General features: G+C 38.4%; 1 protein-coding gene and 1 non-coding gene across 2 annotated transcripts; both read left to right on the top strand.

Moving 5' to 3' along the window:
* The first annotated feature begins 32783 nt into the window (after positions 1-32783).
* On the top strand, positions 32784-32890 carry LOC141669154 (small nucleolar RNA R71). The gene has a single exon (XR_012553446.1). It is a non-coding gene; the product is annotated as a small nucleolar RNA R71 (small nucleolar RNA).
* A 7186-nt stretch (positions 32891-40076) lies between these two features.
* On the top strand, positions 40077-40943 carry LOC141665301 (uncharacterized). Its single transcript, XM_074471281.1, has one exon. The coding sequence runs from the start codon at positions 40077-40079 to the stop codon at positions 40941-40943; it is 867 nt and encodes a 288-aa protein (XP_074327382.1).
* The last annotated feature ends 31146 nt before the right edge of the window (positions 40944-72089 follow it).

Raw genomic sequence — 72089 nt, 5'->3', positions numbered from 1 at the left:
AAAATATGCTATGGTCATAGTGGATGAGTTCACCAGATACACATGGGTGTATTTCTTGCACACAAAAAGTGAAACTGCATCTATCTTGATTGATCATGTCGAGCAACTGGATAAATTGGTTAAAGACTCTGTGAAAATAATAAGAAGTGATAATGGCACTAAGTTCAAGAATTTTACAATGGAAGAGTTCTGCAAAGACCATGGAATCAAGCAGGAATTTTCTGCTCCCGGTACTCCACAGCAAAATGGAGTTGTTGAAAGAAAGAATAGAACTCTCATTGAAGCTGCACGAAAAATGCTTGATGAAGCAAAGCTTCCAACCTATTTCTGGGCTGAAGCTGTGCAGACTGCTTGTTTTACTCAGAATGCAACACTCATTAACAAGCAAGGAAAGACACCACATGAGATGGTGAAGAAAAAGAAGCCAAATATGAAGTATTTTCATGTATTTGGATGCAAGTGTTTTGTTCTTAAGACTCATCCCGAACAACTATCCAAATTTGATCTAAAAGCTGATGAGGGAATCTTTGTTAGTATCCACTTTCCACAAAAGCCTTCAGAGTCTACAACTTGAGAACAAGGGTGGTCATGAAATCTATCAATGTCTCTTTTGATGATAAGAAGATTACTGGACTTGAAGATTTCAATGATCATGATCAGCTGAGATTCGAAAATGAAGAATTAAATTCTGATACTGCAAACCCTGACAGTCTAAGTCCTGATACTGCAAACTCTGATGGATTAAACTCCGATGTCATTGAAACTGTGGTGACTACATCAAAGGAGAATGCACCTGTGCAGGGGGAGCATACTGAAGATATAACCACATCTCAAGAAGTATCAGAACATACAACTGGATCTTCAAGTTCTGATTCATCAAGTTCTGATAAGCCAAGTTCTGATAGTTCTGAAAACTTAAATTCTGAAGGATCCAACTCAGAGAGCATAGTTTCAGGGGGAGCATCAGAAAATGTTGATGAAGATAGTATGGATCATGGGGGAGCATCCAGTTCTAGAGAAAACCTTCCATCTACAAGGAAGTGGACTAAATCACATACACCTGACTTAATAATTGGAAATCCTGATGCAGGTGTCAGAACTAGAACAACTACTTAAAGTGATTACAATTCTTTTCTTTCTCAGACTGAACCAAAGAAAGTGGAAGAAGCTCTTCAAGATGCTGATTGGGTGCAAGCAATGCAGGAAGAGTTAAATGAATTTGTGTTAGGTCCCAATTTGTTTGTAGAAGGGGGGGTTGAATGCAAACAATACCGTTTAAACGAATAAAATGCGGAATAAAAATGTGAAACAAAATTCAAGTTAAATAAAACTTTTATTAAACTTGAAAGGTGTTACAACTACGGTATCGGTTACAAGGGATTAATCTCAAATCAATTATTACAAATCTAGAATAAATTCGACATGAACTTTTTCTATTTTTGCAATTAAAAGATCAAATGCTAAATGCGATTTGAGATTAAGTTCTAGAGATTTTAATCCGCTAGATTGATACACAAGAACAAGATAAATAATTCTAGTGGATTGGATTTAACTTTTCAATCTAGAATTTTGATCTTGAATAAAGCAGATGAAAAATAAAATGTTGTGCCTTTGTTTTCTGCTGTGTTCTTGACTTGTGTGTTCTGTTGAAAAATCTAGCATGAATGTCTTCTGCTGCTTCTTTTAATCCAATCAGTCGAGTAGAATGTATTGGCATGACAATCTCTTTGAGCTGGCAAGACAATCAGAATGAACTAGCAAGACTTTCGACATGACTATCAATTGTCATACCGATTGTCATAGTAGTTCAAAATCAGATTGTCTTACTGAATTAATAATAGATTTTAATGTAATAAAAAATCTGATAAGACAATCCTTTTGAATTAGCATGACTTTCGGTATGACTATTGATTGTCATACCGATTGTCATACTAATACAATCAGTTGACTTTAAGAATTAATAACAGATTTTAAATCAATTAAAATCCTGAAAAACCTTAATATTAATTCTGAATTAATTAAACGATTAATTCAATTAATCAATAAATTAATCTTTGCAGATATAATTCATTTTATTAATTAAATTATATGACTTAATTAATTAATAGAGAATTAATACTAATCTTGAGCAGCATCCATTCTTCTGAATATCTTCTGAAAATCACTGAAATTATGAATCAATTCCACCACTTCAATGTTGACACTCGATGTACTGTCTGGTTCATGAGTGACTAACTTCCGTGACGTTTCTTCATGCCTTGACCTTGATACTCTAGATTTTCTTCAGATTAAATCCTTGTAATTAATTGATACCCTGACGAGATCTCTGTCACTTGGTTAAATCCACAATCTTGATTTATATCACTGAGGCTTGATCAATTTCTTGAGCTTCTTCCAGTGAATTAAGTCTTCAAGTCTGTAGATGAATAATGTTTCTTAACCCTTTGACAGATGTTACTTAGTGAGATCTCTCTGACAATAGATCCACTATTTACTTATTACATTCTTATTTGAGTTGAGTTAAATCCTCGAATATACAAATAGGCTATGCCATATGCCTTTCAATCTCCCCCTATTTGCTTGTTAGACAATAACAACAAATACCTAGAGGATAACTCAACTAACAAATAAGAAAAAGATATAAACAGTAATGCAAAGTAAATAGCAGAAAAGTTCTGGATTATATTTAACATTTTCCAGATTCCAAAAGAAATTTATAAGTGAATACAAGATAGATGTTCCTCTAGCCTGAACATATAACTACATTAGACTATCTTGATTCATAAAGCTCTAATAATATTACATTGAGTTTTGAGCTAATTGACTTCAGTTGTCTTCTCTTCTGACTTCACCTTCTTCTAAATCTTGAAGCAACTCTTTGTCAAAGACACGATCCTTTTCTGAAGTGAAGCTTGCTGGTCTGACTGGTTGAACTTCAACTGACTTCAGCTTATTCTTGATCTGATTATACCTTTTAATATTCTTTTCACAATAAGCTTGAATCAAATCAGCAGCTTGAGTCTTCAACATGGATGAGTATTCAGCAGTTCTTAAATGATGTTCCATCCAGACCAGATGCTTAGCTGAGTAGTCTTTAAGAGATTGTACATCTAGCTGACAGATTTGAAGACAATCAGACTTAAAGAATCTCACCTGATGAGGATTGTTGACCACTTGAGGACTAGCCCTGCTGGCAAACTCTTTAAGCCTTTCTCGAAGAACTTCATTCAATTCTGAGCTTCTTTTTACCTTGTTGAGAAGAACCCAAATCTCTGACAAAGAACGATTCTCAAATAGATGAAGTGACACCTTGAAAGATCCTTCACTCTGACAATATACAAAAATGCTCATCTCATTTAGGGATCTATCAAAAGCAGCTGTGATCCTTGAGACTTCAGTCTTGATAGCATTCATGTACATGTCATTGTTAGGATTTGAGATTTCCAGCTTGTCAAGAAGATGTAGGAACTGTCTATCATTGTTAGTGCTCAGCTGAGGCATATCAAGTACTCTCCTAGCTTCATCCCATTTTTTACCAATCTTCAGTCTGACATCTCTTCTCCTTTCTTGAGCCTTAATGTCATGAAGACGTTGCTTTTGAAGAGTTTCTGTTCTTTGTATGTCTTTCCTCATGTCAATGATCTGGGAGACCTTTTTGAGTTCAGCTTCTTTTCTTTTCATCTCTGACTGCTGCTGCTGAAACTCTTTCTCAAAGATAGGATCCACTGTAGCTTCCTCTTCCCATTCTCCAAAATCACTTTCCTCTTCAGCTTCAAATAAACCATCTTTATCTTCCAAGACTGGTTCAGTGGGAATGTCAAAAATATCAAAGTCATCATGTTCTCCACTGTAATAGACATCATCAGCCTTTCCTTTGTCCCCAGCAGAGGTATCTTTTTCTTTCCTCCCTTTCTTCTCCCCCTTAGTTGAGGGATCCTCTACGGACTTTCCCTTAGATCCTCCATGACCTCCATGACCTCCCGAGCCTGAGCCTCCACCAGAAGGCCCTTCAAAGTAAGTCCTTTGTTCTTCATTGGGACAGTGAGAATTTTTGATCATGTAGTACAGGTGCTTCATCCCTTCATTCAGATGTTCCATACCTGTCTCTATCTTCAGAAATCTGGAGGAATCCAGTGAATGATTCATTTCAACTAAATCTTCAAGAGAAGTCATCCTTGTATGTAGAGAACAGAAGTTAGAAATGTCATCAGGTGATAAAGTTGGAGTTTCCTGAATGGAATTGAGCTTTGGTGTGACAGTGTTCTTGAGATCTGAGATATCATTTCTTATGAGTGTCAGCTGATTGTTGATAGAGGTGGAAGAAGAAGACCGTTCAACCACTTGTGCTTTGAATGCTTGAGCCTCAGCTTGGCTTTTAGCAAGTTCTTCTTTTAGAGCAGCAATTTGAGCTAACAGGTTTTCAGTATCTGTGTCTGTGTGTGCTCTCACCTGAATTTCACTCGTGTTTGGTTCACTCACCTCACGTGCTTGTATTTCTCTCAATATAATTGCTCGTGAGGAGTCTTCCTGTTGCTGTTCTTCTGTACCTGCAGTTAAAATCACCCTAGCCTCTTCAAGAGAGGTCAGTGGTGGTGCAATGGGAATTCGCGAGTCCCGATCCTCAGTCAAACCTATCATTTCATGTGAAATAGATGTCTGAATTGCTTCAGGGATAGATTGACCGAGTTGCCCTCCACTTTCTCCAGATAAATCTGCGAGTGGAGAATCCCGTGAGGGAGCCAGAGGTGTTTGATCTGGGAGGGGAGAAAATGACTCTATTAAGGGTGGCTGAGAGTCAGATTTTCCCTCAGAAGCATGTGATTGCTCTTCTGCCGTAACTATGGCAGGCACTGTAACAGACTCTATGTGCACTCCTCGCTCTGTGTCCTGAGTATCATCTGTGGATATGTATGGTTCCATTGTGAGTAATGGAATTGTGCTTGACTCAGTACAAGATGCCATGACCCTATGGCGAATTTCAATAGATTCATCCTGTTGAGAGAATGTCTCTAGTAACTGTTCATCGGCCATTTCAAAGTCCATGTCCTGTTGGGAGGACAAGGATGGGCTTTCAGATGCCTTAGTATAAGTTCTTCTTTTCTTTGGAGGAGGCAGAGCTGAGGGTTCACTCACATTTAACAATGCACTACTTCCTATTAATCTTCTGGGTAACATTTTAGACAGTGGGGGAGAGGTTGAGATAAAATGTGACTCTGTGTTTGGCTCTATGACCTGGGATTGAAGCTGTGGTTCTACAACTTCATGGTCAGCCCTATCAACCACTGGGGGTCTTTCAACAGAAGTAGGAATGGAGTGAGAGTGAGGAATTACTACCTGTAATAGAAGAACATCTGATGTTGGAGGAGCCTGGGTGGCTTGAACCACTGGAGGTTGAGGTTGCTGTTCATGACCGGGAAGATTGAAAATAGGTAAAGGAATATAAGTGGCCATGAAAGCAGATACAAGTACTGGAACTTGCATGAATTTAAAGGTTGTGTCTTGGCGGGTGTAAATCTTTTTGCTTACTGGAGGGGGTTCGGTTACTGCAGAGTTAGCAAAAAGGGCTTTGTGTTCAGGTGTGAGAAGATGATCTGCTATAAGCATGAGAAAACGAGCATAGTAACATGATACCCTACGATTTGTAGAATGATCACGTAAAGCAGTAGTGAGACGTCTCAAGAGAATGGGAAAAAGTAGTTTGCCAAAATTGATCCTCTGATTGAAAACAACCGCAAGACCAATATACTGCAGAGTGGAAGTGATGTTGTGAAAGTTGGATTTAGTGCAGTTGGCAAACACTTTAGAAAGTGTATCGAAGAAAATATCCCATTCAGACACCAAATTGGATTTAGAAAGTTTGGTTAAATTGATCACCCCCTGATAGTGAATAGCATGGAAAAAGTTTGTGATATCATTTTCAGAGGGTAAATTACAGAAATTGTCCAATGGAAAATTTAACGCTTGATTGACTACTGTTTCATCAACCACATACTGTGTGTTTCCCACGGTGAATGAAAAAGATTTTGAATCATCGGCCACAGTAGAGGTTGTGCAAATCAGTCTAAGCAGATCGACATTTAAAATCACATTTGATTTAATAGCAGAGCTAACAATCGAATGGTCATTTAAAAATCTAATCCAAGGCTTAAATTTTTCCACATCACATTTTTCCGGATTAAAATAACCAACCTGATTATGCGCGACAATTTGGAAATTGAGAGCCATTTAAAATAATAATAAGACACACACTTTCAGAATTTTAAGAATAATATTAAGAAAATTTGAATTAATTAAATTAATTTAATAATTCGAATTAAATTAATTATAATCGAAAAATTTAGACAGAAATGTATCTCGTTAAAATTCTTAACTCACAAACGCAGATTTGAAAAGCCAAAAGACACAAAACAGAAATTAAAATTTAAATAAAAAATACCCAAAATCAACAAACACAATGATAAAAAAAAATTGGCAGCACTCCTGTATGTATATACTTGTATGTATATATAGCAGGAGTGATGTATGCTGAGTAAAAACTCGAGCAAGGAAAACAAGGAAGCAGTTTTGAGTTTGATCGAATAGAGAGAGAGAGAGAAATAAGAGAGAAAAAAAATGAAAGACTGTTGGAATTTTTAACAAAAACTGAACTGAATGATTTTAACAAGACAAAGAAACACTAAATAGATAACTGGTATGACAATTCGGGATAGTCTTACCGATTGTCATACCGATAGTCATACAAGGCAATTTTGAAGAAAAAACAAAAAACAAAACAAATAATAATATATAACTGGTATGACAATCTGATAGTCATACCGATTGTCATACCAGTACAAAATAAAACATAATATATCTGATATTAATTTTATTACTGGCATGACAATCAATAGTCATACCGATTATCTTGCGAGTTATAAAATTAAACTGATTAAATAAAACAAGTATTAGTACTGGAATGACTTTCAGCAGGACAATTTAGTTGTCTTGCCGATTGTCATTCTAGTATAAAATAAATTAAGTTCATAGAAAAATATTTTTAGAGAAAATAAAATATTCTGAGACATTAAAATTAACAATTTGAGTAAATAAATAAGATAAGATAATAAAAATTCCATAGAAATAAGCAAGACATATGATAAAATGATAAAATAAATTTGCAAATGAATTTTTCATTTATGAAAAATTCATTTGTAAATTCATTCAAGAACAGATCTCAGATATTAACTAAATTAATCACTAAAACTATTCAACATGCCCAATTTACCAACTAATCTGGTAATTGTGGATTCATCAAGTGGTTTAGTGAAAATATCTGCTATTTGTTCTTCTGTTGGAACAAAAAATGGTTCAACAGTACCACTCATGACGTGCTCTCTAATAAAATGATACCTGATGTCAATGTGCTTTGTCCTCGAGTGCTGCACAGGGTTGTTGGTGATGGCTATTGCACTTGTATTGTCACATAAAATAGGTATTTTGTTTAATACAGAGCCATAGTCTCGTAGCTGGTTCCTAATCCACAAGATCTGAGCACAGCAGCTTCCAGCAGCAATATATTCAGCCTCGGCCGTTGAGTTAGAAACTGTTTGCTGTTTCTTGCTGTACCATGAGACTAGCCTGCTTCCTAGGAATTGACAACTCCCTGAGGTGCTTTTCCTATCAACAACACTTCCTGCATAATCTGAATCTGTATATCCAACAAGGTTAAAACCAGATTCTTTAGGGTACCAAATACCTAGATTTGGTGTTCCCTTAAGATATCTTAAGATTCGTTTAACAGCAACGAGATGAATATCTCTAGGATCCGCTTGGAACCTTGCACATAAGCATGTAGCATATATAATATCTGGTCTACTTGCAGTAAGATAGAGTAACGAGCCAATCATACCTCTGTAGCTTGTGACATCTACCTTAATGGAGTTTTCACATGGTCCAAGCTTGACAGCTGTAGTTGATGGAGTCCTTGCTGATGCAGAATCCTCTAGATTGTACTTTTTGAGGAGTTCCTTGAGATACTTGGATTGACAAATAAATATTCCATCTAACCTTTGATTTACTTGTAGTCCAAGAAAGAACTTCAGCTCTCCCATCATGCTCATTTCAAACTTGCTGTGCATTAACTTAGCAAATCTCTTACAGAGATTATCATTAGTAGACCCAAATATTATATCATCCACATAGACTTGGACTAATATAGTATCATTCTTATGTTTTTTAGAAAAGAGAGTTTTGTCTATGACACCTCTAATAAAGCTATTTTTAATAAGAAATTCAGAGAGAGTGTCATACCATTTTCTTGGAGACTGTTTGAGCCCATAGATAGCCTTGAAAAGAAAGAAGACAAAATCCAAATGATCTGGATCTTCAAAACCAGGAGGTTGCTCTACATATACCTCTTCATCCAACTTTCCATTCAGAAAGGCGCTCTTGACATCCATTTGATAAACTTCAAAGTTTGAGAATGCTGCGAATGCCAGAAATATCCTGATGGCCTCAAGTCTAGCGACTGGAGCATAGGTTTCATCATAATCAATGCCTTCAGCTTGAGAATACCCTTTTGCTACCAGTCTTGCCTTGTTTCTTGTAACCATACCATCTTCATCTAGTTTATTCCTGAATACCCACCTAGTACCAACAGCTTTCTTGTGTGTAGGTCTAGGTACTAGTTTCCAGACTTGTTGACTTTCAAACTGATTGAGCTCATCTTACATAGCAATCACCCAATCTGGATCAGTTAGTGCTTCTTCAATCTTCTTAGGTTCCATCTCAGAAAGAAATCCTGAGAACAGACACTCATTTTGAGTAGCACGTCTAGTTCTGACTCCAACATCTGGATCACCAATAATCAACTCAAAAGGGTGAGCTTTATTCCAGACAGTCTGTCTTGGAAGATTTGATCTTGATGATTCGCCTTGAAATTCATTGTGATGTTGTGTCCTACTAGATGATCCTTCAGCATCTCCCCCTGAGTTGTTGCCATGTTGACTTGAAGATTCTCCGTCAGTAGCAGTGGTATCTCCATTGTTGCCAAAGTTTCCATCACTATTACCTTGAGTATCATCATGATTAACAGGTTCTTCACCAGCAACAACCTCAGGTTCTTGACCATGTTCTGATTCTGAATCTGACATATCATCAAACTTCAGTTTCTCAGAAGGATCTTCAGTTTGGATACTAGGGAGTTTAGTGTCATCAAATGTAACATTGACACTTTCAGTTACTTTGTGTTGATCAATGATATACACTCTGTATGATCTTCTTCCATATCCAACAAAAATACCCTCATATGCCTTTGCCTCGAACTTACCACGACGATCATCTCCATCCTTGAGCACGAAGCATCTGGCACCAAATACATGAAAGTATTTGATAGAAGGTTTCTGTTCATTCAAAATCTCATAAGGAGTTTTCATAAAGTCTTTGTTGATTAGAGTTCGATTCTGAGTATAACATGCAGTATTGACAGCTTCAGCCCAAAAGTACATTGGAAGACCTGATTCACTTAACATCGTTCTTGCAGCTTCAATCAATGTACGATTCTTCCTTTCTACCACTCCATTTTGCTGAGGGGTTCTAGGAGCTGAAAATTGTCTGGTAATCCCTTTGTCTGTACAGAATTCATTGAAAAGTGCATTCTTGAATTCTGTCCCATTATCTGACCTTATTTCTCTAACAGGGACGTTAGAATCTAACTCAATCATCTTGATATGATCAATCACAACTTGTGGTGTTTCATCCTTAGAGTGAAGAAATAAAACCCACGTATACTTGGAATAATCATCAACTATCACAAGACAGTAACACTTCTTTGACATCGAAAGGACATTAACTGGTCCAAATAAATCCATGTGCAATAATTGCAGAACACCAGTTATGGAAGATGTGTCAGTGCCTCTGTGACTTGCTTTCTTTGACTTTCCTTTCTGGCAAGCCTCACATAATCCTTCTGGAGAGAATTCCAGCTGAGGCAGACCTCTTACCAATTCTCTTTTTACAAGAGAATTCATTGTTTTGAAATTGAGATGAGAAAGTCTCTTGTGCCATAGCCAACTCTCATCTGACGATGCCTTTGCATAGAAGCAATTGACTTCAGGATTGCTTCCAGAGTTCATGTCAGCTACGAACAGATTTCCTTTCCGGATTCCCATTAAGGAGGGTTTTTCACTTTTCTTGTGCAGAATCTGACACTTCAGCTTGTCGAATAAAACATTGTAGCCGTTGTCACAGAACTGACTAATGCTAAGCAGATTGTGTTCAAGTCCTTGCATAAAATACACATTTTCAATGATAACATTTCCAGCTAGCAAACAGCTATATCCCTCCGTTAAACCTTTGCTGTTATCTCCAAAGGTAACCACTGGGCCAGCTTTCTCAACCACATTTGATAGCAGGGCTCTATCTCCGGTCATATGTCTTGACGATCCGCTGTCAAGAATCCACACTACCGGTTGTACCTGTTTAATGCCCTGCAATACAAATGGATTAGACCTTCTTCGGAACCCAAGCTTGGCTGGGTTCAGCATACTTGTAAAATTGGCCTTTATCAGGCAAAACAACATTCTTAATTTTAATATTCTCAACGTTCTCAATGACTGAACATTTGACCTTGTGAACAACCTTGACAAATTTCTGTTTAGGCTTAGGCACAAATGTCTCCTTTCTAGCTTTAGGAGGACTAACAGTCTTAGACCTATCATGCTTTCTATTATTCACATGCTGACGAGGAGTAGTCTTATCATTAGAAACATGCTTACCATTAAAATAAGCAAACATCAGATTAAAAGCACAAGACATACAATCAGGAACACCACATGCTTTATGAGATGGATTAACAATAGGCAACGTATGCATGGTAGACATGGCATTTGTGTTATCCAACTCATGTGTGTCTGAGTTAGTCTCAGTTGCTTTCACAACCTTGACTGGAACTTTTGACACACTTGACTTGGAGACAGCTTTCTCATTAGCATTATCTTCAGCACGAATTTCTTCTTGAATAATAAATGAGGTCTCATCAAATGGTTCAGCAATTGATTCTTTGTAGAGGGGTTCATCAACACCCTTAAGCACATGTGGTACTTCCCTGCCTTTAGCACAAACATGAGGAGGGGAGTTTATGCCTAATTTTCCAATAGCAGCATTGTAATCATAACCTATACCAGATGTTTGATTAATAGCTTGCTTATTATAAAACTCTTTAGACTTCGAACAAGAATTAAAGTAAGCTTTAACCTTAGCCTCAAGACCGGTGATCTTGTCTTTGAGAATAGTTTCAAGTTGTCTATAACAGTCAACTCTATTCTCTAGAAAAGATACTTGTTCTTTTAATTTATCTTGATTAATATGCACAAGTCTTAATTCATTGAGCTCTTTCTCAAGGTCTTTGATTTGTTGATTTAACAATTCATTATCACGACGAGCACAATCTAAGGAACCTCCTAGATGATAAACTAATTCAGCATCAGTAAATTTTACCTCTTTTCTTGACGATGAGGTGTTTGCATCACTAGCCATGAGAGCAAGATTCCCAACTTCTTCATCTTCACTGTCAGTATCATCCCAGCTTCTTCCCTTTGCCAGGTAAGCCCTTTCAGATTTACTCTTTTGATTAGAATCGTAAGAGTTCTTCCTTGCTTGTTTTGGCTTCCTGCATTCTGTGGCAAAGTGTCCCAACTCATTGCAGTTGAAGCATCGAATGGTGCTTCGATCAACCATCCCTGTTTTATACCCACCACTGCTGGTGTTAGAGGATGAAGATCCACTTTTCTGGAATCTGTTGTAGTTGGACTTGTACTTGAACTTGGGATTCCTTTTGAATCTGACATTTGAGAATCTCTTGACAATCAGGGCCATTGACTCATCCTCCAATTGCTCCAGTTCTTCCAAGGAATAATAATCATCTCCTGATTGATTTATAGTAGGAGAATTAAATTCTGCTACTATCACATTATCTTCAACCTTGGAAGACTGTATCATTCTTTCTGACTGTTGAGATTGTTGTTGATATTGTGGTTGTTGTTGTTGTTCATCAGCTACTAGAGCAGTAGACGTGCTGACCACTCTTCCTTTCCCGTAAACTTCCTTCTGCTGAATCTGCTCCAACTCATAAGTCTTTAACACACCATAGAGCCTTTCCAAAGAAATCTCACTCAGATCTCTTGCTTCTCTTATGGCAGTGATTCTATGTTCGAGATGAGTTGGCAGTGTTAAAAGGAACTTTTTGTTGACCTCCCTGATGGAATAGTATTTACCATTAATGTTCAGGTTGTTGATCAATGCATTGTACCTCTCAAACACTTCAGTGATTCCTTCCCCTGGATTGGATTTAAAATATTCATACTCAGAGGTTAGGATTTCTAGCTTGTTCTCCCTAACTTCCTCTGTGCCTTCATTAATAATCTCAATAGTTTCCCATATATGTTTGGAATCTTTACAATTCATCACATGTCTATTCATCAAGGGATTAAGGGAATCTACTAAAATTAATTGAAGGCTAGCATCCAGGGAGGCTTCTTCTATTTCAGCAGGAGAGAAATCCTCAGGATCTTTCACATAAGTTCTCACTTTGGTGATCACCACATCATTTTCTATTACCTCTGGTTCAATAACCATAGGAATTTTTGGACCCTTCTTTAACACTTGCAAATATTTGGGATTAGCAACTTGTAAAAACAGTAGCATCTTCTTCTTCCACATAACATAATTTTCTTTATCGAAAAGTGGAATTTTAACGGTTCCAACTTTTTGTGTAGTCATTATGAATTTTTTTTTGAGTGAATAAAAAATTCAAGGAGTGAAAGAAACACAAAAGTCTAGGATCTAGATTTGTACGTTAATCAGAAGGCTCTGATACCAATTGTTAGGTCCCAATTTGTTTGTAGAAGGGGGGTTGAATGCAAACAATACCGTTTAAACGAATAAAATGCTGAATAAAAATGTGAAACAAAATTCAAGTTAAATAAAACTTTTATTAAACTTGAAAGGTGTTACAACTACGGTATCGGTTACAAGGGATTAATCTCAAATCAATTATTACAAATCTAGAATAAATTCGACATGAACTTTTTCTATTTTTGCAATTAAAAGATCAAATGCTAAATGCGATTTGAGATTAAGTTCTAGGGATTTTAATCCGCTAGATTGATACACAAGAACAAGATAAATAATTCTAGTGGATTGGATTTAACTTTTCAATCTAGAATTTTGATTTTGAATAAAGCAGATGAAAAATAAAATGTTGTGCCTTTGTTTTCTGTTGTGTTCTTGACTTGTGTGTTCTGTTGAAAAATCTAGCATGAATGTCTTCTGCTGCTTCTTTTAATCCAATCAGTCGAGTAGAATGTATTGGCATGACAATCTCTTTGAGTTGGCAAGACAATCAGAATGAACTAGCAAGACTTTCGGTATGACTATCAACTGTCATACCGATTGTCATAGTAGTTCAAAATCAGATTGTCTTACTGAATTAATAATAGATTTTAATGTAATAAAAAATCTAATAAGACAATCTTTTTGAATTAGCATGACTTTCGGTATGACTATTGATTGTCATACCGATTGTCATACTAATACAATCAGTTGACTTTAAGAATTAATAACATATTTTAAATCAATTAAAATCCTGAAAAACCTTAATATTAATTCTGAATTAATTAAACAATTAATTCAATTAATTAATAAATTAATCTTTGCAGATATAATTCATTTTATTAATTAAATTATATGACTTAATTAATTAATAGAGAATTAATACTAATCTTGAGCAGCATCCATTCTTCTGAATATCTTCTGAAAATCACTGAAATTATGAATCAATTCCACCACTTCAATGTTGACACTCGATGTACTGTCTGGTTCATGAGTGACTAACTTCCGTGACATTTCTTCATGCCTTGACCTTGATACTCTGGATTTTCTTCAGATTAAATCCTTGTAATTAATTGATACCCTGACGAGATCTCCGTCACTTGGTTAAATCCACAATCTTGATTTATATCACTGAGGCTTGATCAATTTCTTGAGCTTCTTCCAGTGAATTAAGTCTTCAAGTCTGTAGATGAATAATGTTTCTTAACCCTTTGACAGATGTTACTTAGTGAGATCTCTCTGACAATAGATCCACTATTTACTTATTACATTCTTATTTGAGTTGAGTTAAATCCTCGAATATACAAATAGGCTATGCCATATGCCTTTCAATTTGAAAGAAACAAAGTCTGGACCCTAGTGCCAAGACTAAAGAACAGATCTGTTGTTGGTACAAAGTGGGTGTTCAGAAACAAAACTGATAGTGATGGCATAATTACAAGGAATAAAGCAAGGTTGGTTGTAAAAGGATATTCTCAACATGAGGGAATTGATTATGATGAAACATTTGCACCAGTTGCTAGATTGGAAGCCATAAGGATATTTTTGGCTTATACTGCTCACAAAAAGTTTACTGTCTTTCAAATGAATGTGAAAAGTGCTTTTCTCAATGGAAAATTAGAGGAGGAAGTATATGTTGAACAACCTCCAGGCTTTGTAGATCCCAAATATCCAACTCATGTCTACAGGCTTGATAAAGCACTTTATGGCCTTAAGCAAGCTCCAAGAGCATGGTATGAGACTTTAGCTCAGTTTCTTCTGGAAAGTGGATTTAACAGAGGAACTATAGACAAAACATTGTTCTACCTCAACCATGGAAATGACTTACTTTTGGTTCAGATATATGTTGATGATATCATCTTTGGTTCTACAAATGACAGACTTAGCAAAAAGTTTGCCAAATTGATGCAGTCAAGATATCAAATGAGTATAATGGGAGAACTTAGCTATTTTCTGGGCCTTCAAGTCAAGCAGAATAAAGAAGGCACTTTTATTTGTCAAACCAAGTACACCAGAAACTTGCTGAAGAAATTTGGAATGCAAGATTGTTCAAGTGCATCCACTTCCATGGCCACTGCAACAAAACTGGATAAGGATACTGGTAAATCAGTAGATATTACTGATTACAGAGGTATGATTGGCTCTTTACTCTATCTAACTGCTAGTAGACCTGATATCATGTATGCTACCTATCTTTGTGCAAGATTTCAAGCAGATCCAAGAGAACCTCACTTAACAGCTGTAAAAAGAATCTTCAAGTATCTTAAGGGAATAGCTGATCTGGGATTGTGGTATCCCAGAGAATCAGATTTTAAACTAATAGATTACTCAGATGCAGATTTTGCAGGTTGTAAAATTGACAGGAAAAGCACAAGTGGAAGCTGCCAATTTCTTGGAGGCAGATTGGTTTCTTGGTTTAGCAAGAAATAAAAGTCAATCTCCACATCAACTGCAGAAGCAGAGTACATTGCTGCAGGAAGCTGTTATGCATAGATTCTTTGGATGAAGAATCAGTTACTGGATTATGGGTTAACATATTTTAAAATCCCTATTTACTGTGATAATCAAAGTGCTATTTCTATGACAGGTAATCCAGTTCAACACTCAATGACAAAGCACATCAGCATTAGGTACCACTTCATAAGGGAACATGTGGATGAAGGTACAGTGGAATTGCACTTTGTTCCAACAGATCAACAACTAGCAGATATCTTCACAAAACCACTGTGTGAAGCTACTTTTACAAGATTGGTAAATTAACTTGGAATGGTTTCAGGTTCTTTCTCTAAATCTGCTTAGCTTTTGTTTTGCTGCATCAGACTTTATGATCAATAATTACAGATATTACTATCTTTGTGTATTCTGTGCTTAATTGAAAATTACTTAAGTACTGATTGTTGTCTGATGTGAATTTCTAAACTCTGATAGTGATATGACTGTTATATGACTATTCAATCCTATGAGGATAACTGTGCTAGATGCTGACCTAGTAGTCTTTAATATACTAAAGATCCCATGTTAGAAGTAATTATTTATGTGGAAATCTATTGACACAAGCAAATTCTGATATTGAGCTTAGTTAAGTTTACTTTGTCTATCTTATTACTAAGTCAAAAACTAGAATAATGCTTCTCATCTGTTAAGTTCTGATGTTAGTAAATCTGTTGAATGTACTAAGTGCTGATAAACCTCACTTATCAAAAGTAAAAGGAAAAGAACAAGGAATAAAAATCAGGTACTCCTTTGAGATCTAGAGTAAAAATGTGGAAGGGACAACCCAAGTGTATTGCTGGTATTAAGTAATATGCATCAGAAAAGCAAATAATTATTTTTCTTGGTGACTTTTCACACTCTATGATTACTGGAGAAATACTCTGATAATAGCATAAATTCTGATAAGCAGTCGTGACTCACTTACACTGAGAAGCCACTGTAAAATGGAATTTCAAAAGATGCATAAAATAAGCACAAAACAGTCAAGGTGGACTCATGCATGAACTCATTCAATAGTAGGCTTCAGAATAATGACAGATTTTAAGTAAAGTTCTTAGTTATGCCTTATTTCTAAGATGTACTGAAGCGAATCAGACTTTACTCCTTGTCTGATATTTAGCTTAATGCACACACTTACACTCCATATGAATGATGAAAATTACTGTGGTGATCAATGTTGTTTTAGATGAACAGTTTTTATGTCAAATTGCGTACATTCTGAGGACAGGTTCTGATGAAAGTTCTGATGATTAAGTTCTGAAGAACCAAAATCAGAATTTGTGTGAAGAATTACAGAGATAGGCATTCACATTACGAGTTAAGAAATCATGTTCTGATGACTGTTAAGTTCTGATATAAGCTAAATTCTGATATTAAATTCTGATCATTTACTTGACTTATTTGTGGTTAAAATCTGAAATAATCATATTTGAAATCAGAATATGTTTTAGTGAGATATTAACAGTCAATTTAATTTTGATTAGTGGTACACGACTATGCACAGTAATTTTTTACTTGTTTCATGTGCGCATTAAATCCTGTTTTACAATTACAAGAGCTGTTTTTATTCTCATCAGTCTAGGGAGACGAGGCAGAATTATTTCTACCTACACTCCTTAAATTTTACTTGCGTCTCCTGAAATTCCATTGGCTATATAAACCAATACTTCACTCCAGCTAGGACATCTCTAAATTCCTCACAAACTCTCTCTCATTTACAACTCAAATTCTAAAACTCATTTCTTCTTCACTCATCACAATCATGGTTAATTACAACTTAGCTCTGAACTATGATACTTTCTCTCTCACCATGAGCTGTCCAGAATGGTAGCAGGTTTGGCATGTTACTGCCATTCCTGATGAGGTTTGGGACTCTGTTCCCCAAGAGGTTCTGACAGACTTCTTGTTCTTCTATATGGATTACCATCGCCATGTTGAGCGACTGGAAGAAGAACGGTTGGAAGCTCTTCGACAGCAGGAGCGAATTATTCGTCTCTCTGTTCTTTTTGTTGAAAGTAGGAAGAAGAAATAGGTTTTGTAGCTTAGGACAATCTTGTAATTTTGTGCTGTAATTTCAATTTCATGGATGTATTTTCTCAATATATTAATGAAATTTTATATTTTTGCAAGATTTTGTCTCTGAGTTGTTTGAAATTCTGATATAAGTTTAAATCCTGATTTACCCATATTCTGATGACCGTTTTTATATCTGATACAAATCAAGTTCTGATTCTGACATGGCAATACCTATTTACTTGATTTTTTTTATGGTCATTCTCTCACTTAGTGTATTTATACAGAATATTGGTCTCGCATTAAAAAATAATTTTTAAGTGGGAACAGTTTAAATTTTAAATTAAAACTGAACTACCTAAATTAATGGGATTACTTGGTAAGTGGAACGATTTTTCCTTGAAAAACTACATGTGATAAGTAATGATTACTGTTTTCCCGTGCCCATTAATTATTCTTTACTGCTGCATATCTGACAGGTGTCCAACGGTTACTTTTTCTACCGTGTATAAGTAAAAGAGAGAGAAGATTGTAAAATCTTTTATTTACTTTCACACTTTATCTCTCTTTTCCTTACTTCTATTCTATCTCATCTCCTGATGTTTTTTTTCATACAGACATTTTGTCAAACACCTTACAGGAAAACTTATTTCTCAAGTTTTCTCATGGCACCTAAGGATTTGATTATAGATGGAGCCAAGTTTGTTCCCAACAACTATGCTGCAATCTTAAACCATGATGAAGCTCCATCTGATTTGCACTTTGTGCAAGATCTTCTAGCACATAGTGAGATTGGGTATGCATTAACCCAGCCTCAAGTCATTTCCAGTCAACAAGTTCTGACGTTCTGGCGAACTGGGCATTTTGATAATGGTGGTGCTAATGGTACTCCAAGCATTATTTTCGAAGTAAATGATGTTGAGCATATGGTAACTCTTGGAGCAGTTCATAAAGCTCTACACTTACCAGAAGGCTGCGTTTTCTCAACACCGGAGGTACCCGTTCTATAGCAGCTCATGGCCAATTTGGGTTATGAGAAGAGTTTGGCCAAGCTTGGACAGTTGAAAAGAGCACATATAAGAAAGGAATGGAGCTTTTTCTTCGACTACATCACTAAAGCATTCGGCAATAAGTGTTCCAACTTTGATGCCATTCCTATTATGAGTCAGCACATAGGGTACGCTATTATTCATCAAACTCATTTTGATTATGCAAGTGCTGTGCTAGGCTTTATAGGGGATAGGATGACAGAGGATAGGAATGTAATATACTTTGCTAGATTCTGTCAGCTTATATATACCTTCTGTTGTGCTGATGAACCTCAACTAGCCAGTTCTTTATTTCCACCCTTTAAACTTGCAAAACGGGCGTTTAATGATTTGGTAAATGATGACCTTAAGAAAACGGTGGTTAGACCCTTACAGATACCTTAGTCTGTAAGATAGATCTTGGTCAATGCTGATCCTCTAACCTACAGATCTGTTTACCCTGATGTTCAACCCACCATCACATCCCAGACACCACAACACCCTTCAGAACATACCACACATACACCTCAATCTACTCAACCCTCTATCAGAACACATCTCAAATCTTCACAGATACCTCAACCTTCATCATCAGCACATACTGTGAAACCTTCATCTTCCAAGCCCAAGAGGACAAAGAATAGAGAAGGAGGATTGTTCTGAGAGATGAGTCAGACAGTGAGGAACAGGTTCCTGCATCAGTACCTGTTGTTATAGAAGCTGAGAAGGTCTCTTCTCAGAAGGATACTGGGATTGGGGGATCTAAGCTTCTCAAAAGGCTTAGAAGAATGTCTTATGCTGAAACTCCCAAGGAATCTACATCTTCAAAGAAAAGAAAGAAACAGAGAGCTCACAAGCCAGTTTGAGACGATGAGGAAGCACCAGCTAAAGAAGGAGATCAGGAATCTCTGATCTCAAAGGAGCCAGAATTTGCTGAAGCTACTGCATCTTCACCTCAAATGTCACCAACTCAGGAAGCTGCTACAGATAAAGCAACAACACCACCTGTGTCTCCTGTACATGAACCAATATCTACTGCAGACCCAGTCACAAGTGTTGAAATTGATATTCACAACCTAGTTATGCCTGAGGTTCTCTACTTAGAAGCTCCAACAGCTCCAATTAATTCATCAACAACACCAATTACTGATGCTAATGAAACTCCAGAATTGTCTACAACACCTTCTCTGCATCTAGACATTGAAGATCAGATTATAGATGAGCATCAGACTGTGGCTATTGATCAGAACTTGGAAGCAGATTAGCACTTAGAGGATGATTTTGAAGCCTCAATTGCTTCTCATACTGTTCTTTTATTAGAAGATGCTGAATCTGTAAGTTTTGATGCTGCAAATACTGATACTACTGGTGATGCTGCTATAAATGAAGATGCTACTGCAGCTGGTCCATCAGGACATGCACCTTAACAAACTATTCAAAAAAGTGAGATAGTCAAGAAGTTTGTTACAGGGGAAGCACTAGTACCTTGGAGTGAAACTTCTAGAGGACAGGAGTGGACTAAGGAGTGGAACACAGTTACCTTTGTTCCATCTACAAAAAAAATTCTTGATGAGCACTTGGCAAAAGCTGATGAGATGCTAATTAATGATGATTTCAAGACACAGCTTCGAGTCACTGTATTGAGTACTAGACATCTTCAAGGTCTACATTCAACAACTCATGCTGAGGTGCATAAAATTTAGGAAGAATTACTCAAGCAAGAAATGACTATTAAAATTGAAAAGAAAAGTTTTTTCAAACCTACTTTTGACAGAGTTGCTTACATTAAGAAGACCCAAGAGAAGCAACAGTCTCAGATTGATGAAATTTTGAAAAATCAAGCTTCTCAGCAATCTCAACTCGATGAAATCCAATCCTCAGTGGAATTGCTTGTCTCTCTTCTCTTACCTGCTGATGCCAAAAAGGGGAGAAGGTAATTAAGTCCAAATGCAAAACTGTTAAGACACTGAAGGGGAAGGATGATGAAAAAGATGACCAGGGAAACTCTAACTCTGGAATGGGTGGAGGTCATAGTCAAGGTAGAGGTCTCTCATCAAGAAGAGCTGAAGCTACAAGTCATAGAACACGTTCTGATACTGGAAAAAGAATTACTTCTGATACTAGTAAAAGGATAAGTTCTGATGAACTTTTGGATCTTGATGAAGAAATTTCAAGACAGTTATTTCTGAAAGAAAATCCAGGAATGGACTTTGAGAGTCTATTGGAAGAAGAAGCTAGACTTAAGTCAGAAAAAATTAACTCTAAATCTGAAGCTTCTGTTGGTAAAAAGAAACTTCCAAAGGTCAAAGGCATTGTGATAAAAGAAAGGACAAATATTTAGGCAGCCAAGGCCAAATCACAAATAAAGATAGATCCAAGGTCAAAGGGCAAAGAAAAAGTTGGTGAACCTATAAAGGTTTATGTGCCTCCTGTGGATGAAGAAATTTCTGTTGAAGATGCTGATCTTACTCTGACTTCAAGAAAGATTTCTAAGACAACCTCTGACATGGCTCAAGTTGTTTAGAGTCAAGATATAGTTAGTTCTGATATTACAAAGAAGCAAGTAACCTCTGACATAGCTCAAGTTGACTTGATATCAAAAGATAAATCAAAGGAAACCTCTGACATTGCTCATGTTAAATCCTCAAAGTTACTCCTACCAGGATTCACCAAAGCCAAACAGACTCAACCTTTGAAGACTGCTGCAAGTGGTTTTGAAGCGAGAGTGGTTACTGGAAAGGAAGCAAGAGATAAATCTGGATTGGGTAGTGTTGATGAAAGAAGAGTACAGAACACAACCAATGATCTAACTTCCTTAAGTGAACCAGGTGTTGGAGCAACTCCTGAAAGATTGAATCAACTAGAATCTGTACAGATGGTTTACCATACCTACTTGAAAGAACACATCTTGTTATACTTCATGACAGATGGTAGGGTTTACCATATAAGGGAAAATGCTATTCCACTGAAGTATTTTGAAGAACTGGAACATGTTTTATTTTTACTTCAAGTGAATGACAGAATAACAGAAAGTGCTGCAAACTATTTGAAGAATCAAATTCAGAGACAGAAAAGGCTTTATTCTGTAAAGTCTGACATCACATATATTCCAAAGTACAGAGATCACAAGGGTGATATTGTTGAGATGAAGCCTAACTCTGCTAAGATTATAACTACCTTTCTGGGTTATAAGGCTGTAGAATTCAATCTTAAGTCTGACAAGGCGTATTTGATCAGACTGGATCAGGACATAAGGAAAGCTAGAATTAATGATCTCAGGGCTGCTATCTTCCAAACTGGTGAAGATTCTGCAGAGCTTAAAGATGCTAAAAGGAGGATGATTGATGAACTTAGATATGTTGAGAGATGTTTGTTAAAGAACTATCTCAGAACAACTCCTTACATCAGAGATATCAGAAAGTGAAGCCAAGTCAAGATCTACAACTGCTTAAATTCTGATATGAATACAGACTGAAGTTGTTATCAGAAGTTAAAGTTGGTAAAGCTTTAAGGACTGTAAGTTGTAGTTATCTAGTCAAATTCTCATGCATTTGTACTTAATGTTTTTGACATCATCAAATATTTTTTAAACTTATATATTATGCTAATTTACAAGTTGGGGGAGATTGTTAGATATATTTGATAATGTCATGACTAATGTGATTTATGTTTAGTTTTCAGATCTTACTTAAACAGGACAAATCAGTACTTAACTGAAATCAGCACTTATACTGAAGTCAGAACTTAAGTCATCAGTACTTAAGGTTCAGGAGATATTTATCAGAAGATAATATCAGGACTTAAAGGAAACGTTCAGATAAGGAAGGCGGCTGATTGATTGAAGAGAAGATTGAGACAAACATAAGAAGAGTTATGCATGAAGAAGGAATTTTATGAAGAATAGAATACTTGGAAGAAAAGATATTTGATATATTTTAGTAAGCAGAATTATATTCCATATCAATTAGCGATTATCTTGTAACTGTGTAGTATATAAACACAGACATAGGGTTTACACTATAAGTGTTATCATTATCGAGAATATTATTCTTTGTAACCCTGGCAGCTCTCGTGATATTTGTTCATCACTGAGAGAGGACAGTTCCATATTGTAATAGAGTTTATTGCTTTGAATAAAGTCTATTTTCTGTTACTTGTGTTATTAGAATTCGATTTGATTGTGCTATACACTGTATTCAACCCCCTTCTACAGTGTGTGTGACCTAACAGATCTGCTAACCTAACGCTCGCTACAGGGGCATTATTGTTTAAGTCTTGTGGGACCTCATTCATTGCACGGTCAAATAAGCATCTTTGTTATGTGTTCAATAATAGCACGAATCCTTGTATAACTATAGTAGAATGAAAGTGTTGCGAGTTATTATGCGTTTAACGTCTATTCTAGTTATAAACTTACGATTATTTTGATGATAAATAAGTTATGATTATTGATCTGGTAACGAGAGTATTTCTGTTAAGCATTCCACACACGCCCGTTTCTGGTTTGTGAGTTGGTTTATGGGATTTATTCGAACTCTATTTTGAGTCATTGCATTCTTAGAGACATTGGCTAATTCATTTGGTTATGGTTATTCTGAGGGTATCGATTGCATTATCATTTAGTTGCATTCACATAGTTGCATTCATGCATTAGGTTTATTTTATAGTTTTGAGTATGTTTATGCTTGAGGACAAACATCGATTCAAGTTTGGGGGTGTGATGAGTGGATTTTATATCTACTTGGAGTGCTTCATTATAGGCTTAAGTTGGTGTTTTGGACTCAAGTTATTGGTATTTTTGATGTATTTTGTGTTATTGCATTGCAGACAGTAGTTGGAGGAAGAAAGAAGTTTTTCAAAGCAATTGCCTGAAATGAGATCAGAATTGGAATCCTGGGCCATTCTTAAGTTGTAGAGAATCTCGTTAGCTTCGCGTGGGCAGTTGAATCGCCTAATTCTGACGAGCAGAACTCAAGATACGTCCAAAAGAAGAATTGTCAGAAAAATTTCCAGAAGGCTAGCATGGCCGCGACAGAACCAGCGCGCCCGCGCTCCAGAAATCACTATTACAGGGCGCCCGCGCCCTGTTTCTGTACTAGAATCCTGATTTTAGTCGAAATTGAAGATTTTGAGAGTCCTGGTCATCCTGGAGCCTATATATATCAATAAAAAGACGTTTTTAACAACAAGGAGCAAAGGGAGAGCAATAAGAAGACCTAGAGAGCACGAGACGACTACGGAGAAGAAGACTTTTCTATTCTTCATTATAGTTGTACTTCAGATGCTTGTTTTCGATTTGTCTTTGAACCCTAGTACTCTTATATTGTTTATTATCATATTTTCATTGGAACCCATGGTGACGATGAGTTCGATTATGAACTAATCGTTATCGTGGGGTTCTAACAGATTTACTTATGGATTTCTATAGTTAATTTGTTTCAATATCTTGGTGTGTGGTGATTGGTTGATATCCTAGTATTGGTTGTCTTATTCGTCTTATGTGCATAGCTAACATATAAGATAACGTGTTAATCTCTATTGAAGCGACAGTGAATATAGAGATTTAGAACTTGCCATACTAGCATAGGTTCATGTATTTATTATGCATGATTCGTAGGTAATTTAACCATCTTACTTTCCCTATGTAATCACGAGAGATAACTTGCGCATTAAACCTTTATGTTGTCAAATTCTATAGACATATAGGGTCTTTACATAATTATATATTGAGACCCTATATACCTATAGAATTTGACAACATAACGGTTTAATGCACAAGTTATCTATCGTGATTACATAGGGCAAGTAAGATGGTTAAAATTACCTACGAATCATGCATAACAATAACACATGAACCTATGCTAGCATGGCAAGTTCTAAACCCTTAAATTCACTTCGCTTCATTAAGAATTAACACACTATCTTATAAGTTTGCGACACTCATAAGATGAATAAGCACAACCAATACTAGGTTATCATACAATCACCACACACTAAGGCATCGAAATAAATCAACTAAAGGAATCCATCAATAAATCCGCTAGAACCCCATGATAACGATTAGCCCATAATCGGACTTATCATAAATATGGGTTCCGATGAAAGCATGGTATAATAAACGTAGTCTTTATACTTAATAAAACCAAGTAGGAAACACAAATAAAGGTTCAAGAATAAGAAAACTAGCATCCAACATTACAACTTAAACAAAGAATCACAATAATAAACTAGATCTTCTTCGCCTTAGTTGAATTGTGCTCTCCGGTCTTCTTTAATCCTTTTCCTTAGCTTTTGTACGTCTCTCCTTATGAAAAACGTCTTTATTTATGTATATATATGCTGTAGAATTGACCGGGGCTTCAAACTCTCAAAATCCTAATATAAACAGAATTCTGCTACCCCGACCTGGCACGACCGCGCACTTGACCAGCGCGGGCGCGCCGTCCTTATGCATAAAATTATGACTTCTTCTTTCTCTTTGCTGATTTGAGCCGGTCTTTTCACGAGCCTTTATTCCAACACCATCCAAACACCAGATTAGCACTACAACCATGCTAATTTACCTGATTACCTGAAAAATGCCTGCAATGCAAAAACACTACAAAATACGTAAAAACACCAACAACTTGAGTACAAATAAACCAATTCAAAGCTTTACGGAGCGTAATAAAGTGTCATAAATGCCACTCAACATACCCCCAAACTTGAATCAATGCTTGTCCTCAAGCATAAACAAACTCAAAGAACAAGAAATAAAAATGCATGAATGCAACTAAATGAATGCAACGATCCCCAATAGAATAACTAAACCAATCAACAAGCAACATCTCAACAAATGCAGTTATTCGCACAAAGATCAATCAAACCCCACAAATCAACCTACAAACCAGAAATGTGCGTGTGTGCAACTGCTTACAAATATACTATCACAACTAGATCAATAATCATGACTCACTACTCATCAAAGCAATCGCAAGGTTATAAATAGAATAAAATCTATACTCAAAATAACTTATAACACTTCAATTCTTATTTTGGAGTTTTATATGGATTCATGCTTTTATTCACAACAAAACAACAATTGTGCTTACTTGACCGTGCAATGAGTGAGGTCCACAAAAGACTTATACAATAGTACCCATATAGCGAGCTTTAGGTTAACGGATCCCAGACTATAAAAGCCTTAGGTCACTAGACACCAAGTCCCCTAAGAACTTAATAACTCGAGTACTAAAGAGCCCACTTGTAATCAATTATACATAACACTTATTTATTTATTTATTTCTTTTTCACAAATTTCTGAACGAGTGCGTTTTCCTCCATCTCGCTCAACCCTAGACCACTCATTTAAATATGAGCCGAATACTAGCCATTTGACATATAGCCACAACAACTAGCAATGAAATCCAATTTTCTCCAATTTTTTAAAAAATTCCATGCTATTTTATTATTAAGAGAATATCCTAAATTCTAAATATAAACAAGCGATTAAACCTCGATAAACAAACAAACCATGACCATGATCTAACATTCAAGCAACCTATTAGACTTAGTGAAATACAATTGTCTCTATCATGCAAATCAATTCGACAAGACTTAACATCACTAAATACGATATCACTACACTAGCATCAATATCACAAGTCAATCTGAAAAATTATCTAAGGGATCATGTTATAATGCAAATGCATGAAACTATATGAATAAACTATCATAAAAACTACCAAAAAACAAAAAATTCTACAAGGCAAAATATGCAACTATATGAACTAACTATCATGAACATGCAAACTATATGTGACTCACACAAAATATATTCCTTCAACTACTACCCCCAAACTTAAAATATTCACTGTCCTTAGTGAAGGGAATAGTAAGGAATCAGGCATATCTACTCGGAATCAGGATCATCACCCTCAACAGGTGGAGTGTCAGGCACGTCTGGAGGTGGATACACGGAGTCCTCACCAAATACTAGCCACTGGATGTCAACATCGATGACTCTGAATGCAGTCCCAAGTGCCTGGGTGAGATCACGTGCAAACCGACTATGGATGTCATGCATCACATCCATTCTCCTCGCTAGATGCCTATACTGCGTCGTGCTCAAACCAACTCCAACATCTGCTCATGCCTCCTGCTGCTGCTGCTGTGATGGACCGACCTCTTCACCTAGCTAAGATCTCCAAGCAGTCCTGCTCGACTGAGCTGCCCCAGCAGCTGGCCTTCCATCAGGTAGATGGTCAAAAGTATATCCAAGCCCCTTCAAATTAGGCTTGCCTCCATCCTACTCTTGCATCGTAGCTAAAGTGGTGCTGTCAATCGGAGCACTCGGAATCTGTAGTTGTTCGTGTGCTGGCCAATAAACACCAACTGCCACACACAGCTTCGTCACAACGGACGTATAGGGTATGGAACTCGTAGTACCTCCTCACAAAAACCTCAAAATACCATGGTAAATAACCATCCCAAGATCCACATAGTCCCCCTGAAGAATATCCCACAACAGACGAGCACGTTCCATAGTAATCTCATGCACATGAGAAGATGGCATGATGTTAGCACAAATAAATAAATTCCAAGCACGTGCAAACCTGTTCATGCAGGAGACAGAGAACGTGGAATAACCATTCGTGCCCTTCTTGAACTTCCAATGAGTCTCAGGCACACACAAAGTAGCAACAATCAGATCCAGATCAAAGTCCTCCAGAGTCTTATCATTCCAAGTGTCCTGACTGGGCTTCCTCGCGGGTTGCTCAATCACCCTCCTAATTGTATCAGCACTATACTCTACCGCCATCCCCCTAACCACAGTGAAGCAATTCTTCTCTGCCTTTGCATTAGCATAAAACTCTCGAACGACACACATGGGCACAGCAGCGGGTGCCTCGCAAAAAGGAACCCAACCCATCTCCAAAATCATCTCCAACAACTTACCATCCTTTCCCGATGGCAGCAAACCTCACTCCTTCACTATAGGCTTCGAGAGAAGCCTCGTGTACTACGCTTCAGCCTCGAGAGTTGAAAATCTCGGCCTCAAACCACTCGCACTCAAAAAATCAGTGGTGCTGCTGCTTACTTGAGTTCTTTGTCTCTTGGGTGCCATTGGGATTGAATAAGAGAGAATAAAAGATAAGTGTTTGAGAGAGAATTGTGTTTGAGAATTTGAGAAGTGGTGGAGAAGTTTATGTATAAGTGTATATATATATATAGGAGGTGAGAAGAGAACTAGATATGGAATAGAAGTGGGAATTGATTATGGGAATAGTGGGAATAATGGGTTTGATTTGGAGGGGGAAATTTGGGATGTGGAAGATTAAAAATCGGGTGGAAATTGATTTTCTATTAAAACCCCCGATTTTCTCTTCATAAACTGCTGTTTATTTTTTTTGAATCGGGACCCCAGCGCCGCCGCGCGCTAGACCAGAGCGGGCGCGCTCACCTTCTGCCAAATCAGCGCGGGCGCGCGCTAGATCAGCGCGGGCGCGCTCAACTTCTGAAGTTGGCCCTGAAATTTTCTATTTTTTCTATTTTTTTGTGTTTTTCTCTTTTCTTCTTGCTTCCTCTACCTACTAATGTACAACAAACTTGGGTTGCCTCCCAAGAAGCACTTGTTTTACGTTTTTAGCTCCACGTAGAAATGCAAGATCAAACGGACAATAAAACGGCACTAACCACCTCGCGGTTTTCCGTGTCACCATAGTAATGCTTCAACCTCTAACCATTTACCTTTAATGTTTGGCCCGGATCATTCTCAAAAATCTTCACCGCTCCTTGTGGAAACACAGTTTTGACAACAAACGGCCCTGACCACCTTGACTTCAACTTCCCAGGAGAAAAATGGAGACGAGAGTTAAACAAAAGAACTTGTTGCCCCGACACAAATGATTTGAGCACTAGATCCCTACCGTGCCACCTCTTGACTTTCTCCTTATACATTTTGTTATTCTCATAAGCTTGAAGTCGAAACTCATCGAGTTCATTCAATTGAAGCATCCTCTTCTCTCCAACTGAATCCAAGTCCAGATTCAACTTCTTCAAAGCCCAATACGCTTTATGCTCTAGCTCCACCGACAAATGACACCCCTTACCATAAACCAACTGAAATGGCGACATTCCCAATGGAGTCTTGTATGCTGTTCTATACGCCCAAACAGCTTCATCAAGCTTCAAAGAACAATCTTTTCTCGATGGACACACAACCTTCTCTAAAATACGCTTGATCTATCTGTTAGATACCTTAGCTTGACCATTTGTCTGAGGATGATAAGCCGTAGCAATACGATGATTCACATTATACCTTTGCATCACAGCAGTGAACTTGCGATTGCAAAAATGCGACCCCTCATCACTGATTATGACTCTTGGAGTTCCAAATCTTGTGAATATCTGCTTGTGAAGAAAATTAAGCACTACTTTCGCATCGTTTGTTGGCAACGCCTTAACTTCAACCCATTTCGACATATAATCAACTGCCAATAAGATATACTGATTGTTACAAGATGAGACAAATGGCCCCATGAAGTCAATTCCCCAAACATCGAAGACTTCAACCTTGAGAAGCACATTAAGAGGCATCTCATCCCTCTTGGACATATTACCCACACGTTGACATCGATCACATTTCAAAACAAACTGATGAGCATCTTTAAACAAGGTCGACCAAAAGAAACCTGCTTGAAGAATACGAGCTGCCATATTTTCTCCACCATAGTGTCCTCCATAAGCCGTTGAGTGGCAATCTCGCAAGATCCCCCCGTTTCGCTGTAAGGAATACATCTCCTGATGATTTGGTCAGCTCCTTGTCGAAAAAGAAACGGCTCATCCCACATATACCACTTCACTTCATACAGAAACTTCTTCCCTTGAGCGTATGATAAGTTGGGAGGCATGATATTACTCACAAGGTAGTTCATAATGTCTACAAACCACGGTTCTTCCTCTTGCACTCCAAACAGCTGCTCATCGGGAAAAGACTCATTGATTAATGTCTTATCTAGTGAAGTTGCACTTGGATCCTCTAAACGCGAGAGATGATCAGCGACTTGATTTTCAGTCCCTTTTCAGTCCTTGATCTCTAATTCAAATTCTTGAAGCAAAAGAACCCATCTGATCAATCTAGGCTTTGAGCCCTTTTTCGAGATGAGATATCGAATAGCAGCGTGATCAGTGAAAACTGTCACCTTTGTCCCAAGCAGATAAGATCGAAAGTTCTCAAAACCATAGAAAATAGCCAAAAAAAAATTCTCCATAGTAGTATAATTCAGTTGAGCACCATTTAGGGTCTTACTAGCATAGTACACCACATGAAATATGTTGTTCTTTCTCTTCCCAAAAACTGCTCCAACTGCATAGTCACTTGCATCGCACATTATCTCAAAAGGTTCACTCCAATCGGGTGCAGTTATGACAGGTGCCGTGATTAAACTCTTCTTTAAGAACTCAAAAGCAGTCACACACTCGTCATCAAACTTAAACGGGATATCCTTCTCCAGAAGATTGCACAAAGGTTTAGAAATTTTTGAGAAGTCCTTGATGAACCGCCTGTAAAAGCCCGCATGACCAAGAAAACTGCGAACTCCCTTAACAGAAATTGGTGGGGAAAGATTTTCGATGACCCTCATTTTGGCTTTGTCCACCTCCAGACCCTTACTAAAGACCTTGTGCCCAAGAATAATGCCCTGTCGCACCATAAAGTGACATTTCTCCCAATTGAGAACCAAATTGGTCTCAACACACCTCTTGAGAACGTCGCCCAGATTCTGCAAATACTCATCAAATGAATCACCAAACACAGAGAAATCATCCATGAATACCTCCACATTCTGACCAATCATATCAGAGAAGATAGCCATCATGCATCTCTGAAATGTGGCTGGTGCTCCACATAGTCCAAAAGAAACTCTCCGAAAGGCGAAAGTACCAAATAGAAAAGTAAAAGTAGTCTTCTCCTGATGTTCTGGAGCAATGCAGATTTGATTATAACCAAAATAACCATCCAGAAGATAGCAGTAATCATGCCCAGCCAGTCTATCAAGCATCTGATCAATAAATGGCAGAGGGAAGTGATCTTTTCTTGTGTCCTTGTTCAGCTTCCTGTAATCCATGCAAACTCTCCACCCTGTGACTATTCGTGTAGGAATAAGCTAATTCTTCTCATTAGCAACCACAGTGATACCTCATTTCTTAGGCACACACTGAACTGGGCTCACCCATGAACTATCAGAAATAGGATAGATGATCCCTGCATCCAGCCACTTAAGAATTTCCTTCTTCACAACCTCTTTCATGATCGGATTTAGCCTTCTTGGTTGCTCAACAGTAGGCTTGCTTCCTTCCTCTAGCAGAATTTTGTGCATGCAATACGAAGGGCTGATTCCCTTGATATCTGCTATAGTCCAACCAATTTTCGATTTGAATTCTCTAAGAATTCTCAAAAGCTTCTCCTCATCGCTATCTGAAAGGTCAGATGCAATAATAACATGCAAAGTAGATGCATCACCTAAAAATGCATTCCTCAAATGTTCAGGTAAAGGCTTAAGCTCAAGAGTAGGTGCTTCCTCAATATATGGTTTGAGGCGCTTAGGAGATTTGTTCAACTCCTCCAATTCATAGAGATTCAAAAGGCATATCAATCTTCATCTTCCGGGGAGAAGCATTCAGAAATTGCAACTGTTCATCCCCTTCATCATCTTCACTATCGGAATTCCCCAACAAGGCCTTCTCTAAGGCATCAGACCTTAGCAATTGATCAAGTTCTGAAGTAACCACAGAATCAACCAACTCCACTTTTAAGCACTCCTCATTTTCCGTAGGGAACTTCATGGAATTGAACACATTAAAAGTTACATCCTGATCCATCACTCGCATGGTGAGCTCACCCTTCTGCACATCTATTAAGGTTCAGCCAGTAGCCAAGAAAGGTCTTCCCAAGATTATGGGAATCTTCTTATCCTCCTCGAAATCAAGAATTATAAAATCAGCAAGGAAGATGTGTTTATCCACCTTGACCAAGACATCCTCCACAATACCTCGTAGATATGTAATAGAACGGTCGGCCAACTGCAAAGTCATATAAGTAGGCTTTGGATCAGGAAAGTTCAACTTCTTAAAGATTGACAAGGACATCAGATTGATGCTAGCTCCCAAGTCACATAGACACTTGTCAAATGACACCTTTCCAATGGTACATAGAATAGTGAAGCTTCCAGGATCTTTAGGCTTCAGAGGTAACTTTTGTTGTAGCACAACACTACATTCCTCCGTGAGAGCAATGGTCTCTAAGTCACCAAGCTTCACCTTCCTAGATAGAATACCTTTCATAAACTTCGCATAACTAGGCATTTGTTCAAGAGCTTCAACGAATGGTATGTTGATGTGAAGTTTCTTGAACACCTCCAGAAACTTCTCAAACTGCTTATCCAGCTTTTTCTTCTGCAGCCTCTTAGAAAAAGGAGGTGGAGGATAGATCTGTTTCTCCCCTGTATTACCCTCAGGAGGAGTGTTCTCAACAGTAGTCTTCCTTGGTTCCACTTCTGCTTCCTTCTGCACTTCTTCTTCTTCAGCCACAACTTCAGATTCTAGAGTCTTTGCTTTTTCAGGATTCGCCACCTTACCAGACCTCAATGTAATTACCTTCACATACTCCTTAACTTCCTTCTTGCCTAGCACTTCAGTATCGCTTAGAAGCGTGCCAGGTTGATGATTCAGTAATGCATTAGCAATTTGCCCAATCTGATTCTCTAAGGTCTTGATAGACACAGCTTGGCTCTTGCACATGAGCTTCAACTCCTCCAATTCATATTTTTCATTAGCTTGCGGTAGCTGCTGAAGTTGAAGTTGTTGCTTAGGGGCATATTGCAGTTACTAAAAACCAGGAGGGTTATACTGCCTTGCTGGGTATGGCTGATAAGGTTGTTGCACCGTATTCTGATTATTACTCCAGCTAAAGTTAGGATGATTGCGGTTATTTGGATGATAAGTGGTTGAAGCTTGTTGCTGTGATCTCTGAAAGTTGCTCACAAATTGAGATGATTTGCTAGAAATAGCACACTGCTCAGTTTCATGTGCTCCCGCACAAAGCTCACAAACACTAGAGATTTGATTAACTCCATAATTCGCCAAAAAGTCCACTTTCATCGTCAATGCTTTAAGTTGGGCAGCTATAGCAGTTGCTGCATCCAACTCTAGAATTCCTGCTACCTTGCCCTGAGTTAGCCACTGAGAATGACTCTGGTATTCATTAGCAGCCATCAGTTCGATCAATTCATAAGCTTCATTGTAGCTCTTAGCCCACAGGGCTCCTCCTGATGCTGCATCGAGCATAGGTCTAGACTGAGCGCCCAAACCATTGTAGAAATAGTTATAATCATCCAATCAGGCATGCCATGGTGTGGGCACTTCCTTAGCATCTCCTTATATTAATCCCAAGCCTCACACAGAGATTCTCCAGTTTGCTGAGCAAACTGGGTAAGAGCAGTCCTGATTGCAGCAGTCTTCGCCATCAGAAAGAATTTAGTGAGAAACTTTTGAGCAAGATCCTCCAACATGGTGATAGACCCTGATGGTAGAGAATATAACCAGCACTTTGCTTTATCCCTCAGAGAGAATGAGAAAAGTCACAGCTTGATAGCATTTTTAGTCAACCCACTGAACTTGAAAGTATCGCAGATCTCGATGAAATCCTTGATGTGCATGTTGGGGTCTTCTGTAGGGAACCCCCAAACTGAACTGAGTTCTGTATCATCTGAATCATGCTCGACTTGATCTTAAAAGTGTTAGCCGAGATGGCTGGTCTGATGATGCTTGACTGAATATCATCGATCTTAGGTGAGAATAGTCCATCAGAGCCCTAGGATTTTCTGTTTGATCTCCCATCACTACTAAAGCTGGTTTCTCGACTTTTTCTTCTTCTTCTTCTTTTTCTACTTTCTCTTCGTCCCCAAAAACTTCCCTTCGAATCACTACAGCTTCTTCCTCAGCTTGATCCAGATTTCTCTTACGAGTCCGCGAACGCGTATGCATACATGCTCGCTAGAGTATCTGAAACACGATAAGGAAAAGAGTAAGTAAGTAACAATGTCCGAGTCAATGAACTTTAACGATTACTGATGACAAACACATAAACTAAAAGTTATTACTGCAGTCCCCGGCAGCGGTGCCAAAAGTTTGTTAGTCCCTAAACACGCGCTAAAATTCACGCAAGTATACGCGTTCGCAAGTAATATAGAATTATTTCTAGTTCGTTCCACAGGGACAAGCTTAGATTAACTTTGTGATTTATGCACCTATGCAACAATGATATGGCTATTATTCAATGCTAAGATGAATAACAAATTGAGTTTTGATTATACTACGATTAACTATTGAGAATTATACTAGAGAATATTAACTAAAGAGAGTAAAGAGGGTTGAATAATATATGACACAAACATGAGATTCTAACTTCATTAAGTACTTCATTCAATAGCCTTTTCGTTCTTAACCTTAGCATGTAATAGTGATGACACTAATCAGATAACACGAAACTGATAAACGCCAACTTTCATTGTACGAGTACTATACTACCAGACATCCACAAACGAGATAGAAGCTGAATAGATACCAATTATATTGAGACCCTATATATCTATAGAATTTGACAACATAACGGTTTAATGCACAAGTTATCTATCGTGATTACATAGGGCAAGTAAGATGGTTAAAATTACCTACGAATCATGCATAACAATAACACATGAACCTATGCTAGCATGGCAAGTTCTAAACCCTTAAATTCACTTCGCTTCATTAAGAATTAACACACTATCTTATAAGTTCGCGGCGCTCATAAGATGAATAAGAACAACCAATACTAGATTATCATACAATCACCACACACTAAGGCATCGAAACAAATCAACTAAAGAAATCCATAAATAAATCCGCTAGAACCCCATGATAACGATTAGCCCATAATCGGACTCATCATCAACGTCGGTTCCGAAGAAAGCATGGTATAATAAATGTAGTCTTTATACTTAATAAAACCAAGTACGAAACACAAGTAAAGGTTCAAGAATAAGAAAACTATCATCCAACGCTACAACTTAAACAAAGAATCACAAGAATAAACTAGATTTTCTTCACCTTGGTTGAATTGTGCTCTCCGGTCTTCTTTACTCCTTTTCCTTAGCGTTTGTACGTCTCTCCTTATGAAAAACGTCTTTAATTATGTATATTCTATAGAATTGACCAGGGTTTCAAACTCTCAAAATTCTAATAGAAATAGAATTCTGCAACCCCGACCTGGCGCGGCCGCGCGCTTGACCAGCGCGTGCGCGCTGAGTTTCTGCTCTTTGGCCGCGCGCTTGACCAGCGCGGGCGCGCCGTCCTTATACATAAAATTCTGATTTATTCTTTCTCCTTGCTGATTTGAGCCGGTTTTTTCACGAGCCTTTATTCCAATACCATCCAAACACCAAATTAGCATTACAATCATGCTAATTTACCTGATTACCTGGAAAATGCCTGCAATACAAAAACACTACAAAAATACGTAAAAAATACTAACAACTTGAGTACAAATACACCAATTCAAAATTTTACGGAGCGTAATATAGTGTCATAAATGCCACTCAACAATTATATGTGAGTTAGGGTGTCGGTTGATCTAGAAAAGCCCCTGAAAAAGATGATGATGAAGCTAAGAAGAACATTTGCAGATTAATTTTAGATCAACTTCAAATACAAAATATTCCCACCAATTGTTTCATATGTGGTCTCATGGGACTTTAAGATAAATTCTGTGGAAAATTGTTTGACACAAAAAAAATGATATAATCAAGTCGTACGGAGTATGGATGAGAGCCTCACTAAGAAAATAAACCAAGATGATAGGATCGCGTTGGTTGAGGGATGAGACGAAGAGTGGTCTGAATCCGATGAACATCAATGCACAAAATGATAGAATTTTCGTGAATCAACCCCCACAAAATCAGGAAACAGTTGTAACAAACGGTGTAAATCAAGGGGATTATGATAATTAGAATAAAGTTGTTGGAGGGAATCAATCCAATTTAAAAAAATAGAATCTTGAAGAAATAGGAAACATATCAATTAATGAGAAAATTTAGATTACTACTATGGAAAATAAAAAGAGGCTCATAAATTATGGGCTGGATATAGACAATGAAGTGGGCCAGAAGACTGAGCATATTGCGGGATTTGCTGAGGAGGAAATAGAAGACATGGATCTAGACACAAACTTTTCAAAAAGTGGACCAAATGCGAGCTCTATTATGTGAGTTCTCCTATCACAATGAGGACGTTCAACTGGAATTGTCGTGGAATTGGGATCTCATGAGCTATTCAGTTTATAAATGATTCTATACTCCAAAAATAGCACAATTTTATATTTTCGAGTAACATTATGCAAACAGGATACAATGGAAAACAATCAGAGTTTTTCTAAGGTATGAAGGAGCCATATCTGTTAACTCGGTGGGTCATAGCGGAGGTCTTGCCTTGTTGTGGAGAAGGAATAGTGAAGTTAGGTGTTGGACCAGGACAAGACGGCCCAAAGGAATTATAGTTAGAATAATTACAATACATTATGTAAAGCCCAAGAAGGCCCACATTGTAAGGATTGAGCCCATTTGGGACTTAGTATAAATAAAAGACAACAATCCCATTTGAAGGGGTTGGCTAATTAAGCAAAGAAGATCATCTCCTAAAACTATAGTCTAATAATAATATTATTGGCACATCATTTGGCGCTAGAAGAAGCTTTACTTTAACAAGATCCAACCAGAAGATGATTGTAGAAGAGCTTGATCCGGGAACCGCCGGACCGACTCAGGTAAAGGAGTTGACGGCAGAAGTTGCCGCCGACCCCTCGACCCACGGCAATCGCGAGCTTCCTAAACAACCGGCATTGAAGCCGAAGTGTTTGTTCCCTCCACCTGAGGCTCCTCCAGAAGATCAATTTCTAGGATTGAAGGACTCACTCCAAAGGGACAGAAAAAGAAAAACTGTGTCAGATCAGCGTTTTAGAGTTCAAACATCTAAAGGAAAAAAAGTTCTCTCGAGCGACGTTCGGCTGCATTTGGAAAAGAAAGAAAGGCTAAAAGCCCAAAACCAAGGAAATCCAAAAGAATCGCTTGATTCAAATGAAGAACTCGAGTTTCTAGAGCGCGAAGCTCAGAGATTGCAGGCTAAACTTGAGCGAAAACGTGAGATTCACCGTCTCCGTCGAGAGCTCCAACAAACTACAATTCAAAATGAAGGACAAGATGATGAATTTCATGACGAGGATGATGCGGAGTACGAATATGAGCCATCGGCGGAGTCAACATATTCGCAACCTCGCGAACGTCGACAGAGGACAGTGTCATCTGCCGATGTCTCGCATCAGACAGAATCCACAGAATCTATATCTCACGAGGAGTTCGCTAAAATGCAGGAGGAAATCGCCCAGATGCGTACCTTGATGAGAAATCAGGCAGGGTTTGAAACCGTTTCCGAGAGCCCCCTATCATTAGTGCTTGAGAAGGCGCGCATCGACAGGACGTTGAAAACGCCTGCTCTCGATCATTTCGACGGATCCTCGGACCCGTTAGCATTTCTAAATACATTTGATGGTCGCATGGCTTTCTTCGGCCACTCGGAGATCGCTAGGTGTCAGTTCTTCTCCACTTGCCTTCAAGGCACGGCTCTCCGATGGTACAGTAACTTGCCACCTCGGTCAATCGACTCGTGGACAACTCTGAAAAGCAAGTTTCAAGCCCGATTTTCCAGCAACTACAAAGGAATCAAAGTTACTGCATCCTTGATGACAATGCATCAACGCTCCGGTGAAAGTCTCAGGAGTTTTCTAACCCGGTTCAGAGAAGAGATAGCAGAAATTCCAGACTTAATAGAATAGATGGCTGTCAATTTTCTAACAGCGGGCATCGATAAGTCTAGGCATGGCCTCCTTTTAGAAGAGATCTTTGAAAAAAGGCCGAAAACCCTACAGGCCGCGTTCCATATTATAGAACACCGCATGATGCTTCAAGAAGCGGTAAGCTGTATACAATCTCCACGGAGGTCATCAAAATATGAACGACGCCGAAGCTACAGTCCACGATCCCCTGTGAGGGAAAGGCGCCGAGAGCGCCGTAGGTCGCCCCCGCCTCGCACATCGGACCTTCCCCCGAGGGATAGAAGAGAAAGAGATTGGCAGCCCCACAATCGATCTGAAAAAGAGTTCACTAAACTCAACACTGAGAAAACGACAATTTTGGCGGTGTTAAAAACGGAACCGGATTATCGCCCTCCAAGACCCATGAAACCAGGAAGACCCCCAAGCTCCAGATATTGTGAATATCATGAAGACACCGGCCATACAACAGAGCAATATTTTCAACTTAGCAATCTCATCGAAGGAAAAATTCGTCGAGGGCAACTAGTCCACTATGTGCAGCACGATGATGAACCCAGACGTCACCATCGAGGCGAAGACGATCGTGTAAATGACGTTATTTTTTGTGGCGTAGCCGCCGGGGGCCTCTCCCACAACTCTCGCAAGATTTATGCTCGAGAAGTCTTTAATGTCAATCCCTCGACAGCTAAACGCCCTCGAGCGAATCCCTCCCCCGTCATCTCTTTCTCTGATGACGATTATCGTCCCAGTCTCATCGAAGGCCATCAAGATGCTCTCGTCATCACAACACGTGTGGGAAACAACACGGTTAAGAAAATGTTGGTCGATAATGGTAGCTCTGTCGACGTGTTATATCACCATGCTTTTTCCCGAATGGACATAGGAGATCGAAGACTCGAAAACTCCCGAACCCCGCTATACGGGTTCACAGGCAATGAGGTTCACGTTGTAGGAACCATCAATATGCCAGTGCTTTTCGGTTCCCCACCCTGTTAGATTTGGAAAATGGTCAAATTCCATGTGATTAGCGCTTCCTCAAGCTTCAACGCCATTTTGGGACGAACAACGATCACCGCGCTCCGAGCTGTAACATCTATCTCCCACTTGAAAATGAAGTTTCCCACAGATTTCGGCGTGGGAGAAATGATTGGGGATCAAGTAACAGCAAGACAATGCTACCTAACCACCGTTTCTCCAAGAAAAAAGATAGAGGAAGAGTTAGAAGTCAATCAAGTACTAGACATCGACCCAAGAGAATTGATTGACTCATCCACAAGCAATTCATGCTCCCCTCTCGAGGAAACAGAAGATATAGAAGTATTTGAAGGAAACCCCGATAAAACAACAAGAATTGGCAAAAACCTCTCATCAGATCTCAAAAAAGATATCACGAACCTCATCCGGGAATTCTCCGATATTTTTGCTTGGGTCCCGAGGGACATGCCTGGCATCCCAGAGACCATTGCTCGACATTCGCTGCACATCAGTAAGGACACCAGGCCTGTGCGACAGAAATAACGCATATTCTCGGCCGAGAAAAGAGCAGCCATCGACCAAGAGGTCGACAGACTCCTCGACGCCGGCTTCATCGAGCCCGTGCAATTCCCCACATGGATATCAAACGTAGTTCTGGTTAAGAAAAGCAATGGGAAGTGGAGAATGTGCATTGATTATTCAGATGTGAATAGGGCGTGCCCTAAAGATTTTTACCCTTTGCCCAATATCAACCAACTCATCGACGCCACAACGGGAAATGAACTCCTGTCCTTTATGGACGCCTTTTTGGGGTATAATCAAATTAAAATGGATTCCCATGACTGGCAACAAACTGCTTTCATCACTCACAAGGGGGTCTTTGGATACAAAGTAATGTCCTTCGGATTAATCAATGCGGGCGCTACTTTTCAGCAGACAATGGATAAAATATGCTCCTCGCAGATAGGAAGAAACATGCTAATATACGTCGATGACATGATCACAAAGTCAAAAGCTACCTCCGACCACGTGACAGACCTTCGAGAAATGTTCACCAACGCAAGGGCAAATAACATGCGACTGAACCCGGCAAAGTGTTCATTCGGCCTTACTGCAGGTAAATTTTTGGGGTTCCTGGTTACCCAGAAAGGCATCAAGGCCGATCCAGCTCAGACAAAAGCTATTCTAGAAATGAGCAAACCAAGATCCATTAAAGACTTACAAAAGCTCACAGGGTGTATAGCCGCACTTCGAAGATTCATTCATCAATCTTCAAAGAGATGCCTCCCATTTTTCTCTGCAATGAAAAAAGCTTCCAGATCATCGCAGTTTGAATGGAACGAAGACTATGAAAAAAATTTCACGGGGTTAAAGATGTTTTTGACAAATCCTCCAGTTTAACACGACCCTTAACAGGTGAGCCGCTACGGGTATATCTCTCAGCTTCCGACGAAACTGTCGCCGCAGTATTGGTCCGTGTCGATGAGGGAAAAGATATTCCTGTATATTACATCAGTCACTCACTTCGAGACGCGGAAACAAGATACCCTCAAGTCGAGAAACTCGTATACGCTCTCGTTGTCGCGAGTCGTAAGCTACGCCATTATTTTCAAGCGAGAGAAATCCATGTTCTGACCAATCTTCCTCTGAAAAGAATCCTGCACAAGCCCGATATAACAGGCAGGCTCGCAGCTTGGACCATCGAGTTAAGCCAGTTCTACATCGAGTATAAACCTCGAACGGCGATCAAGGCCCAAGTTCTCTCAGATTTCGTCGCCGAATGCCAGTTCTAATCCATGACACACAAACCTGAAGAGGATCAGTCTCGTCCGTGGCTTCTGTTCGTTGATGGTTCCTCGACATCCAACTCTGGAGGAGCAAGGGTCATATTAATCAGCCCAGGAGGATTCAAAATTCAGCAGGCTCTCAAGTTCGGGTTCTCTGCCACAAACAACGTGGCCGAGTACGAGGCACTCATTGCCGGGCTAAAGCTCGCATCCGATCTCGAAGCAGAGGTCATTGACATATTTGGGGATTCTCAGTTGGTTTACAAACAGATAAGTGGCGAATTTAAGACGCATAATGAAAGGATGGCCCGATATTTAACAAGAACACAAGAGCTTCTTAGCAAATTCCCTTCATGGAAAATGTCAAACGTCGACAGGGAGGAGAACCAGTGGGCCGACTCTCTAGCCAAACTAGCCTCTTCCAACCTCCCCACTAATCTCAGCCCAACATACGTCGACATTTTGGAGACCCCCTCTATCGACGAAATATCAGTCAATCAAATCCAGGCTAGGCTCGATTGGCGCCAACCCTTCCTTGAGTACATTATCGACAACAAGTTGCCTGAGCATAAGTCCGAAGCCCGCGCTCTCATGTTCAAAGCCAGGAACTACTGTGTTATGGGTTCCGAGTTATATCGACGTGCCCTCTCTGAGCCTCTACTCCGTTGCTTGTCTCCAGAAGAGGCCCTCCAAGCGATCGTAAAAATACATACGGGAATCTGTGGTGAGCACCTAGGAGGGAAAACATTAGCCCTCAAAGTTATCCGACAAGGCCTGTTCTGGCCTACAATCCGGAAAGATTGTGAAGATTACGTCAAGAAATGTCAAGCATGTCAGTTGCATGGAAATGTAAACGTCGACCCACAACTGAGCTGAACTCTATTCTCAGCCCATGCCCCTTTTTCCAATGGGGAATAGATATTTTGGGTCCCTTTCCAAGATCCAAAAATCAGTGCCAATACATCGTAGTCGCTGTGGATCACGCAACCAAATGGGTCAAAGCAAAGCCCCTTGCTAAAATTCGAGAAAAAGAGATGATAGAATTCTTTATGGAATACATTGTCTTTCGCTTTGGGATCCCCAGAATCTTAGTTTCTGATAATGGCACTCAGTTTGTAGGAAAACAATTTGAGGATGCCCTGCTTGAATTAAAATTCCAGCACATCAAAGCATCTGTAGCATACCCCCAAGCAAATGGACTAGCAGAGGTAACAAATAGAACCATCCTACAAGGCCTGAAGAAAAGAATTGAAGAAATACCCCGATGTTGGGTCGACGAACTCCCGAATGTATTGTGGTCGTATAGGACGACTCCCCGAAGTGCGACGGGCAAAACTCCCTTCCGACTTGCATACGGAGTCGACACCGTCATACCTGTCAAGATAAGTCTCACCTCACCACGGGTCGACGTATTCGATCCTGCTCTATCTCTCGTCGGACTTCGCCTTCACAATGATCTGTTAGAAGAAACAAGGGAAGAAGCCCGAATGCGGAAGATCGCCCAACAAGAAAAAACTGCAAGGTACTTCAACAAAAAAGTCAAACCCAAAGACTTCAAGGTCAACGACCTTGTCTTAAGAGATTCCGCAGCATCACAACCCACTGTCTCAGGAAAATTCAAACCAACATGGGAAGGCCCTTATCGGATCTCGAGACTTGTAAGTACGGGGACCTATGAGCTTGCTCACCTCGACGGGAAACCCATCAAAAATGCCTGGAATGGAATTCACCTCAAAAAGTTCTATCAGTAATTTAATCTCAGTTGTAACTTGTTATCTTGAGGCAGTAAATGCCATTTCAAAGACAAACCCTCGATGTAAGGGGGGTCGTTACGAGGCTCCCACCGAGGGGTGTTTAGGTTATGATGAACAAATTCCTTTAATTTGGAAAAAGCACAGACTTTCACTTTCTTCGCTCCTTACTTAACTAAAAAAATATATATATGTATATAACTCAAATAATCGGAGACTCGAAAATCATTCATTTCTAGGCAAATGTTTATACAGCCTCTTCACGTCGACGGTCTGGGCAATAAAATCTCTCTCATAATGTAAACACTCGACCACGAACTTGATAAACGGCTTAATATTTCAAACTCGAGACAAATAGATGTTAAAACCAGTCAATATGTAACTGCTTACAACATGGAAATAAACTTAAACAATGGATCGCATACTTTAAACTTCCTACAAATCCATCATCCGGTGTTATGAATAAAACTCTTAAACACATAAAAATATTCAAATCCGATTACAAAAAACCACAGGGCATACCCTGCCTTCTTGCATTATCACCCTTCGATGCCAGGTCACGAAGATAGTCATCAAAGGCATGACCCTCGACGACAATACCAGCCTCTTCCATCCGTCGGAGACATCGTCCATAACCGTCGCCCAGAGCACCAGCGATATCTTCAACAGCTTTCTCTACCTCTTTCTTCAAATCTTCATTTTCCTTCACGATCAACTTGTAGGAGCCATCCATTCCTTCGACCTGTCGGTCCAAGCCTTGGCGCTTGCTTTTTTCCTCTTCAAGCTCCCTTTCCACCTCGAGCAGTCGACCCTCGAGTTCTCGTATCCTCCCACTCGACACCTGCTCAGCAGCCTCCATCTCAGCAACCTTTTTCGACAATGCGGAATTTGCCTTAGACAAATCAGCCACCCTATGCTCGAGTTCCGCAAAACCCACCGCAATCTTCTTCTTTTCCCCCTTCAAGGCAGCAACTTCAGCTTCCAGCTTGGAACAAGCCTTACTATCAACATCAGCCTTGTAATCCTCCAGTATATGCATAAAATCGGAAAGAAACTGCAAAAAAAAGGGGGGACATGAAAACAGGGTTGACAACTATGACTATAAACGACTATGACCGAACATGAAAACAAGGGAACATGCACATAAAAAGAAAGAGAAGGGAATGCACGTACCCGCCCAGCCCGGCTCTTACATCGATCAACAAGGTCCTCACGCTTCCTCCCATCATAAGCAACCAAATCCTGAGGTAAGTTAAAGAGATTAAGTGCTCTCAAGGGCACGATTGATCCCCCCGTCCATCGCTCCGTGGGCTGAATCTCGACCTTCATCACCTCTTTCTTCGATCGAGGGTCGACAGTCTTTCCATAAACCCTTTCCCCGACAGTGGCCACAGTTTTGTTCACACCCTCGACCCCGCCCCCCCGTCCTCCAACAGCTACCTCATCATCCTCCCTCCGAAACCGCTTTCGAGGGTTACCTTCCACGCGGACGAGATCTGAAACAACCCTCTCATTGTCTTCAATTACCTTGTTTCCCTGGTCATCGAGCAATTCAATTGAAACTGAATGAGGAACCCCCGACGGTCCAGCCCTGGCCGCATCAGCAGGCTTCCTCGCGGCACGCTGCAGCAACAACATCATTGCCTTGTCCATTCCTCCTCGAATCCCACCGTCTAAAACCTTTTTAAGTGAAGCACCTTCCACTACAAAGAAACAAACAAAACAACAAGTCAGCCATCCTATATATAGGCACTTATGAAAATTAAAATAAGCAAGAGCCGACGATGACAAGTACAAAAACTAAGTACGTAAACAAAATAAGGGCAATAACAAGTAATACATCCCCCTTACAATCGTGTATCCCTAAAAAACCAGAGTCCTTCAAATCTAAGTGCGTATACCATATCCTCGACCCATGAAACTCATCGAGGTAGGCAGTATCATGCTTCTCCATGTTATTTAAATAATCAATCGTGCCCTGACTAACTTTCCCGCAAGGCTTTACAAATTCCAAGTCAGGACCCCCAACGTACAACCATTGCGAATGATAACCGGAGTTCGATGACCTAACACTAACAATCTTCATCCTTCGATGTCGGGAGTCGAAATATACTTGACCACCATAGTACCGCACACCATAAATAGAGAAAAACAATTTCAGAGTCGGTGATCGACCCTTATCACATCACAGCGCCACAAAACCACTTAACTGAGCAACAGAATTCGGTGTCAGCTGCCCTAGACCACAACCGATAGCCTCATACATCGTCAGGAAGAACGGATGCATCGGCAAACGAAGACCAAACTGAAACATTATTATCGCAACCCCATGCATCCCGAACTCGGGCATCATCCAAACCCTCTCATCTGCTGTCGGCACTCGATACCGGTAGCCGTTAGACAAGTCGATGTACTTCTCCAACTTACTCGCAGGGGGGTCGACGGTGATGTAATAACTAAGATAGTTTAGACTAGGTTTGCTCTCAAATTCGATCCTACCTAGCCGAAGACTTTCCTCGACCGTTCTATTCCTAAGTTCTAGGGTACGAGGACTTAGGGGTGGAGAGGGCATAGGACCTGGAGGCACCCCCTTCAAAAACTCATCGCTCCCTAAGAAATCAAAAGATCCACACTGACCTAGGTCCGGGATCTCTAGATTATCCAAGTTCAAAACAGACTCCTCGTCATCCTCCTCTAACGGTCGCTTCCCGGGGTCCCGATTGGTGGCACTATGCGACGACGACGACGAAGGAAAGTCGGCCATTATAAATTGGTAAACTACATATAAACATGACCGACCCGCATATAAAAAGGAAAAGGAAGAGAGAGAGTAGACGACTTACAATGCGAGCCAAGAACGCGCAGCAATCCCCTTTTAGATGCCTGGAGAGGAAGTCGAAGAGGTTAGCCCGGAAATCTGCAAAAAAAAAACCTGGAAAAATAAATTCAAAAACACACATGAACGGATATATACCTTCCAAAAAAAAGAAAAAAAAAAGAAAGAAAAAGAAAAAGAAAGGAGAGAGAACAACAACAAGACAAAAAAGCATTGCGTTTAATTCCTTTCTTTTTTCGGGCACACACAGTTGACTCCTATCTCGAATTAACAGTTATTTCTTATTTTTCTTTTGCTTCGTTTGTTCGTTTTTTCACTGATTTTTCCCTTCATTTTATTATCCTGTCCGGTCACTAACTTTATTCAGGTATCAAGAAAAAAATCTCGGAATTCAAAACGCAAGGGTGAAAAGTACGAAAACGCAAATCTAAAGATATTGCGCAAAACAAGGAGGGGGACTAATGTTGGACCAGGACAAGACGGGCCAAAGGAATTATAGTTAAAATAATTACAATACATTATGTAAAGCCCAATAAGGCCCACATTGTAAGGATTGAGCCCATTTGGGACTTAGTATAAATAAAAGACAACAATCCCATTTGAAGGGGTTGGCTAATTAAGCAAAGAAGATCATCTCCTAAAACTATAGTCTAATAATAATATTATTGGCACATCAGGGTATTATCTTACGACAAGAATCATATAGACCTCATGATTATTATAGTTGGATGGCATAAATATAGAACGACTTGTGTGTATGGGAAACTGGATCAAACAAGAAGAAAGAAAACATGGGAGCTCATTAAAAAATTTAAAAGGTCAAGACATGTAACCTTGGTGCCACATTGGTGATTTTAACAAGATTCTACATCAAGAAGATAGACGAGGGGGTAGACCGTTTCCTCTTTGGTTGACACGAGGATTTTATAGAACAATTGAAGACTTTGAATTAAATGGCATGGAGTTAAAAAGCTACAAAAATACGTGGGAAATAAGTCATGACATCGATGATAGGATTGAAGTACAACTAGACCGAGCCATGATATCTTGTAATTTTCTTCACATCTTCACCGAGATAAAACTTACATACTTGGACATTTCCACAAGTGATCACAATCCAATATTTTTTGCGCTAATAAGACAAGTCAAAAAGTTATCTGCTAAATGTTTCAAATTTGAGTAGACTTGAGTTAGAGAACTAACGTCCCGATAAAAAGTATATGATGTCCAGAATGAACATTGTGATAAACCTTTTCATGAAAAATTAGGAACGTGATCAGAAGTCTTATCCAAGTGTGGAGCGGAAATAACTGGGAGTTTAGAAAGCATATTAACATATGCAAATCAGCCATGAAAATGATAAAAGGAAGATAAAATTTGACCTCTATAGGATTGTACAAGAAAAGCTATAAAGACTTGACAGATATTTTAGTCAACAAAATTTTTTTGGAGACAATGGTCTAAATAGTTGTGGTTGCGCGAGGGGGACAAAAAAGTAAATTATTCTATGCATCTACTAAAAATCATAGAAAAGTTAACTATGTTGATTTATTGCTCGATAATAATAATCAAATAATTGGATAGGAGAATGATCTTCAAGAAGTCATGGTGGAATATTTTAATGACCTGTTCACAGCCTCAAATACGGAATGACATGAAATCATTGAATACATAGGGACTAAGATAAGAGCATAACATAAAGCTCATTTCCACGATTAAAGAGTATTAGTCCCAAAGTATCGTAGAAGGGAGGTTAAATATGATACTTAAAATATTTTTCGATTTATTTCAATATCTTCATTAAATGTACGGAATCAAAATAGACACAAAATAATTCGAGTAATATATTATTTTTGTTAGAAATCAAGCCTAAATTCTGATGATAAACAAAACTACATTTGCATAATTATGTTAAGACAAAATGTAACCTCTAATCGCTAACCGTTCTAAGGGATAACAATTGGGGGAGTAGCCCTTCAAATGATGTGGTCATTGTAACATCTTCTCTGAGAACTCAATAAAAAGATAGCAATGCAATTATTCATTCAGAAACCATGTTGACTCAATGGATAATCTAGAATAGGATGGCTAAGTGTAAATATTCGATGCCGTGTAATTCAGATTAAGTGAAGTGAATCTTCAACTGTTAAATAAAGAGAATCATCAACTACTATATACGTCAGCCTATCAACTGCTAATCAAGAGACTATCAATGGATAAGGGAAGCTGTAGCAAAATGACTTTCAATGGCTAAGAAGTTCTATGGCTAACAGCTATCAATGGCCAATGCAGATTATAGCTATTGATAGTGACGTGACAATGGTTAAAACCGAGGACTGTCACAACACATGGGCTGATAGGTTCTCAGAAAAGAAGATGAGAAGCCAAGACAAACCTTACATGTGATCTTGGATTCGGAATAAGAAGAAACATTCTATTTCCGTGCATGAAAATTTGGAGAGATATTCAAGGCTGTATATCAAGATAATGTCTATCCTCATTTGTCAAGCATCACGGGAAAAAGAATGAAGAAGCAACCTTGCTGGACCTCTAAGACTGTAATATGTATTGTCTATCAATCTTTGTAATTTGGTAATATATAAACCAAGTAGCAACAATATTTCACTTAATAGGTTTTATATTTTCACAGAGCTTGAGAGAGATATCCTCCTCTGAGTGAAACACTGTAAACCGCAACCGTGAGATTACTCTTGTAATTGTAACAGGTTATTTCTTCGAAAATAAACCTCAGGTGGCAAGTCAAAAAATAAACCAGCTGAAATTATAAACATCTGTGTTCATCTTTCCTCTTGCATAAATTTTTTTATTTTGTATTCAACCCCCTCTACAAATTAACCTAAAGTTTATTGTTAGTGAATAACAATTAGTATCAGAGCAAGCCCTCAACACACAGATGATTTAAAGATCTTGAAGACCACTAAATCAACCATGTTTAAGAAGGAGTTAGAAGCCCAAATTCCAGTCCTGGGCAAAGAATTTTTCAATCTGTATCTAATGGAAAAAGATAACGTGTCAGACGTATCCTCATGCAGTAATCAAGTAATAATAACTGATCTCTCTAAGTTAACCAAGGGTGAATGTCAAGAAATTGTCAATGATATGTGTCCTAAATTATACAACATGTATGTTACTATGAAGTCTCTTAAAAATGAAAATAGTAGAACTAAAATTGCTAATTTTGTGTTATATCAGAGAAACAAATCACTAGATATGCAACTACTCGAATATAAAAATGCTAAAAAAATTTGCCTAACTGCTAAAGATGAGCTATTGAGGATAGTAAAGTACAAGAAATTCTTAAGAAACAATTAAATTTTGAAAAAGAGGTAACTGCCAATTGGAAAGAATCTAGGGATGTAGCAAGTAAAATCACAGATCTTGAAAGTATGGAAACTTTCTGGGAAGATACTTGGAATAAGGGGAAAAAGAAATTTAAACAAGATGTTATGTTAGAAGAAATTGATGATATCAGTATTTAACTATTACAATTTTCCAGCAGCAGTTGATATCAGAGTTTGACAAAGATGATGTCAACAACATTTATCATTACGATTTGTTGATCAGTATTTGTCATAAGTATTTATTCACATCAGTATTTGTCAAGATGGAAATCAGGAGATATCAAATGAGAATATATTTGCAGAAATATGTCGGTGTAGGACTTTACTTGTTGTATCAATCAATAGATGGATATGTATTAGGATTCCTTATTCAATTATAACATATCCTCTAGATTGATTGTGTAGTTGTGCAGTATATAAGCATATGTTAGGTGTTGTGGATTTGTTGTGAACTTGATGATTTCATTAATAAAACACCTTAGTAGATTTTACTTAGTGAAAAATGTAGCACTCAACGGATAAGGAATATAGTCCCGACGGATGACTCAATATAGTCCCGATGGATGATGATCAATTATCCATCGAGTGAGTAGCTTATGTAATAATGAGTCTGTAGCACATTTCTGCATATACCTTGTTTAGATTCTGTAGTAGCACTCAAGTCATGATTGAATTTAATTAGATATGCAGAATAGGTTGATTAATTGTACATAGATGATGTTTTGTAATTCTGCATAAATGAAATGAAGTCAAGTGCCAGATTGCTACCCGACGGATAAACAATAATGAAACCCGACGGATGATCAACAAGGCAACCCGACGGATGATCATGTACCCGACGGATAATCAATTCAAACATCAGTTGACAGTGACAACACAGTCACATGCGTTGAGTGTATGCAAAAGAAATGTGGAAGCCTATTCAACTGGGTTTTAGAGAACAAAGAAGCATTTCCATTTCCATGCTATTATGAAGATATTCAAAGATGCTGGAATAGAGTAATGAAGCATCATAGTATTAGACTTGATAGGTTTTGTTTTATTATCTTGTCTTATTACTTTGTAATCTTGGTGATATATAAACCAAGAAGTAGCAAATAGAACAAAGAACACTAAGCAAGAAAATTCTAAGAGAAACATTTGTAAGCTGTATTCTTAGCATTTCTCTGTAAACTTAGTTGTTCATATTTGTAAGCAGCTGTGAGAAAATCTTGCTACACAGAGTTCTCTTGATATAATATATATCCCTGGTGGATACATTCAAATCCACCAGAAAGTTTTTAAAGACTTGTGTTTTTAATTACTTGTGTTTTAATTTTACTAACTTCTTATTCCGCACTTTGCAAATCAAACACTTATATATTATTAAAATAGAACATTTTATAATTTGAGAAAAAGGTTCAAAAATTCCATTCAATCCCCCTTCTGTAATTCTTGTTGCATTGTTAGGGACTAACAATTGGTATAAGAGCAAGCTCTTGATAAACAAAGAGTTTAAAGATCACAACAAAACAACAAGATGAACAAGAAGGATGTTGGAGTCAAGATTCCTTTTCTGGACAAAGACAATTACCATCACTAGAAGGTAAAGATGCATCTTCATTTACTCTCTCAAGATGAGGCCTATGTAGATTGCATAGAAAGAGGCCCTCATGTACCAATGAGAGCTGCAACTGGAAATGAGTCATCTGTCCCCAAGCCAAGGCATGAATGGTCTGATCCTGATATTGAACAAGTCAGGAAAGATAAGAAGGCCATGAATATCCTGTTCAATGGAGTTGATGGTGACATGTTTGACAACATCATTAATTGCAAAACTGCCAAGAAAGTTTGGGATACAATACAGATTAACTGTGATGGCACTGAACAAGTCAGGGAAAATAAGATGCAGCTGCTAATTTAGCAATATGAGCACTTTCGTAGTGAAGATAGTGAGTCTCTCACTGATATTTTTAGTAGATTTCAAAAACTACTAAATGCTCTGAAGTTGCATGGAAGAGTCTATCAGACAAAAGACTCCAATCTTAAGTTCCTTAGATCTCTTCCAAAGGAATGGAAACCTATGACAGTCTCATTGAGAAACTCTCAAGATTACAGGGAGTTTACTTTGGAGAGACTGTATGGCATCCTGAAAACTTATGAGCTTGAAATAGAGCAAGATGAGAGGATGGAGAGAGGAAAGAAGAAAGGAGGATCCATTGCACTAGTTGCTGAGTTAGAGAAAGAGAAGGAGATGAAGATGGAAGCTGTTGAATCAACTTCAAAGATCTGTGAAAACAAGGACAAGGGGCTGGTAGCAGAAAATGAAGATTCTTTGAGCCAAGATGACATGGAAGATATTGATGAACATCTAGCATTTCTTTCCAGAAGATTTGCCAAGCTCAAGTTCAAGAAGAACTTTAGAGCAGCCAAGCCAAATAGAAACATGGTGGATAAATCTAAATTCAAATGTTTCAAATGTGGCTTGGCAGGGCACTCTGCCAGTGAGTGTAGAAAGTCAGATTCCAATAAAAAGAAGTTTGATCCTGTGGATTATAAACAAAAATACTTTGAGTTTCTCAAACAAAAGGAAAGGGATTTCATTACACAAGAAAATGACTGGGCAGCAGATGGTCTGGATGAGGATGAGGATGTCAGCTATGTCAATCTAGCCCTAATGGCCAAGTCTGATGAAACAGAGACAAGTTCTTCAACTAATCAGGTAATCGACACTAACCTTGCACATTTATCTAAAGCTGAGTGTAATGATGCAATAAATGACATGTCTACAGAATTATATCATTTGCGTGTTATACTTAAGTCTCTTCCTAAGGAAAATGCTAAAATCAAAGAAAAAAATTTGTTTTTAAGTGAGAGGAATAATGTGCTAGAGTCTCGGTTCATTGAATTTGAAAAATTAAGAATTGAGTGTAAAATTGCTAAGGATGAATTAACTGAGTCCTTGAAGAAAGAAGAGATCTTAAAGAAGCATCTTGAACGAGAATATGAGGTGATTAAGGCATGGAAAACATCTAGCGATGTTCATGCTCAAATCACCAAAGTTCAAGGTATTGAGTCCTTTTGTGATGCAGCCTGGAAGAAGAATAAGGAGAAGCTGGAATCCAATTTGGTTGAAGGATTGCTACCAGATGTAGATTCGACGGATGATGAGGGTCATCCGTTGGATAACAAAAAGGGTTATCCGTCGAGTGATATAAATCCTCATCCGTCGACTGTGAGTAAACCTGTGAGTAAGGCCAAACTTGTCAAGTTAAATGAGAAATATGGATCAGTTTCCAAGAGTTTTATTTCAGGAGAATCTAGTCAAGTGAAGAAGAAAAAGGCTAATGTTGGTCATATGACTGTCAAGCAATTGAGTGACAGACTGGAAAAGATTGAGGTTAAAACAGAGACTAAAAAGAAAAATAATAGAAATGGTAAAGTAGGAATTAACAAGCATAACAACTACACACCTGATAAATATGCTCCTAGAAAAATCTGTGTCAAGTGTGGTAGTGTAAATCATTTGTCTGTTAATTGCAAAACTGCCATGCCCACTTCCATATCTGTGCCACCTCATTTTCCCAACATAAATGCCATGTCTTATATGCCTATAAATTCTATGTCTACACAGAATATGAATGCACAGTTTGCTAATATGTCATTTGCACCTAATCCTTATTATGTTGCATTTAGTATGCCACAAATGCCATTTAGCATGCATTACTGGAATAACATGTTTACTAACAGCATGCCATTTCCTGTTAATCAAAATATGCATGATAATTATGTTGTAATGAATGGTTTCAAAGGTTCAACTTAAATGACTAAGGATGAATCTGATATCCCCTAGTCAAATGAGATAAAGCCTAAGAAACAGAAAAAGAAAGCTAACAAGGCACGACCCAAGGAAACTTGGGTACCAAAATCAACTTGATTTGATTTTAATGTGTGCAGGGAAACAGAAAGAATCTATGGTACTTGGATAGTGGTTGTTCAAGGCACATGACTGGTGATTCTACCCTGCTCACAGAGTTAAGGAGAGAGCTGGCCCAAGTATTACTTTTAGAGATGACAGCAAGGGTTATAATGTGGGATATGACTTGATTTTAAAAGACAATGTCATCATTGAGGAGGTTGCCTTAGTGGATGGTCTCAAGCACAATTTGTTGAGTATCAGCCAGCTTTGTGATAAAGGCAACTTAGTAACCTTCAACTCAGAAGCCTGTGTTGTGACTAACAAGAGGAGCAACAAAGTGGTTCTCACTGGTGTGAGAAAAGGAAATGTGTACCTAGCTAACTTCAACTCATCAAATACAGAATCTGTTACTTGTCTTCTCAGCAAAGCAAGTCAGGATGAAAGTTGGTTATGGCACAAGAAGCTATCCCATCTAAACTTCAAGACCATGAATGAACTAGTAAAGAAAGAACTGGTTTGACGCATTCCTCAAGTGGAGTTTTCTAAGGATGGACTATGTGATGCTTGCCAAAAGGGAAAACAAATTAAAGCATCATTCAGAAAGAAGCTTGATTCAACAATTGAAGAACCTTTGCAACTGCTACACATGGATTTGTTTGGACTAGTCAATGTGTTGTCCATTTCAAGGAAAAGATTTTTCCTAGTAATTGTAGATGATTTCTCAAAGTTCTCTTGGACGTATTTCCTAAAGTCTAAAGATGAGGCTAGTGAAATCATCATCAATCACATAAGGCAAGTCAATATTCATCCTGATTTCAAAGTTAGAAGAATCAGGAGTGACAATAGAACTGAGTTCAAGAATTCTGTCATGAGAGCATTTTGTGAAGAAAATGGGATCCTGCATGAGTTTTCAGAAGCAAGAACTCCACAACAAAATGGAGTAGTAGAAAGGAAGAACAGATCACTTATTGAAGCTGCAAGGACAATGCTTGAAGAATCTAAATTACCAACATATTTCTGGGCTGAAGCTGTGAATACTGCATGCTACACTCAAAATATTTCTTTGATTAATCAAGCAAAATGCATGACTACCTATCAATTGTTCAAGAACAAGAAGCCAACTCTAAATTTTCTTCATGTCTTTGGCTGCAAATGTTATATCTTGAGAAATCAAACTGATCAAAATGGGAAGTTTGATGCTAAATCGGATGAAGAAATTTTTGTTGGATATGCTATTGGTAAAGCATATAGAGTCTACAATCTAAGAACCAACATTGTTGTGGAATCAATACATGTTGTATTTGATGATAAAAAGATTGAAGGACTACAAGATGGAGATTACCATGAGAGCCTCAAGTTTGACAATATGGAGATGGTTAGTGATGACAGTGATAATGAAAGTGATCAAGAAACAGTATCAAAGGATAATGCAGAAAAATCCACTACCAATGAAGCACAAAATTCAACATCTGTCGAGTTGCAAAATGCTTCATCTGTTGGGAGGCAATCTGCTTTATCCATCGGGAGACAACCAGCTTCATCCGTCGATACTCAAAATTCACCATCCGTCGGGTCATCAAAAGAAGCTGGAAGTCAGAATAGACCACTTACAGAAAGTTCCCCTTTCTCAAATCAAAGATCCATTAACTCAGGGGGAGTTTCTAACAATCAAAACTCAATCACACATCAAGACAACAATGAGGCCTCTTCATCTAGAGCTAATCTACCTCAACAAAGGAAATGGACAAAGGATCACCCCTTTGAGCTCATCATTGGTGATGTATCTTCTAGAGTTCAAACAAGAAGAGCAACTCAAGAAGAATGTCAATACAACATCTTTCTTTCTAAGGAAGAACCAAAGAAGGTAGAAGAAGCTTTGTTGGATCCTGATTGGATTTTAGCTATGCAGGAGGAGCTAAACCAATTTGAGAGGAATAAGGTATGGAAGCTGGTGCCCAAGCCTAAAGGAAAGAATCCAATTGACACCAAATGGGTATTCAGAGACAAGATGGATGAAAATGGCATAGTAGTCAGGAACAAAGCTAGATTGGTTGCTAAGGGCTATTGTCAACAAGAAGGAATAGATTTTGATGAAACATTTGCTCCTGTTGCAAGACTTAAAGCCGTCAGAATCTTCTTAGCCTATGCAACCCATGCCAATTTTAAAGTCTATCAAATGGATGTCAAAAGTGCCTTTCTGAATGGAGATTTGGAGTAGGAAGTCTATGTGAGTCAGCCTCCTGGTTTTGAAGATCCAAATTTTCCAGAATATGTTTACTATCTTTTGAAAGCACTTTATGGACTGTAGCAAGCACCTAGAGCCTTGTATGACACCTTGTCAAAGTTTCTTTTAGAGAATCACTTCACTAGAGGTACTGTAGACAAAACTCTTTTCTTTAGAAATGTTAATGGCTCTAGTATACTTGTTCAAATTTATGTAGATGACATTATTTTTGGCTCTACAGATGAAAAACTTTGCAAAAAGTTTGCCAAATTGATGCAAAGTAAGTATGAAATGAGTATGATGGGAGAACTAACTTACTTTCTTGGTTTGCAAGTTAAGCAAGTTAGTGATGGAATATTCATTAGTCAAACTAAATACATTTATGATCTTTTAAAGAAGTTTGATCTAATGGATTGTACATCTATAAAAACTCCCATGGCCACTGCAACTAAGCTTGAATTAAACACTACTGAAAAGTCTGTGGATATTTCAAGTTATAGGGGCATGGTTGGCTCACTTCTATACTTAACTGCTAGTAGGCCAGATATAATGTTTGCTACATATTTGTGTGCTAGATTTCAGGCTGTTCCTAGAGAATCACACTTAGTAGCTATTAAGAGAATTTTCAGATATCTCAAGGGAACACCAAAACTTGGTATTTGGTACCCTAGAGATTCTGGTTTTGATCTAACTGGTTATTCAGATGCAGATTATGCAGGTTGTAGAATTGATAGAAAAAGTACAACATGAACCTATCAATTTCTAGGAAACAAGCTTGTGTCTTGGTTCAATAAAAAGCAAAATTCAGTTTCTACTTCTACAGCTGAAGCTAAATATATTACTGATGGCAGTTGTTGTGCACATATTTTGTGGATGAAAAACCAATTGCTAGACTATGGTCTGCAAGTGGAAAGAATTCTTATTTTCTGTGATAACACAAATGCAATTGCCATCACTGAAAATCCAGTGCAACATTCAAGAACAAAGCACATAGACATCAAGTACCCCTTCATAAGGGAACATGTAATGAATGGTATTGTGGAACTACATTTTGTTCCAAGTGAAAATCAGCTTGCAGATATATTTACCAAGCCACTGGATGAATCCACCTTTTCAAGATTGGTAAGTGAATTAGGTATGCTAAATTTCTCTTGAATCCTTATAGATTGTTTGCAAGTTGTAATGCAGCCAGAAATTTAATTGATTTTTCAGTCATAGATGAAATTTTGGCTAAGTCAAAATTTACATCTCGACGGATGATCACTATCCATCGAGTTTGATCATCCGTCGGTATACATTTTATTAATCAAATTAATTACTTTTTCTGGAATATTTTATGACTCAACGGATAACTGATTTATCCTCATCCATCGAATTGTCTGAATCTTAGCCGTTAATTTTCTGAACATTATCCATCGAGTATACTTACAGTTTATAAGTATAACACGACGGATAATTGAAGGAATTTTTATAGTTTATTTTTAAATGGCTATTTTGGGCAATTCTTATTGGTTACTTTATTTTACTTTATTATTTTTGACAGTTATTTTTGAGATAGTATAAAGGCATAATTCACTTTCATTACTTTTCTTTTATCATTCTCAAATCATCTGCTCTAAATTCTCTATTTCTCGAAAGCAATTATCATCTCTATCTCTGCAATTTCCACTCTCTAACAATGGCACCAGTCGTCAAGATCATGTCACAAACTGGATTCATCTATGAGAAAAACAACTTCACGGCTCTAGTAAACAAGGGGATTCAACAGTCTGGTGACTACCACAAAATGATGGATTTTGTGAAGAACTGCAAACTTAACTACGCCATGCTAGAATCACCCACCATCTTCTGTGAGGTTGTTGAAGAAATGTGGTCAACTGTTGTGTACAACTCAACTGATAAGACCATCACACTCACTATCAAAGGTAAGGAATTATGTATCAATAGTGATGTTGTTAAAGCATGTTTCAAGATTCCTGATAATACTGTAACTTCACCACACACAGACACTGACATTATTAACATGCCTAACTCCATGAACTATGCACTCTCTACTTCTAAGTTAAGTGAAATTAGGAGGTTGGGTCTTAGGAAGGAATGGAGTTATCTATGTGATGTAGTTACTATGGTATTCTCTGGTAAAATCAGTAATTTTGATTTTGTCAATATCTCCATGCTTAACATGCTTTACATGCTAGTCACTGATAAGTACTTTAACTTTAGTGATCTTAATTTGTTTGAGTTGGGGTTTAAGTTAGGTGAGCTAAATAAGAGGGGTAAAAATGCTTACTATGCTAGATTTTTCATGATGTTAGCTAACCACTTCTCTGAGAGAATTGTTCTTGAGAACCCAACCAACAAATTGGATTGTTAGGTTCAAGAAAGAAGAATTATTGCAGATTTGAACAGGCAAACCATCACAGAGAGGTGCCACTCTTCTATTTCCCTGTAATGGAAGCACCTCAGGTAAGTGAGGTAATGACATCTGTCTCTACTCTTCCAACCTCTCAAATTTCTTTGCATTCTAGTATAGCCATGGCAACTGTGTCAATGACCCAACAGTTGCCTACCCAAGCTACCAAACCATCAAAAATTTCTAAATCCAAGTCAAAGAAAGCCCCCTCTGGTATCTCTCAAAAGATGTCAGTTGCAAAATCCACCAAACCTAAAGAGGGGAGTGTGAAGGTAGGTAAGGTAGGTGAGGGACAGGGTGAACATCAAAGAAGCCCTAAGGATAAGGTTGGAGAGGTGAGTGTTTCCCATCCTAGCCACACTGCAGTTTCCCAACAGACTGCAGTGCTTAATAAGGAAATAAGCTCATTGCTAGTTGCATCCTCTCAAAAGGATGTGACTATTGAACAAAGTTCTCAGCCAAGAGCACAGACCAAAAGGGTAAGGGACACAAGCTCACCCCAAACCTATACTAGAAAGAAGAAATCAAAAACCCTTGGGGATGCATAGGGTTCACACACTGTGCAAACTGGTGCTAAAGACACAGTCACTGTACCTTCTCAAAGTCAGTTTGATGTGGCTCCAATAAATGTGGAGTCACAGCCAAAATCTTTAGTTATAGAAGCACCCCAAACACCAAATTCTCCCACAAACTCTCTGGATGTGGATATGATCAACACATCAATTCCTGATTCCCCTTCTTTAACTCTGTTGGGGAAGCCAAAATCTAGTGCAAGTGAGCATCATCTTTTGGATGATTTGTTGGCTCACTTGCCAATTCTTTCAGGAACTGTTGAGACATCTGTGCCAAAATTTTCATCAATCTGCACAGAGTCCACAATAGTCTCCACTCCTAACTCATTTATTTCTACTCACTCGATGGATATTGTTCATCCATCGAGTAGTGATTGTATCCCGACGAATAAGCTTAACAGCAGTTATCCATCGGATAGTCAAACTGCTAACCCAACGGATATCCCTTATCCGTCGAGTGTCTCGGCACAGCTTCAAATTTATCAATTATTTCAAGTGCAGAAGACTTAGTGGTAGTACAATCACTCCTAGGATTTAGGGAAGAGAGTGTTATGAGTGAGAGTCTGGGTTGCTCCCAGGAAAAAGGAGAGGAAAAGAGTGAAAATATGCAATCCAGTTCTTCAGGATTGGCAAAAGAGAGTGTGTGGAGTCCCACCTTAGATGGTGAAGGTGAGGGTGTGAGGGTGGGGAGCCAAGATGAGACCTTGATGCAACAAAAGAGAGATAATGAGAGAAATGCAGGTACAAGAGCTATAAGGGTGGATGTCTTTGCAAGTGAGTTAATGAATATCCAGGATGTAGACAGGGAGGGACTATCTCAGCACCCTCAAGCTGTTATAGATTCTACCTCCCTTGATGCTGAGACATTTACTTACCATGTTCCAGCATATCAACTTCTAGCTGAACAGGGCAATGACAATGCAGAAAGGATGCTCAACTTGGTGCACACCACACAGTCAATGTTAAGAGCTATGGATGGCATCACAGCTTTGCCCCCTATAGCTGGTGATGTTGATTATAAGACTGGTGGTTCAGAAGAATTCTTTGGAGGTGAAGGTGGATATAGTGAAGAAGAGCCATTGGACATAGGGGGAGAAGTAGGCTCTAGTTCAAGATTAGGCATGCCATCTTGGGCATTTTCAAAGCATTGTGATGAACACTACTTCAAGACAACCCTGATCCAACTCATCAATTGGACAAATTCTTCTCTTCAAATCACCACAAATTCCAATACCAAAAAGCTCCTTCAAGCACATCTTGCTTCTCTGCAACTACAATAAATCCAAGGTTTTCAACATGCTCGAGATGTCAACACTATCAAAGGTGATATTGATGAGATGAAAAAGGCCATTTCTGACAAGATGGACTCTAAACTTCCAGAAGCTGCAATGCTTGACATCAAGAGACAGCTCAGGAAAAATTCTGATCTTGCCACAAAGATAGATGCCTTAGATACAAGATTGACAGCAATGGAAGCATCTCTTACAGCAATTCATCTTCACCAAGCTCAACAGACAGACTTACTTCAGAAACTGGTGGCTGCACAGACCTCCTCTACTCAACTTACTGATTACAAAAAGGGGGAGAAAGAGAATTCTAGGAGTGAGGGGGAGCAAAAAGTGCTCAACATTGAAGTTAGCAAAGTAATTGTGCCTTCAATTACTTTCACCAAGCCACCAGCCAAAGATAGCATTGATCTGATAAATGAAAAAGCAACCAATTTAAGAGCAACTGAAAAGGAGCAGTTGAAGCCAATCAATTGGGAGAAGATTGATGAGGATATTCAGAAGAATTCTGGGCTAGCAAAGAAGCTAGAAAAGTCAGTCATTCATCACTCTCAAGTCAGGCAAATCTCTGTGAATGAAATGAGCTTGAACTATCTGGAAAGAGGACAGCCATCCTGCATCAAATCTCCAAAGGCTGAAGTACTTTTGAAGCCAAGGGTGAACTATCCAAAATCATCACTAAAGAACCCTTTGGATACAGTGTATGAGACACCAAAACCTGATGAGAAGAAACTGTTATCAAGATCCATTGCCTTCTACAAGGATCCAGCTGATTCAGCTTTGAAAAGAAGAATTGCTAAAGTTTTCATAAATGGTAAAGAAATTTGTGTGGTGGCTGGATATCCTCAATTTGCTGAAGCAAAGAGAGAAGAAAAGGCAAAATTAAAGTAAGAAAAGAAGCAAGCTGCTCTAGATGCTAAAAAGGCTAAACCAAAGAAAGAGCAAGCTGCTATCTTGGCCAAGCTACAAGCTGTGAAACTAACACAACAAATTCCTGCTCGGCCATCTTAAATCACTGAATCTCAAGATCCAAAGAAGCAAGTTGAACCACAACAGAAGAAATCTCAAAGATACAAGGAATTGGCCAAAAGAACCAAAAGGAAATTGAACTTTGTTGGTAAGGAATTGGAGGATCAGTTTCCTAAGGAATCCATTCCAACTACAACTCAAGCATCAAAACTCACAGTGGTATTTGAAGACATTAAGGTGGTGGATCCTTACAGGAACATTCATGGTGAACCTATTGTGCCTAAGGATGAACCAATAGACTGGGAAAGTCTACCAATTCCTGACTTCAATTTTCCAATCCTTAACAAGCCAAAGAGAACAAAGTCAAGAGCAGTCAAGAAAGTGAAGCTGTCACCTCTCAAATCCAAATCTCTAGTCAAAGCACAATCTAAAGTCAACAAGGGAGATTACTTGTACTTATATGACATCAAGGAATTCTATGACCTAAACCTCTATCTAGATGAACTGGAAGAAATTAGAGGGATTGATGCCTACAGGATTCTACCTGAAAGGTTAGTTTTCAAGTACACGGGAGGAAAGGAGATTCAATGGCCACTTCACATGATCCTTCAAGAAAGCCAATTTGTGCTGATAAAAGTTTATTCATCTTTCAAGAAGGACTTTGGTTTCAATGTAACTGCAAGAAGACTGGTTCTAAAGAAGATTGAAGAACCGAGGAGTATTAGAGCTAAAGATGCACTCCCAAAGACTCTAACTATTCCTTACACAGGAAGTAGAGTGCATCTAAGGCCCTACTGGCTGATGGAGTTCATGGATGACAAAGGAGTTAGAAGATTTTTCAGATTAGAAGACCAATTGAGCATCTCTAGCAATGAGACTCTTTTGGAGATGCAAGAAAAGCTAAATCTCTCAGAATATGATGAACTGGAATTCCACAGACAGCTCCAAAATCAGATAGAAGAAAACAACAGAAAGCTTGGAAAGAGATCCAGACCTTCAAGGAATTAGATTAATCTGCTCAGGCTAGATGAGCACCTTGAAAATGAATGTGAGCTAATCTTTATGCATTTTATTATTTGAAGCACTTTATAGTTTTATCTACTCACTTTTAAAGTTGTATTTTTAGGGTGTTTTGCTATCATCAAGTTTCTCTTAATTTATGGCTACAATTCCAGTAGACATAAATTGGGGGAGATTGTTGTGGATTTGTTGTGAACTTGATGATTTCATTAACAAACACCTTAGTAAATTTTACTTAGTGAAAAATGTAGCACTCGACGAATAAGGAATATAGTCCCGACGGATGACTCAATATAGTCCCGACGGATGATGATCAATTATCCATATAGTGAGTAGGTTATGTAATAATGAGTCTGTAGCACATTTCTGCATACACCTTATTTAGATTATGTAGTAGCACTCAAGTCCTGATTGACTTTAATTAGATATGTAGAATAGGTTGATTAATTGTACATAGATGATGTCTTGTAATTCTGCATAAATGAAATAAAGTCAAGTGCCAGATTTCTACCCGACAGATAAACAACAATGCAACCCGACGGATGATCAACAAGGCCACCCGACGGATGATCAACAAGGCAACCCGACGGATGATCATGTACCCGACGGATGATCATGTACCCGACGGATGATCAATTCAAACATCAGTTGACAGTGACAACACAGTCACATGCGTCGAGTGTATGCAAAAGGAATGTGGAAGCTTATTCAACTGGGTTTTAGAGAACAAAGAAGCATTGCCATTTCCATGCTATTATGAAGATATTCAAAGATGCTTGAATAGAGTAATGAAGCAGCATAGTATTAGACTTGATAGGTTTTGTTTTGTTATCTTATCTTATTACTTTGTAATCTTGGTGATATATAAACCAAGAAGTAGCAAATAGAATAGAGAACACTAAGCAAGAAAATTCTCAGAGAAACATTTGTAAGATGTATTCTTAGCATTTCTCTGTAAACTTAGTTGTTCATATTTGTAAGCAGCTGTGAGCAAATCTTGCTACACAGAGTTCTCTTGATATAATATATATCTCTGGTGGATACATTCAAATCCACCAGAAAGTTTTTAAAGACTTGTGTTTTTAATTACTTGTGTTTTGATTTTACTAACTTCTTATTCCGCACTTTGTAAATCAAACACTTATATATTATTAAGATAGAACATTTTATAGTTTGAGAAAAAGGTTCAAGAATTCCATTCAACCCCCCTTCTGTAATTCTTGTTGCATTGTTAGGGACTAACATTAGGTTTACAATTTATGTGTTGGTTCGAATTGATATATCATTCATATAACCTAGTAGCTCTCAAGAATATGTGTTCATCCTTTGAGAGAGTATTATAATCAGTTTTTATCCTTAATATAAAAATTGTTCTTACTGGTTGAGTTTGATAATTCGATTTGATTGTTTAAACTGTATTCACCCCCTCTATAGTTGATTCAAGGCCTAACAATTGGTATCAGAGCTTGATGTTGATATACAAACAAGTTAAGATCCACAAAAAAATCATTAATAGCATAAAAAGAAACTCAACAAAGTCCCCCACCACCACCAGCCATAAATCAAATCAGCCATAACATGAGTAGATATGAGGCTATTAAGGTTCCAATTCTGAAGGTTCATGAATATCCAATCTGAAAAGTGAAAATGGCCATGTGTCTGGAAGCAACAGATCCTAAATATCTGAACATGATTTATGATGGTCCTCACAGGCCTATGAAGCTGGTTGTTGTTGTTCCCGGTCAAGAGGAAAATATGGTTGACAAGGAAAAGAAGGATTATTCTCCTGAGGATCTTTCATCTATTGTGAAAGATGCAAAAGTTAGACATCTTTTGCATAGCATACTTGACAGTATCATGTCCAATAGAGTGATTGAATGGAAAACTGCCAAGGAAATCTGGGACACTTTGGAGGTCAAGTGTCAATGCACTGCTGCCATCACGAAGAATAGAAGGACAATACTCACTCAAGAGTATGAACACTTTGACTCAAAAGATGACGAGTCCTTGATTGCTATCTATGACAGGTTTTAAAATGCTAATGAATGACATGTCACTGGTTGATAAAGAATATGATCTAGAAGATTCTAACTTAAAGTTTCTTTTTGCACTCCTTGAAAAGTAGGGCTTGAAAGTCACATTAATAATGGACAATTATGATCTTGATAAAACACCTCTAGATGAGATTTATTGAATGTTGTAGACTCATGAATTGGAGATGGAATAGAGAAGCAAGAGGAAAGGGCCTAGATGAAGACAGGTTGTACACAAGGTTGAAGAGAAACCAAGGGAGAAAGATGGGGGAAAAGCCATTCCAAAGGTAAGGCTGTGATTGCAAAGTATGATACTGAGTCATCAAACTCTGATGATGACTCAAACTCTGAAAGTCACTCAGACATTGAAAGTGATCATGGTAATGATGAAGAGATTCTATATATGGCTGCTCTATTGGTAAAAAGCTTCAAGAGGATGGCCTATAAAAACTTCAAGAAAGGAAAAAGATTTTTTGGAAAGGCTCTAGTTCCTCAAACTCTGATAGAAGCAACTACAGAAGAAATTCTGATGAGAAGGAGTCAAATTCTGGGAAGATTGACAACTCAAAGATAAAGTATTACAATTGTGATGGAGTTGGAAACTTTGCAGTTGATTGCAGGAAGTCAATAGCTGAGAAGAAACAAGCCTTGATTATAAAAAAGAATAATTGGGATGATATATCAGAATCTGATGAGGGTGTCAACTATGCTCTCATGGTAAATGCTGATAGTGAGGTTGAGACTACTGAGATGAAGGTACCTCAAACTACTCTTGTTTTTTATACTGATGATATGTGCGAATTAAGGTTATTTATTAAAATACTGCATGTTAGTTATAGGGATCAAACACTTGCAAAGCTAGGATCAGAACTGAAAATTCTGACTTATAGAAAAGAAATAATCACCTAGAAGCTGAGTTGATTTTCATGCTAGAAACTCAAAAAGAAAGAGATGATACTTTGTATGTTAAAAAACTGTTAGAAAAGCATGCATAGCTTGGAAAAGAATTATCTAAAGAAACAGAAGTTATTAAGCTTTGGACTAATTCGGGAAAAATAACTCAGGGTTTAATATAAAGTGGATGTGGGGGATCAGGATTAGGTTATGCTAATAAATCTAATTTTGTTGATTTAAATGAAAAAGAAACCGAGAAAACTAAACCAATAAATACTGATAAAAAGGTAAAGCTAAACAAGTCTCAGTTAAAACCTATTAATTTTAATTTAAGTACCGATGTTGTTAAGTCAATAAATGAAAAAGGGATCAACATCATCATCTAAGTCAAACTTAAAAACGGATAAGTGTGAATAAGTTCACCCCAAGTCAGTAAATGTTGATTTATTGACTCAGAAATAGCTGAAGCAAAAGTGAAGGAAGTCAAAATGAAAAATAAGGAAAAATATTCTAGAAAGAACAGAAATGAAAAAATAGGTGTCAATAAGGAAAATAAATACAAACCCATTCCTAATGCACCTAGAAATGCATGCTTAAATTATGGTAGTTGTAACACCCCCAGATCCGGGGTCGGGAATCCGGGTTGTCACGGTCTTTCTTTCCACAATATCACTTTACTTAATTAATAATAAATACCCTCATGCTGTGACCCCACACTAACACACACCACAACTCGTTATAGTCTCAGAGATGAAATTGAAATAAGTACAAGTCTTTGAATCCACAATTTAAAATTATTACAACCCAAAATGATTACTTGATAATTTACAGTTAATTGCCATTATCTGCCACAAGTTATAATTATACATAATTGGATTCTCAAAAGTAGATGGTCTAAACTACAATGGATCTACCTCTGCAGCTATAGCAGCTACAATATCAGCGGGAAGACGCGGGACGCTTCCCACGCGCTTGCGCTGGGTCTGCTGGAGTCTGGCCATCTCTCCTAACTGTTGTTGTGTGATGAAGAAATAAAGCAAGAGTGAGCCTTACAGCTCGCAAGATAATATGTAGTGATAACAATAATACCAGTATCTAAATGGATACTTACTAAAATCTTTATCGTGTGTAAGATAATTACTTACTAGATATAAGTAAAAAACAAGGAATGAAGTTACCAATACTTCCCCACACTTATATCATTTATAAAGCTACTTGAACTATCACCGTTCAAAGTATAATTAAATTCACGAGGTCATCCCATAGATGAGACCACAAATAAACTTGAAAATATTTGATCTTTGAAATATTTTGAAAAGAGATGAAGTTACGAGATACTTCATTCAATGGATACACCAATAAAAATGTTTGACCCTGTCAATGCTTCGGCAACCACCCATTAGTAGCCTTTCGATCGAAATGCTACGGGTAGTGTTGCAGAATTATCCAAATGGATGATGAACTCATTACGGGAGTTTACCGCGCCAGGAAGACCACTTACGATGATCAGTCGTAGTAGTACAACCCCACCATTTTCTACATGTAGAGGAGAACCTGTCGGATTTACTTGTCAACCGAACACTGAACTCCTAAGGAATGGACCGCCTTAGCGGAACTTCCAGGCCATTTGGGCCAATATAATAAGGCTGGGCCGGCGCTACTCGACCACTTACGCCACTCCTAGTTCAGATGAAATCCATGACTCTGAAACGTAAAGCTCGTTTCCCCCTTTCCCCAAGTAGAAACTTGTTGATACGGCTCCACCAAGAAGTCGTATCTAGTTGGAAAGGAAAACTCACCGATATTTCCCAGGCGATGCCTGTTAATGGATTAACTTGTTCCAAGAATTTTACTTCCCGAATATTGGGTAAGTAATCAAAAAAAACTCTTTTACCAAGACAGCAACCTTGTTGCGAATATAAAACACACCACCGAGCCGGATCCCCCATGTTTTGAGCGAGTATTTAAATCCCCTTTTTAAAAGGAAGATCTTAAATATAAAAATAGTTTTGGGATCCGCTCTATCTTTTGAAAATCATTTTAAAGACTCGAAAACACTTTAAAGAGTGTTTGGAGTAAAACTGATTTAATGAAGTAAATCAGTCCCCAGAATATTAGAAAATATCTGAATATTATTAATTAAATAATATTCCCATAAAGAATAATCTTTATAAAAATAATTGAAGTAGAAGTATTAAATTTATACTTGAAACGAGTATTAAATAACCCAAGATATACTTATATGAAAGTATTATCTTTATTTGAATAATCGAAAATAAGTTTGATTATTACACCTTATTCTTTAATAAAATAAAGAATATATCTCAGCAAATAATCGGAGTCATAGATCCTCAAATGAATATTCAAATAATATTCAATAAATAAAATACGCTGAGTCATAATACCTCGAATGAATATTATAAATAATATTCATTAAATAAAATAAAGGAGTCATACATCCTCAAATGAATATTCAAATAATATTCAATAAATAATGTAAAGGAGTCATACGCCTTCGAATAATATTCGGAATAATATTCAAATAATAAAATAAAAGGAGTCATAAGTCCTCGAATGAATATTCGAAATAATATTCAATAATAAAATAAAGTTTAAAGTTATCGAATAAACCTTATTCGATTAATAGTTTGGAAAACTATAACCATATATATATATATATAAATATATATATATATATATATATATCCATATCCATATATACAAGATTACTCGGGATCCTCGACTCCCGGTTTTAGAAAATATTTTCACCTTTGGGTCCCTATACTAAGGGTATATGCAAGATACAACTATCCTCTAGCATAGGTATTATCAAATAAACCAACAGATATATATCTCAAGAATATAAAACAGGCATGCATATATACCATATCACATGCTACAATATATCGCAACATTTGCTAAATAACAATCATGCAATATCACAAGATAATGCATATACATACATTTACATCACAACAACAGTGTATCGGATAGAATACTTGCCTGAGCGACTTGGGGGTGAGAAAGGCTCGGGACGAGTCTGGCAACCTATAAACAACAAGTAAGTTGGAATTAAACCAAAATCACTTGTAAGTCTATGCTTTAACTAACTTAGACTCTAATGCTAGTTTTACGCTCACCGATTCGCTTAAGTCACTCGGGTACCCTCGGCTCCACCATTTTTAATAACTTGACCTTTACGAGTTTTAACGCGATTCCTTCGCGAATGACTTACCAACTGCCTAACACACTTACCATAAATGTTTCACACATTAATTAATCCTTTTTGGTCTTTAACCTACATTCCAAAGTAAGGCGAGGGAAAAAGTTTCGTTCGTGAAACACCGTTACTTGAAACGGTCGTTTCTCCTAAACCGTAAATCGGAATCGGACGAACTACATATCAAAACGAAGCTCGTAACATGAGCTATCTAAACATGGCAGTGGTCACAATTTAGCAGGGGGTTCTCGGGTCCTAATGCTATGCACAAAAACAGTCCAAAGAAAATCGGACATTACGACGGCTATGTTTACGCGATTTCCCATTTTTAAAACTACCCACAATCATCACAAACCATCCTCAAATCCACACACATCAAACACCCATCCTTACCACATCATAACAATCCCAAACAATTCAATATTACTCATTCATACATATGCTTAACCTAACTTTAATCATGCTTTAAGTTTCTTTAAATCAAAACCACTAAATTATCACTTCATTTCACCACCATTCCAAATCTCAACTCTAAACATAACAACGAGATACCATAACATCTTACTCATCAAAATCACTTTATAATATATATGAACCTAGGGTTTGAAAAAGGTATACCTTCCTTGAAGTGGTGGGTTGAGCTAGGAAGCCTTAAGAAGCTTGGAGAAGCCTTAGGAAAGCTTGGATCTTCAAGAAAACAAGAAAAAAAAACTCAAGTTAAAACTTGAAAACACTATTCATTGTCTTCTCCAATGATTAAATCAAGAAGCTAGAGAAAGAATTTGTGGCTTAAACTTATGATATAGCCATTACTAAGCATAAGGATGGTTAGGGAATTTTCTTACCAATTAAGGATGCTTTGATCTTGATTTTGGAAATTCTAAGCCTTGCAAAAAGAAGAAAGCCGAGAGCAAACAATGAAGAACAAGGCCTTGGTTGATTTTTTTGATTTTGATGAAATGATTTGCTAGTTGGTTGACTTGGTTTTGTTTTTGATTTAGCAAATTACCACCTTGCCCTTGAATTTGTGTGGTCCTTAATCAACCACACCTCCCTTCTTCCATGTCATGCTTATGTCACCCTTGTGATGTCATCCTTCCTTCCTTGTCTCCTTTCTATTGGTTGGATGACATCACTCCCCTTAATCCCTTTGATTAGCTTCCTAATCGTTTGCCTAATGACCGCTGATCTGTTGTACGGTTCGCTTAACTTTCGTTCTCGTTTATCGTTTGAAGGATCATACCCGGGATCTTATTACTTAGGTTCCCTTGACCTTTCTCAATACATTATATTCCTTTTTATGATCCTCTATTATAATCCTTTAATTTAAATCCTTTTTATCCTGTTACCTTATACTCAATTCTCTCCGTATCTTGTGGATTTCCGGGAAAAACCAAAGTGTTCGGAATTGGGTTCTGACGATATTTACATACACTTATATACTTCATATAGTACTAATAAAATCCCAGAATATCCATAACAGAACCCCTACATAGTGTGGCGTGAAAAGTTTTCTCATTCAGCTAAAACACTATTCACAAGGGTTACAAAAAGTTGAAAAATTTTGGGGTTATTACAGTCTCCCCTCCTTAAAAGGATTCCGTCCCGGAATCAAACAGAAAACAATTGGGGGTACTTTTCTAGCATTGCGCTCTCTAGTTCCCAAGTCGATTCTTCCACATTATGATTCTGCCATAGTACTCTGACTAGCTTGATCACCTTGTTCCGAAGCACCTGCTCCTTCTTATCCATAATCCTTACTGGCTTCTCCACGTAAGTTAGATCTGGCTGCATATCCACCTGCTCGTACTCCACTATGTGCCTGGCATCTCGATGATACCTCCTTAGCATTGACACATGGAACACATTATGAACTTGTTGCAAATTAGGGGGTAGGGCTAGCTCGTAAGCTAACTTTCCAATCCGTCTTAATATCTCAAAAGGTCCAATGTATCTTGGGCTTAGTTTTCCTTTCTTTCCGAACCTCATTAATCCCTTCCAAGGGGATACTTTCAGCAGTACTAAGTCCCCTACTTCATATTCCTTGTCCTTTCGGGCTAGGTCTGCATATTTCTTTTGTCTGTCTTGGGCTGCTACAAGTCGCCCTCTGATAAGATCCACTATATCTTTGGTCCTTTGGACCACTTCGGGTCCGAGCATCTTCCGCTCTCCTACTTCATCCCAGTATAAGGGAGATCGACACCTTCTTCCGTACAGAGCCTCATAAGGCGGCATCCCGATGCTAGCATGAAAGCTATTGTTATAAGAAAACTCGATCAACGGCAGGTGATCATCCCAACTTCCTTTAAGGTCTATTGCACAGACTCTCAACATATCCTCTAGTGTCTGGATGGTCCTTTCACTCTGTCCATCCGTCTGGGGATGGTACGCGGTACTCATATTTAACTTGGTCCCCGCACATTCCTGAAAGCTCCTCCAAAATCTGGAGTTGAACCTTGGGTCTCGGTCTGAGACAATGGACGCTGGGACTCCATGTCGCGTCATTATTTCCTTAAGGTAAATGTCCACCAGTCTATCGACTGTATATCTCTCGTTGATAGGAATGAAATGAGCTGACTTTGTCAGTCGGTCTATAATTACCCAAATGGCGTCGTGATTGGCTTTCGTCCTTGGCAAGCCTACAACAAAATCCATCGCTATCTGTTCCCATTTCCATTCGGGAATCTCCAGGGGTCGCAAAAGTCCACTGGGTCTCTGGTGCTCTGCCTTTACTCTTTGGCAAGTCAAACACTTGTTCACCCATTCTGCTACGTCCCTCTTCATGTTGGGCCACCAGTAATATTCCTTCAAATCCCTATACAACTTGGTACTTCCTGGGTGAATGGAATACCTTGAACTATGGCTTTCATCCAAAATCTCATCTTTAAGTTCTTGAACATTCGGAACCCAAATTCGGTAGGAGTACCTCATTATCCCTTTATCATCTTTCTCAGTATGGATCTCTTCTCCAGTCATTGACTTTCTGTCTTCATTCATTATTTTCTCTTGGCACAATCTAATCTTTTCCAATAATTCTGGCTGCATTGAGATCTCAAAAAGCTTTTCAGTTCCGGTTCCGGTTACCTTTACCTCTATTTCCATTTTCTCAAAATCCCTTATCAACTCTTCCGAGGTCGTTATCATTCTGAGTCTTTCCTTTCTACTAAGGGCATCAGCCACCACATTGGCTTTCCCTGGATGATAGAGAATCTCACAATCGTAGTCCTTGATTAGTTCTAACCATCTCCTCTGGCGCATGTTGAGCTCTTTCTGCGTAAATATGTACTTGAGACTCTTATGGTCTGTGAAAATCTCGCACTTCTCTCCATACAAGTAGTGCCTCCAAATTTTTAAAGCAAATACTATTGCCGCGAGCTCAAGGTCATGAGTAGGATATCTAACCTCGTATTCCTTCAATTGTCTCGACGCATACGCGATAACTTTACCGTGCTGCATAAGCACACATCCTAATCCTTTGTGCGACGCGTCACTATATATCACAAAATCTCCTTTTCCATCCGGCAATGCCAATACCGGAGCCGTTATCAACCTTTTCTTTAATTCCTGAAAACTGTTCTCGCATTTCTCCGTCCATTCAAACTTCTCTGTCTTACGAGTAAGTCGTGTCAAAGGGGCTGCGATCTTCGCAAAGTCCTGCACAAATCTACGATAGTAGCCGGCCAATCCTATGAAACTCCTCACCTCTGTGGGTGTGGTTGGCCTTTCCCAATTTGAGACTGCCTCTATCTTGGAGGGGTCGACCAATACTCCTTCTTTATTGATCACATGTCCTAAAAACTGTACTTCATTCCGCCAGAATTCACACTTCGAGAATTTGGCATATAACTGCTCCTCTCTGAGTATTCCTAGAGCTATCCTCAAATGCTCTGCATGTTCTGCCTCAGTCCTTGAGTAGATCAAAATATCATCGATAAAAACTATCACACACTTGTCCAAGTACTTCTTAAATACTCTATTCATTAAATCCATGAAGGCTGCTGGGGCATTGGTTAATCCAAAGGACATTACCAAGAACTCATAATGCCCATACCTGGTACGGAACGCTGTCTTGGAAATATCTTCGGACTTAATCTTTAGTTGGTGATATCCAGTTCTCAGGTCAATCTTGGAAAAATAAACAGCATCCTTTAGCTGGTCGAACAGATCGTCTATTCTAGGTAATGGGTACCTGTTCTTTATGGTTAGCTTGTTCAACTCTCGATAGTCTATGCACAACCTCATGCTCCCATCTTTCTTCTTAACAAATAAAACTGGTGCTCCCCACGGAGACACACTGGGTCTTATCATACTCTTATCCAAGAGTTCCTGCAATTGGATAGCTAATTCCTTCATTTCTAACGGGGCTAACCGGTAAGGTGCTTTTGAAACTGGCGCCGTCCCTGGGGCCAACTCAATAGCAAATTCAATCACTCTATCGGGTGGTAATCCCGGAAGGTCTTGGGGGAATACATCTTCAAATTCGTTGACTACTGGAATATCTTGTAAGTTGGGCACCTCCTTCTGTGTGTCCACCACATAGGCTAGGTAAGCCTCACTTCCTTTTCGTAGCATCCTTTTGGCCTGAGCCATAGTCAAAAATTTCTGCGTCTGCCTCTTTCCTCTAAATATAATTTCTTTCTTCCCGGGGATATTTAACTTAACTTTCTTCCCTTTACAGTCTATCTGAGCATCGTTGCTAGATAGCCAGTCCATTCCCAAAATCACATCAAACTCCCCTAATTTAAAAGGAATCAGATCAACACTGAAAGATTGCTCCCCTATGCCTATCTCACAGGCGGGGTGAATCTGGTTAACAGGAATAATTTCATGATTGGCTATTTCTACTTGTAAGGGTTCTATCAAGGGTTTAGCCTTAAGTCTTAACTTACGCGCAAAGTCCCTTGATATAAAAGATTTAGTTGCTCCCGAATCAAATAAAACATTTGCACTGACTGAATTTAGAGAAAGGGTACCTGCTATCACATCTGAATCTTTCATAGCATCCTGGACTGTCATGTTGAAAGTCCTCGCAGTAGGTGGCTTATTAGAAGCAGCCCTGCTTGCTCCCGAAGCTGCTGGTTTGTTCATTGGGCATTCTCTCTTCCAATGACCTGGGCGTCCGCACTGATGACAAGTGGTGGTTGGAATGACGGCAGGGGCTGACGAAGGGCATTTGTGAGAATAGTGGCCCACTTGCCCACACTTAAAGCAGGTTACTGGCTTTCCTCTACACTCCCCAGTGTGATTCCTTCCACAAGTGTTACAGGTTGGCAATGGGGGTCGAGACTGGTTGGAATAGGACATTCTTGACTTCTGGCCGCCCTGGCTCACACTCACACTCATTGGTCGCTTAAACCCAGTGTTCTTTCCCGGTAGGGACACTGCTCCTCGATTAAACCTAGTTGGGAAGCTCCTTCCTGCGGAACCTCCACCCATGCTCATACTTTTCCTCTTTATTCCTTTCTTCTCTCTTTCCTTCTGCATCTGTTCACTTCCGACTTCTACAATCGTTGCTTTTTGCACCAGAGTGGCATAGTCCGTAAG

This window comes from Apium graveolens, chromosome 6 (genome assembly GCF_009905375.1).
Source record: "Apium graveolens cultivar Ventura chromosome 6, ASM990537v1, whole genome shotgun sequence".
Lineage (NCBI taxonomy): Eukaryota > Viridiplantae > Streptophyta > Magnoliopsida > Apiales > Apiaceae > Apium > Apium graveolens.
Note: the sequence above shows the minus strand (reverse complement) of the source record. Positions and strands in the feature narration are given on the sequence as shown.

Excerpts from the sequence above, each read along its gene's own strand:
- LOC141665301 (XM_074471281.1), top strand. The coding sequence starts at position 40,077 with ATGACACACAAACCTGAAGAGGATCAGTCTCGTCCGTGGCTTCTGTTC.